The sequence below is a fragment of the Synchiropus splendidus genome, chromosome 8, assembly GCF_027744825.2.
Source record: "Synchiropus splendidus isolate RoL2022-P1 chromosome 8, RoL_Sspl_1.0, whole genome shotgun sequence".
NCBI lineage: Eukaryota > Metazoa > Chordata > Actinopteri > Syngnathiformes > Callionymidae > Synchiropus > Synchiropus splendidus.
In genome coordinates this window covers 3,725,822-3,797,910 of record NC_071341.1, presented here as the reverse complement: position 1 = coordinate 3,797,910, position 72,089 = coordinate 3,725,822, and the positions used below count along the sequence as shown (strand labels likewise).

Below are 72,089 nucleotides of genomic sequence, written 5' to 3'. Positions count from 1 at the left end.
GAGTGAACAGTGCAGAAAACGCGTTTTCAGCCCGAGACAAAAAAAAATGTTGATAACTCCCTGAAATACAGTTCAGATACAGAAGATTTAGTGCTGAATATACTCTAAAGATTGTTTTTCTTAGAGTAGCAGGTGATATTTTCATGTTCTGATGTTATACTGATCTGTGATTGAACAGTGCAAAAAACGTGTTTTCAGCCCGAGTGACGGTGGTTTTCAGACCAATAAACATAAAAATGAAACCACTTCAAACATGTTGAATTCGTTCGGCACTTACGAGAAACACTCCATCTGCTATAGTGGTGGGTGAAATTTTCATGTTCTGTGGCATCACTGAGTCGTGAGTGAACTGTCCATATAACGCGTTTTCAGCCCGAGGGACTGTGGTTTTCAGACCATCATAAAAATGTTGATAACTCTCTGAAACTACTTCAGAGAGGTAGAATTAGTGCTGCTGCTACTAGTGTCATGGCCCCTCCCGCCATACTTTTATTTTGTCAGCTACTTCCTGCCCCTGTGTGTGTGTCTTTCTGTCTTGACTGTGTCGGGCGCGATCGGCAGCTGCAATCAATTTCTCTCTGATGAACCTCCACCTCTTAAGGAGAAGCTGGAGGATGATGCAGCGCCAGATTGTGAATATTTTTACACTGCGGTATGCGTTTGGTCTCCTGTTTTGAACGTTTTTGCACTTTTACTTCGCCGTCGTTACTTCCTGGTTTGCCCTGTTTTCTGCCATTGCGCCTGAGAGTTTTCGTAAGTTTATTCTAATTTATGTTCTCTTTGTTTCTTTATTCCTCGCCACTCGTGCCCGACCTGTTGTGTGTTTCTAGACTCCTTTGATTGCTCCCTGGGCTACGATTAGCTTGCTCCGTTGGAGACTCCCTGAGTTAGTTATTTGGACTTGGGCTGCGTCCCATTTGTGTTGACTCTGCCGTTTTTGTAATAAACTCTATTTGTGCTTTTCTGTACTTCCTGCGCTTGGGTTCCCTTTGTCTGAGCCGTCACAGATGGAGAACAACCATAGAGCTGAACACGTGTTCACCTTTATGTGCCGTCACGTCTTCCATTGAGGAAGCGGGGGCTGAGGACTCGAACGACTCTTTCATCACCTGGGCTGTAGTCACCGAGGCTGTTTATAAGCTCCTCTGTGGTGGATGAGATTTGTCCTGAGGACCTCAAAATCACTGGATGTTGTAGGGCTGTCGTGGTTGACACGTCTCTGGAACATCACGAGGCAGTCGGGGACACTGCCTCGGGCGTGGCAGACCGGGGTGGCGATCCCCCAGTTTAAGAAGGGGCACCGGAGTGTGTTCCAACTACAGGGGGAACACACTCCTCAGCCTATTCCAGGGTACGAGAGAGGAGACTTCGACCAATAGTCGAACTTCGGCTTCACTAGGAACAGTGTGGTTTTCGGCCCGGTCGTTTAACACTGGACCAGCTCTATACCCCCCCATCGGGTGCTCGAGGGTTCATGGGTGTTCGCCCAACCAGCCCACATGTGCTTTGTGGATTTGGAGAAGGCGTTCGACCGTGTCCCTCATGGTGTCCTGTGGGGGCTGCTCTGAGAATATGGGGTACGGGGCCCTCTGCGAGGGGCTGCCCGGTCCCTGTATGACTGGAGCGGGAGCATGGTTCGCATTGCAGGCAGTAAATCAGACTTGTTCCCGGTGCAGGTTAGCCTCTGCCAGGGCTGCCCTTTGTCACCAGTTATGTTCATCACTTTTATGGACAGAACTTCTAGGCCCAGCCAGGGGTCGGAGGGGATCCGGTTCGGGAACCACAGAATTTCATCTCTGCTATTTGCGGTCCTTGTTGTTCTGCTGGCCTCATCAGACCTTCAGCATGCACTGGGGCGATTTGCAGCCGAGTGTGAAGCAGCCGGGTTGAGCATGAGCACCTCTAAGTCTGAGGCCATGGTTCTCGACCAGAATAAGGTGGTTTGCTCTCTCCGGGTCGGTGGAGAGTTCTTGCCCCAAGTGATGGAGTTTAAGTATCTCGGGGTCTTGTTCTCGAGTGAGGGAAAAGGGGAGAGTGAGATTGATAGACGGGTTGGTGCAGCGGTAGCAGTGATGTGGTCACTGTATTGGAGTCATAAGACGAAGCTCTCGATATACTGATCGATCTACGTTCCCTCCCTCACCTATGGTCATGAGCTTTGGGTAATGACCAAGGATGAGATTGCGGATACAAGCGGCTGAGATGAGTTTCCTCCGCAGGGTGGCTGGGCGCACCCTTAGAGATAGGGTGAGGAGTTCAGTCATCCGGGAGGAGATCGGGGAGGAGCAGCTGCTCCTCCACATCGAGAGGAACCAGCTGAGGTGGCTTGTACATCTGATCCGGATGCCTCCTGGACGCCTCCCTGGAGAGGTGTTCCGGGCATGTCCTACCGGGAGGAGACCCCGGGGAAGACCCAGGACTCGCTGGAGAGATTATATCTCCGGTCAGGCCGGGGAACGCCTCGGGATCCCCTGGGACAAGCTGGAGGAGGTTTGTGCGGATCGGGAAGTTTGGGCTTCTCCAAATGCTGCTTCCGTGACCCTACTTCGGATAAGCGGCAGATGAAAGTGAAGGAGTCAATCAGACAAATATATTTATTTATATTATTATTAATATGCATTTTGTTCAGGCAGACTCATTAGCACTGAAAAAGTATTGTGTAAAGAAAAATTTAGTGTAATTAGGAATGAGACTACGTGCAACACAGTACACAGAGCCAAGGGGTGTTTGTTTTTTCAGGAATCTGGCCTTTTGGCATCCCCAGGCACCTGATGTGGTACCACCTCCCACAATGTCCACACTGGATCTTCAGGGAATGAAAAATAAATAAACAAAAACAGAGACATGGTATTAATTATAATTTCAAACTGTCAGTTAAAGAACTCTTGCCCAAGCAACTTCTATGGAAGCTGCAGGCAGGTCCAGAAAGCTACAGAATGAACAGTACGTTTCTTGTGAAGCTTTGAATAAAGGCCGCACACAGTGAATGCAGTGCATACACACTGCAAGGGTATATGAAATGCAGCCCAAATTTGGAGTCCAACAACGCCACCTTGGGAATTTCATCCAAATAATAACTAAGGACACGCAGGTCCGCTTACTCAGGAGACATGAGACAGGGTTCCAATTGCATGTCAATAAATATACTTTATTAATACAATACTTTATTAATTCATCGTGTGCAGTGCCGCCACCAGGTCACCTACACCACCGGGCCCCAGCAGATACAAGAAGAGTGTCAGTGGCAGACCGGGTCAGAGACACAAAGAAAACAAAATACGTGAAACTAAATAACAGACTAACTCACGAATGAACTAACAAGAAAAGGAATATCAGACCCAATCCAGAGTTAACAAATCACAAAAGAAAAGCAACAAAATCAAAACGAGAATGGACTCGACCAAAAAGGGAAAAGACAAACAAACAAAATAATACAAAAACGATACAAAACCGTACAAGAACTGCACAACACAGAACTGCACAAAACAGCGTGGCACAAAACAGAACAAACAGCGCGGTACAAAACAAAATAAAACAGAGCTGTGCATGACAGGACAAAAAAAACCCGAAACTAATCAAGACTTGAACCGCACAACAACAGAAGGAAGCACAACAGAACAAAGCAAAACAGAACCAAGCAAAACAGAACAAATGAAATACTGAAAAAAAAAAAAACTGAAAAGCTGAAAAGAACTGAAGAGCAGAAAAGTTGAAAAGCTAAAAAGCACTGAGAAAAATAAAAAGAACTGAGAAAAATGAAAAGAACTGAGAACCAGCAGTGGTTCTTCCCGCCTGGTGATGCCCCTTCACAGCTCTGAGATACATCTAAATCAGAGGGGGCATGGTCAAACCAAGTGCTGCGTCCCTAAATTGTTCGTCACTTACCAGACATTGGCAGACAACGATGCACCTGCCCAAACGCAGGGCGATAGAGGAAGCAGCGCAGCTACCGGCAACGCATCTATACATGTAAAACCCGCCATGAGCTTCACTAATGTGTAAATCAGGAGGATGGAGGAGAACGAGAGCTTAGCAGCCACACCTGCGACAGCGATCACACCAGCATCGCCGCGATCAAACTTACGCACCAAAAAACTCCAGCCACTTTTCTGTGCTGACAGCCGGCTTACGGGTGACCAGGAACCAAAACCAGCAGTCCGGAAGCGGAGAGAGAGACCTGACAGTGCCCAGAGTTACATAAATAGTAACGGCGTCCCCTAGTGATTGGTTGGTGCTACTAAACGCAGCGGGCGCATTAACTGCCTTTCCATCTGCTACATTAGTTTGGCTTCCTCCTTCGCGCTCCGCTTTCAGTCTGCTCTTCTAAATTTAATAGTTAGTCCGTGTGTGAGTCTTATTATACTCACCTTTTCATTTAACGATTGTCATGGGTTTTTTTTTTCCTGCGTGTTTCTCCTCCACGCAGCGCTTTAGGTTAATTGGACCTCGTGAGATTGTTCTCCCCTTTTGAAGGTTGATATTAATTCACCTCTCTTGTTTTGCAGATTTTTCCCCAGTCCCTCTGTGTTAATCCCAGTTCGCGTTCTGGCTCCGGCGTCCTCAGTTCCTGTCTCCGTCTTCTACTGTATTGTATGTCGTCATTTATTAAATTTCTTAATTTAATGTCGTTGTCCTTCTGTCAGCCTACAATCATCTGCATCTGGGTCGAACCTTAGGCAAACATGGCATATATATGTATTTTCCCTCTGAAAAGCCACACTTAAAATCCTTCAATGTAACGGAAGGTGAATGCACCTCACAAATGGTCTCAGAATGAGGCATCACAACGATCGTGGTGCGCCTTATGATGCAGAAAATACACTTCATTTAATGTGCTTACCACAAACATCCAGTGCACGTTGTTGACATTAACAAAGCCAGTGGAACCATCACAGTCATCAAAGTTTACCTATTAGAAGTACAAATATAGTTAATAAAATATATATGAATGCTCTCACACTCTATCTCTATCAATCTATCTATTTGTGTGTGTGTGTTCCTGAGTCCAATTCACCCCCTTCATCTACTGCCTTGCCATCTCTTCTCGTGAGCCGTACAAGATCTGGCCTACAGTGAAGTGGTTGAACTGAAAAAGTCTTGCATTGCTGGTGTTGAGAATGACTGGGATATAGCATTCCATTGCCTGTTGAATGAGAGAACAATTTCAATAAATGACAAGTAAATGGCTGTATGAAGTGTATTGCTGGCTTCATAGTATGTATTTAGTTATGTTTAATATATATGCCCATATTTCGTCATTTAGACAAGAAAACCACCACCAACCAAATCATTTCATCTGGTTTCAAACTGAGAAACTCTCTGTGTCGCAGTGTTAAGGTACGTTCACACCGAACGCGACTTCCGCGAGCAACACGACTGATTTGCATACAAAGTCAATGGAGTTGGGCGATTGACGGCGATCAGCGGCGACCAACATGGCCGCGACACGACTGGAGTGTGCGACGCTACGCGGTTTGAGCTACATACGGCGATCCCGGATACCGTCCTCGAGACCTCGGCCAACATGACTGGAGAGGCAGCAGCAGCTGCAGCAAGGTGGCAGGTAGGTTTGTCCGTTCATTTAGTGGGGACATTCTGAATACTAGCTCAATATATAAATATAAAAACGTATGTAACTTTCTGTGTCGCTTTTTTCTGTATAGCTAGCACAATAATGTAATCACGCTATGCTGTCATTAAGGAGAGGAGGAGGATGGATCCACTCATGATGTTGGTGATGATGATGAGGAGGAGGATGGACCTTCCTCTGCCTCACCTGGTGCTGCTGCATCTCCTCCACCTGTCACTGGCCCCTCCTCATCCACTGCTGCTCCCCATGTATGTAGAAATAACATTTTCTAGCATTATTCTATTTTTTTATTAAATGTTATTGTTCCACATCATTCAAGCACTGTCATAGTGACATGACTTGCTTTAGCTTAACCATTGCTGTCCTATACAGATTTTATTTATTAGTACTCATCACTATGGCATGTAATTGAACTCAACTTCCATTATGTGCAGGACACCGAAGGAAGAGACCTACAGAGGAAGGTGTCCCCCGATTCTGAAGCTGAGCTCAAACATCTCCTAATGAACTCCCTCCACACACCCAGCTCAGAAGACGGGATAGTTTTCAAGGTCCTTGTTCCTTCCAGGTTCCACATAAATTTAAAATGTACATGTTACCAAGCAAAACAACAGCTGACTGAAATTTGGATCATTTGGATCCTTCATTTACTTTCTTTGTAGCCACAGTTTCATTAAAGAACCGGACGCCGCCCCACTTCCTCCGCCTCTCTTGACCCTCGTCCCTGCTGGGAAGATCCTTCAAAACACACCTACGTAGTTCACTTCAAGTTTGACTGTGATTCTGTGTGTATTGAATGAGTATAAATGAATGAGTGACTTTATTTTTGCAAATAAAGAGTTTGACAATGAAAGTTTCTTTTTGTGGAAAATGGCTTCACAGAAAAAAATCAAATCCAAAGCACTTTGCAAAATGTTGAGTTGAACACAGCTTTGTTTTATTGCAGAGATGAATTATAATATGCAAGGACCTATGCTCTATTAAAATAGGTTGGTGACTCTTGAACGAGCAGTGGTGGTGCACTGATAACTGTTTTTTCCAAAAAGGAGACGCTTCATCTGCGACAAAAACATGTGCTCTGTGGCCGTGGTCCCCTGGTCAGCTCCTGGAAGTGGACCCTCACACCAACACTGAAGCAGTTGGTGATGAGTCTCCTGTTACCGAATACCCGCAAAATATAGAACATAGATGGATATGTAAACATACAGTATATATGTTGGTGATAATTTAACAAATATCAACCATACAACAGTATATCAACTACAGATAGATACAAATAGTTTCATCACAATGCATTAAATGTTGCATTCATTGATTACCACAAACTGACAAGACTCACAGAAAATATAAATATTGTTTCAAATATTCGCGTTTTCGCGTACAAATGACTGACGATGACAGATTACGTATCTCCGAAAATTACTTCAAGTATACAGCAGGTACGACGCGGAGTTGATGAATTAATGACAGTTCAGAAAGACACAAGTCGCTGTACATAACAACACATCGAGTTGCTTACCGAGGACAGACCGCGGGCACTTGATGTCCTGTATTCGACCACTGATCCGGACCAACAGGTCATCCAACTGGCAGTGGTTCTGCCTGAAGTACTGCTTGAAGCGGTCGTATCCCGGTGACGCTGCTGAAGGAGGAAGTTAAATTCACCAGTGTGAGCGGCTCTGGCGAATGCTACGAAACGAGAGACGTCTCTTTTGCCATGTTTTCATTTAATAAGTTGCGTGCACCGGCTCTGCCATCTTCAATCCACCGTCCACATCCTGAGACCACGCCCCCCGGCAACTGACCTAATTTGCCGACGTGTTCGAACCGGGCAGGTGGCAACTAATGACGACCTGAGCAAGCTACCAGCTACTGACGACTGGCACTACCGCGACTGAAAAGTCGCGTTCGGTGTGAATGTACCTTTAAACTGTGCTTTAGCCCTCTCTGAGAAATGACTCCAACAACTTCAGTGGTTTGCATCTCCAAAGATAGTCAACCTGAATGAAGATCCAGTTGGGTAATTTGTAATATTGATCGTTATATAATCATCATAATGTGTTGAAGAAATAAATATTTTTACAAACCTCTTCATTGTCTGCAGATGGGAATGTGTGGCTCATCTCCTCTAAGGTGTTGTTTGGGTTGATGTTCTTTTTCATTGCAGTGTCCTTTTCTTTTTTAGGCCTTTTTACCTTCTTTGATAACATCTCACCATCTCAATTCTGCTTGACATTTTTTTTTGGAGCAGGCACAGAGGTGGGAACTGAATAATACTTTGATTGTATTGGTGGCACAACTTTGTCTCCCCTCTGGATGCTCCAAATCTGTGCATGTGATTTCATTGCTAACTTCCTCCTGAATATTCCGGAAGAAGTGTGTGAAGGATGACCCAGCGAGAAAAGTTTGGACTTGCTTCATGTCCTCGTCATACACCTGCCTCAAAGCACACACTTGTCGTTCCTCATGGTCCATTTCTGGTGCCTCTGGTGTGTTTATGAAGCACGTCAATTCTCCCAGGCTTTCAAGAACTGTGGCTGTGCTTCGCTTGGACAGCAAAATCAGGCAAAGGGGTTTGAAGATTTGCCTTGCGGTTTCCATATTTGTTGCATTCTGTAGTCTTGCAAAGCAGTAAACTACAAATTCTTTCAAGCCTTTGTCCTTGGTTTGTTTGCCCACTGCGACAGCAACAGCTTTAAGCACATGTGCAGAACTTATGTGGAGAATTGTGATGATTTTCCTGTTGAATGTATTGCTTTTGACACAAATGTCAAAGGCCACATTGAGGAACTGAATAATGGTTGTTTTGTTGAACGCCAGGAGCACACTCTGCATGAGAGCCCAACTGTAATCTGTTTCTACCTTGTGGATCTTGAGCGTGATTACATTATTGTGCTAGCTATACAGAAAAAAGCAAAACAGAAAGCTACATACGCTTTTATATTTATATATTGAGCTAGTATTCAGAATGTCCCCACTAAATCAACGGACAAACCTACCTGCTACCCTGCTCCAGCTGATCTTGAAGCTGGTGGACAGGGAAAGATGTCTTAGAAACTGCATCAGCCAGAATGTTATTGGTGGAATGGAATGTTGATATGTGAGCATCTCACACATGGTACTGGAGGAACATTCTGGCCTCCTCCTGGAAGAGTCAGAGCATAATACAGAATTCTTCTTTTCTGCTCTGGAACCTGGCTGGTGACATTTCCAGTGGCATCCAAATAGAGGTTTACAGGGTTGTTTTTTTTTTTTTTTTTTCGTAGACGTTGGACAAGAATGACGATTCCCTTTTCGGAATACATATGAACACCAAATGGGTCGACTTGAAAGTGTTGGATTTAGCCAGGCATTTTTCTATGAGTCGCATTCTGTCATTGTGGAGTGTACTTGCTTTTTTGGCCTCTGAGGATATCACTTTTAACACATTTCTATTGAGACATCTAGTAATATATATTTCTCTTATATATTTCTATTATATATTTCTCCGTGGTTTTGTGTGTTATTTCTCCTTCTACTAGAACTTGTATTTTTATCTGGTGGTCTCTGGCTTCTTATTTCGATAAAAAAAACATCTAGCCTGACATGAGGGGAAGGTGCAAGTAGCAGTTGCATTCAGATATGGACTGTTAATTTTCAGACTATCCTTTTTCTTTATGTGCTGTCATTGGAATGATAGTGTACAACAAGGACTTTTTTTCTGAAAAGTCTGTAGAAAATACTTGTCCATGGAGTGCACTGTTTGGATGAGCTGGGGCATCAATTTTTTCCCCAATCCTTTGTGCTGATTTTTATGTGGAATCTCCTTGGTACTTTTGGTGTGTTTCTGCACAATGTGTCAATGTTTTCTACTTTCTGTGATGTCACTTTTGGCATTGATTTCAAAGGACTGTTGACAAAGTCTTCAACAGACATGGATTCTGAATTATCAGTTAGTTCTCCATGGTCACGTCCATTAGGTTCAGCGCTGTTTCACATGGGTCGATTCCAATGTCTACAGATTCTGGTTCTGTGGGAAAATGTTCCTGATTGACATTTTTTGGAGAGCTGTTGGTTTCTTGCAACAGATTCTCAAACACGGCCTCACAGGCAGCTTTTTTTTTTTTCTTCATTTCGAATTCCTCTTCTGTCATACTTCCAAATCACCCACAGTCAATGTCAAGTTGGTTTGGTTCTTAGTCCAAATAACGTCACAAAAAGTTCAGACCAAATAGCACAATTGTAAGTGGTGTCTCTTGTTAAGATTTTTGACACCCTCATGGCTCTATGACTTGAAAGCCACCTGCTAATTCCCACAAATTGTTGTGGTTTCCGCATTCCGCTTTTTTGTGCATTCCCAGTGTTGTTTTTATAACCTTGAGGGCAAAGAGAAAAATGATGAAGACAGGCAATTTTTTTTAATATCATCTGTTTATAACAAAGTGTTATTACAGCCACCCTTTGGTTTCATTACTGCTTTGTTCACTCTTGGCATTCTCGCGATGAGCTCTATGATGCAGTCACCTAATTAGATTTGCAACAGGTGACTACATCATGAAGAAGCTCATTAAGAAGGCCAAGGGTTTGCAGTGCTGCCAACAAAGCAAAAGGTGATTGCTCTGAGTTAACTAAAATATGAAAGAGTTGTTCAACATTTTTATGTTTGCTCCACAATTCCATATTTTGATATCTTCAGTGTGTATCTACAATGTAGAAAGTAGTAAAACTTGTCACGGGGTCAAGGACGTGGAGCGGGACCCAAGTGCAGTGGTGAAAGTCACAGGAGGCAGGACCGAATCAAAAACAATATTTTAATAATTAAACAACAAAATCACAACAGAGAAAGCGTCACCGAACCGGGAGAAACAGAGCAAAGTCTAAATGTCCAAATGGAGTAACCAAACTCGCAGAAGTCCATATACAAGAATAAAAGTCCAAACAGAAAGCGTCCCCGAACCGGAAGAAAACAAACTTAAAACACAGGGAACGAGAGGAGACGAAAAGCACAATGAACCGAGAGTTAATCACAAAAAGAAACCAGGAAACGCACAGAAACAGGAAGAAACAAAACAGTAACTCGGGCACCAGGGTTTAAGACAGTGTAACCAAAAAACAAGCCAGCTAGCACACAGAACAAGAGACCGAACGACAGAGAGCCAATTTACCGCAGGGAACAAGGAGTCCAAAAATCACAGGAACTAGAAGAGCAATCACAGGGAACTAGAGGAGAACGATCTGGCCCCCGGTGCTGCAGTCCAGGTGCTCTAATACATGGGTGATCAGTGGTTGATTGGCTCCAGCCGTGTGCCACACAAACAGGAAGAAACGGAGGGAGAAAACAAAAACAGGACTCACAAGACAAAATAAGAGCAGAGACATGACAAAAATAAGAATAATGCATTTAAATTTAGCAACTAAAGCCAAAGAAATATGGAAGAAATAAGAGAGGAAGAGAAAAAAAAATGTATATAAATCAATTCATTCATGACATAAACAACGAATACATTAACTTAAAATGTCCACTCAGCCAAAATACTTACAAGAAAAAGATGTGCTTGCGAATTCAGCAGTTTTGGCATTCACCAATTCGCTGCTTTGACGCATCTATTATTATTACAATTATTATTACTGACATCATTATTCATGCTATGATTCATTCGTCAACGGTGTGTCTCCTCATAGTTCACTGAGAAATTAATGGAAATGTACCGCAATGGTAAGTAATGTATAACATTTCCATGGTCTTTGTAAATATATTTGTATCGTTTCACTTTTCCTACATGAAAATGTTAATAAATATTCTTATTTGTCATAGCTGACCCAAGTCACTTAGTACGTCGATCACTCCTCCAGGCTCCCGACCAGGGGTCCCCCTTGCACACGAAATAAATGAAATAACACATGAAATACATTAAACATTTGAAGCAACATTGACGATAATGAAAAAAACTAACTTCCATTACTTGTTATTATTCAGATAATTGAGGCATTTCCATTATACAGAAATAAATGTTGAATCACAGTACAAATATAGGTTGGCCATAAATGTTTTTTTAAGCAAATCAAATCGCCCAAAGCCTTAATCTTTATCCCTTCATTCCATACATGATCTTGTTCTCCCCGAGTCCTACAGTAGGATCCAAAAAGAAAAGATCTGTGATTAAAGGATGTCGTTGGTGTGTCATTTACCATAAAACACTATATTGTTAATAAAGAGCAGGTCGACATATTTTCTGCCAGCTGTGGTGTCTTTGCAAATAATCCAAACAGAGACAGACATATTAATGCGCTGGCAAAATATATAGTGCGTGATAAGGCAGGTAATATCACTCTGGTGGAATAAATAGTCCATACACTACACCAGCAAAGTGAGAATACAAGCAGTATGCACAGTACAGTGGCTTTGGCAGGGTAAGGTTGTACAAGAGACTTCAGGTACTCAGGGCGGATCTCGTCCACTCCCAAGCTCTGAATTTACCGCTCAATCTACGGCCACACCCTCACCCATGGTCATGAACTCAGGGTCATGACCGAGTGAACAAACTCCTCGATACAAGCGAACAAAATTACTTCCCCACACAGGGTGGTTGGCCGCTTACGCAGAGATAGGGTGCTCAGAGTCGCTGCTGGACAGACAGTGAGATTTAAATATGTCCACAATTTCGACATTACAAACAAAAACAATATACATATTTTATTTATCTCTCTCTATACATCTACAATATAACCATATATAAGCGCTTTGTCCTGTTCAGGGTTGCGTGGAGTGCTGGACCCTATCCCAGCGACGATCCATGAGAAACTGGTAGTTGTAGTAGCACAATGTGGAGGTCCATTACATGTGACATGAATATGGTGTCCTTCAGCTTTGTCATTGCGGAGCTATTATAAAATATGAATGAAAAATTGATACACATATTTGTGAAAAATATTGAGGACAGACATTTGAGAAACTACTTGGAGTAACACCATGTGGAGGTCCATTATAAGTGACATGAATATGGTGTCTGTCAGTGCTGTAATTACAGAGCTATTACAAAATATGAAGGAAGAATTGATACAAATATTTGTGAAAAATATTGAGGACAGACATTTGAGAAACTACTTGTAGTAACACCATGTGGAGGTACTTTATATGTGACATGAATATGGTGTCTGTCAGTCCAGTAATTACAGATCTATTACAAAATATGAAGGAAGAATTAACACAAATATTTGTGAAAAATATTGAGGACAGACATTTGAGAAACTACTTGTTCTAGTAAGACCATGTGGAGGTGCATGAAATGTGACATGAATATGTTGTCTCTCAGTCCAGTAATTACAGAGCTATTACATAATATGAAAGAAAATGTGATAAAAATGTTTGTGAAAAATGTTGAGGACAGACATTTGAGATACTACTTGTTGTAGGAACACCATGTGGAGATCTTTTATAAGTGACATGAATATGGTGTCTGTCAGTCCTCTAATTACAGAGCTATTACAAAATATGAAGGATGAATTGATACAAATATTTGTGAAAAATATTGAGGACAGACATTTGAGAAACTACTTGTAGTAACTCCATGTGGAGGTACTTTATATGTGACATGAATATCGTGTCTCTCAGTCCTGTAATTACAGAGTTCTTACAAAATATGAATGAAAATGTGATAAAAATATTCGTGAAAAATGTTGAGGTACTTTAAGAGAAATTTGAGAAAATACCTGTTGTAGTAACACCATGTGGAGGTTCTTTATAAGTGACATGAATATGGTGTCTGTCAGTCCAGCAATTAAAGACCTATTACAAAAAATAAATGAAAATATCATACAAATATTTGTGAAAAATATCGATGACAGATATTTGAGAAACTACTTGTAGTAACAACATGTGGACGTCCTTTATATTTGACATGACGATGGTGTCTGTCAGTCCAGCAAATACAGACCTATTACAAAATATGAATGAACATTTGATACAAATATTTTTGAACAATATTGAGGGCAGTCATTTCAGAAACTACTTGTTGTAGTAACACCATGGGGAGGTTCTTGACAAGTGACATGAATATGGTGACCAGCAGCTTTGTTATTACAGAGCTATTACAAAATATGAATGGAAATGTGATACAAAATCTTTGGGAAGAATATTGACGACAGACTTTTGAGAAACTACTTGTCGTAACACCATGTGGAGATCCTTTATTTGTGACATTAACATGGTGCCTGTCGGTCCTGTAATTTCAGAGCTAATACAAAATATGAATGAAAAATTGATACAAATATTTGTGAAAAATATTGTGAACAGAAATTTGAGAAACTACTTGTTGCAGTAACATGATGTGGAAATCCTTTCTATTCAACCCTGTCCCACTGAAAACGACATTTGTCCACTTGAAAACAATGTAATGATTTGACGAATTTGTCTCAAACAAATGTAACCGAGTTACGTTTAGTGAAAGGCGACCCTCTGGTCACGTGACTGACAGCTTTCTTTCCTGTCTGAACATAAAACATGGCGGACATCCACTCTATTTTTAACATCGTGGACATCTGTTCTATTTCGCTCTAAATTGTGAGATTTTAAAACAAAAGCTTTTGTTGACTTTTGATCGCATTTCTAGTGACAAATATATTCTATATTGGGTTAGATATCTGCTCGCACTGAAAAACGTGCAATAACTATGTTTGTCTACTTGGCATACCGTAATAATTTGACGACTTTGCCTCAAAAATCGTTTCACTCTTACGTTTCATTTGTCAATGGCTTTATGAATGGCGTTCCTATGGTCACGTGACTGACAGCCTGCTCTCCTGTCTGAACACAAAACATGGTGGACATCCGTTCCAATTCGCTCTAAATTGTGAGATTTTAAAACAAAAGCTTTTGTTGACTTTTGATCGAATTTCTCGTGACAAATATATTCTATACTGGGTTGCAACCTGAATAAAAAGTGACGTTTACAATCGTCCACACCTGGAGAGAAGACATTTACTGAGCAGCTACAGTCAGGGTTCTAGTCTAAGCTGAGTAAGAAAGAGGGAGTTTATTCACAAATGAATAGACAGTTATGCAGGAATCCGGTGGATCTCAGGACGCTGCACACTCCACAGCACTGTAATGAAGCAGATACCGGTGTCCCAGGAGTGAGAGAGGTTCTGCGATGGAGGAGCCTGTCCACCGTCCTCCTAAAGAGTGCAATGATGTGGTTGCCGACGGCGGAGACACCATTCCACTGCGCTAGGGAGGCTCTGTCAGCGCCGGGTGGGATGGTCACTCCTCAGGGGTGAGGTCGAACTCCTGGGGCGACCGCATCACGCATTGCGCATGACGGCTGAGTGAGAGGGAACGCGGCGCCGCCAATCCAAACCCTGAACCTGGCAGTAAGCTCCCTACCTGACCAAGTGCGGTGCTAGTGCCAGTGGAGTGTCAGAATTGCGACGGGAGTCCAGATTTCTTCCAGTTGTGGGCAAACAACATGAGGTCGTGACCTGTGTGTAGTCTCGCCATCCAACGCCAGCAGGCCGTTAATGAAGTGGGATGATTCTTGAGCTGGCGATGGAGAGAGAGCTCAACTTCGATACGAGGGGGGGCAGATGCCATGAGGCGCGGGTGAAGATCAAGCGGGAACCTGCCTGATTCCACCACACGGAACTCAGCCAACTCTGGCAAGACAGTCTACAGATCCACCTCATAGCAGCGCCTGGCTCTCGTCAAACTCATCCCATGGCTTGGAAGAGGGAAATGTGGAACGGTTCGGCTGCTAGTAGGCCATTCGCAGCGTCCTGTTCGTAGAGGATTAGTGTTGAATATACGAGTAAGAGTGTTTTTCCTATAGCTGTAGGTGATATTCTGATGAGGGAGTGAACAGTGCAGAAAACGCGTTTTCAGCCCGAGTGACGGTGGTTTTCAGAATCCACAAACATAAAAATGTTGTTATTCCTCTGAAATCACTTCAGACATGCTGAATTAGTTCTGCAGCGACTAGAAAGACCGCTACCGCTGTAAATTCAGGTGAAAATTTCATGTTCTGAGGCATCGCTGAGCAGTGAGCGAACAGTGCAGGAAACGCGTTTTCAGCCCAAGAGAAGATGGGTTTCTGACCGCCAAAAATAAACTTGTTGATAACCCTCTAAAAACAGTTCAGAAATATACATTTACTGCTGAATATTCAACAATGAGTCTTTTTCCTATAGTTGCTGTTGATATTTTCATGTTCTCAGGCTTTTCTAATCAGTGAGAGAACAGTGCAAAAATTGCGTTTTCAGCCCGTGAGAATGTGGTTTTCAGACCGATAAACATAAAAATGTTGATAACTCTCTGAAACCACTTCAGAGAGGTTGAATGAGATCTGCAGTTACTAGAAAGACCCTTTCTGCTATAGAGTCAGGTGAAATTTTCATGCTCTGAGGCATTCCTCAGCAGTGAGTGAAGTGCGGCAAACACATTTTCAGCCTGAGAGAAGCTGCGTTTCAGAGGAGGAAAAAAAAAAGTTCAATACTCCCTGAAATACAAGTTCAGATAGGTAGATTTAGTGTTGAATATACTAGAAAGGGTATTTTTCCGATAGTTGTAGCTGATATTTTCATGCTCAGAGGCTTTTCTGATCAGTGAGTGAACAGAGCAGAAAACTATTTTTTTTAGCCAAAGAAAAGTTGGTTTTCATACAGACAAAAATAAAAATGTTGATAACTCTCTGAAACCACTTCAAACAGGTGGAATTAGTGCTTCACTTACTTGATAGATCATTTCTGCTATAGTGGCAGGTGAAATTTTCATGTTCTGAGTCTTTTCTGGACATCGAGTTAACAGTGCAGAAAACCTGTGATCAGAGCGAGAGAAGGAGGCTTTCGGACAGTAAACACAATGTCCATGGATGATGTGATGGTGATGGATATACCCCCACCGATCTCTCCCTGTGTCTTATCCTGGGAGTTTTTAATTGTTCTTTATTTCCATCTTGCTTTGACCGTAGTCCGAGTGTAGCAGAGACGAGAGGAATATTGAGAACAGGAGGCAAAGCTCTCGCTTTGCCTGCTGGTCTCAACCATGGACCAAGAACTTGAACGTGTAGAAGAGGAGGACACATGCAGATGGATGCATCCCCGCCAGGCACCTCGCCTGACCCAGTGGGCCAAGAGACCTGCCGCTATACATCACCCCCAAGGTCGAACAAAATGTTGTTCGTCTGAATGTAGTGAAGTGGCAGCAATAACCCTCCATACAGTGGGTCTGGGCGTCCCACTGGGGCCCGCTCGGTGCCAAATCAGGTGTTTCCCTGCTCCGGCAACTACACTGGGGAACCTGATGCCATCCCACAGCCACAGCACTAGTTTGAGCCCAATGTGGAAGACCACAATTGGCATTAATAACCGTCCATATTTGGAGGGACAACTCACCAGCGGAGACACGTTTGGCCTATGACGAAGCACTGCGGAAGAGAAACACTTTATTGCACCAACAATACAAAAGCATCAGACTCCTGAAGTTCGCTCAGCTCTGGTGGAGGGGCGCTGCACCACTAGACCGAAGGAAAAAGTTGGATATAGATGAAGATAACCTTCCCTCGGTCGGCTAACGATTCTCTCATTTATTGGCCAGAGCTGCTGGAAGCACCTGCAGACAGGACAACGTGAGGTAAAGTAGAAGCAGCCTACGTCAGACAAATCAGCAAAAGTTGAGACGGAAGCCCAGGAGGCTATTGGCAGATATTTGCCCAGAAACACCTCTGAATGTTGACCCTTATTACCACATGCCAGCGTCACCCACAGCTTATCTGTTTTCCTGAAGGCCTCGACTCCAGTCAGACAAGCTCTCAGTGCACTCACGGGAATACATGAAATACAGTCTAATACAGTCTACAGTCTAATACAGTCTAAATACATTTGATTCGTTCTCCCATGTGGGTTGAGGAGACACGCCCATTGAAGAATTTCTTCTCCGGTTTGCTGTGGTGGCTTGCAGGCTGAATATAAGGCCCGATGCATTTTGAGGTCTCATGCACTGACTCCTGGGGGACCTTAAACTCCTCCGAGAGGCGCACTGGACCCTGGAGCAGAGGATGGTCCGATGTTGGCAGTCAGCTGTACCTGCATCACCTCATCCCCCGGACAGAGTTAACAGAACAGTGACCACCCCCGGCCATACTGTGGTTCGGGGGTGGCACGATTCACACTGTCAGAGAAAAGTGTTGTCATGGCTCGACAAGTCACTTCCATAATTTCAGAAGAAGTTAGCCGCATAACTGTGCTGGATTTGAGATAGTACAACAACCTAACAATATGCTTGTTAACGTTGTCTTTGTTTGGATGAACCGAAGGAGACAAGTGATCCAAACACTAAAGCGCAGCTTGACACAAACTGTGCAAGAAGCAACGCAGTCCTTGGCGACTCCAGGGCCAAGGGGGCGATGAAAGGAATCTGAGTGCATCCACCATGAAGGGGAAGCACAGGTGAGCAATCCGGAACCCTGAGCTCTGAATCACCCATGAGGTCATCTTGACCACAAGGCTTGACCCCTACCGTGGCAATGCGGCCTGACCTGGAAACCATGGGAAAAAACCATGGCGGTCCAACGGACATCCTGACTGGCACCTCTGGCGGATCGCCAGGGCCTCACTCCGGACCTGCCTATGAGAGTTCCTACGCCACCGCCATGTCCGGGGTTTATCCAGCATGAATGAATGAATGAATGAATGGGCTGTGAAGATGTAGCATTAACAACCCCTCATACATAGAGTGTAATTGTACACTCTGGGTGGCAGGAGCTGCCGCCTCGCCTTTGCCACCGTAAGCTAAAATAGAAGGTGCTGTTAACAACCCCTGAACAACAGTTCAGAGCGCCCCATCCAGTTGATTTAAAAGCGGGGTTTTACCATCTCTACTGTTAAGCGACATTGTAAGACCGCAGCATGTCGGGGACGCACATGCACCACTTTTAAGAACGGTGGAAATAAAGGGTAGTTAGTCAATTATAATCACACAACATTTTAACCCGGCTTACTGTTTACCGGTTGCCAAGAATCATATTGAAAATATTGAAAATAAGAGACGACCCGCACAGATTTGTACAATATTATGAAAAATAGGTGGGCGGAGATCTACCCGGTTTCTACGGTGCCCCGGTTATGTACGGACGAGGCATCGATTCCCTCCTCTCAAAAATGTTTCGGTTTGTATCACTTCTGTTGAAAAGAGGTATTGCCATAGCGAAACCCCATCTCAAATCAGCAGTGGGTAACATAGCCTCGGATATGTTCACCCGTACCGTGAGAGGAATGAGCGATCAACAGACAGGAAGGGTCTGGCGGTATAGCCGTCTTATCACGAAGAACAAAGAGACGCCCTCCAGGACGATGTGTAACACAGAGCTCAAATAAACGTACAAACAAAAAAAGAAAGAAGTCAGTTGACAGAAGCAAACGGGCCAAGAGGAAGTCTAGAGGGAGCTCTGATATATTTTAAAAAAACTTATATACAGTGACATGGCACTTCTACACCAGAAATCTGCTCATCAAGTCTCATCAATTATCCTCTAAACACAATCTTTGATCAGTGTGATGTGGTTCTGGAGGATCGAATGATTTCGCAGTCCAGTTCCACTCACCCCTACAGAGCTATGATTGAAACACTTAATAGGCCTTAATAAACGGGCAGAGTTCACGAGCAGAACCAGAGAAGTACATCTTCTCGGTCCTCTGCACAGCAACATATTTTTCTGTGAGAGACTGTTATTAAACTCGGTCGATTTAAGAATTAAACTCACCAGGGCGAATGATTCTGCCTGACCGGACCCCGCGACTCCACCTTTCGTCTGAAAATCCTCGGCGCCTCTCTGTTTGTGAAGAAAGTCACTGTTTCGCCAGCTGTGAGAATAGGTCATGCAGCGGGTTTGTTAAATGGAAATGCTCTCTACCCACTCTCTCGAGTCAATGTAAAATCATACTCCATTCTAGAAACTCGAGAATATGCAACCAGGAGAATATATTTCTGGGTTCAATACCTAAATACGTGGTTTTAGGGATGGTGCATCATGAAGTATTTTCCGGTAGGAGAGATCTCTCCCCGTTCAATTTTCATCATTACGACACTGAATATCTAGCCCTCTGTCAGGATGGCCGCTTTTCAACCTCAGTTTAATAACAGTATGGCAGTCAAAGGGTTTTATAACATGATTCTAGCTACAGGAAGACATTTAAAGGATCTACCTCTGAGTATTGACCGCGAAGGTTTTAACAGGGGTTATTCGCTGTTTGCATTTAATCTCAATCCAGCCGACGACAACGACGCTCTCTCCCCTGTCTCAAATCGGAATTTAAGACTGGAGTTGAGATTCAGAGTTGCTTCACCAAAAACCGTCACCCTGACTGTGTACGCTTGTTATGATTCCATTCTGGAGATTGATGCGAAAAGACAAGTGCTGGTGGACTATTATTAAAAAGTTATGGCTAGTCTCCAGTTACAGAGGCTGCTGAGAGGTCTCTTGGACGACACATTTTACGGTGTATGGCTGTCGGATAAAGTTGCCTCAATTGACTCACGCCCTCAGACTGCCTGCATATTTCATCGTCAACACACATCCGGCACATAAACCAGGAGAGCACTGGTTGGCTTTAACTCTCGAAGAAGACGGTAGAACAACTTTCTTTGACTCGTTTGGAATGGGGCCCTACTTTGCACATTACCCTGAAAATAGAAGAGAAAAGAAACATTCAGGCGACATCAAGTACAACAATGGTCAACTACAGCACCCTCTGTCGTTTGTATGTGGTCATCATTGCGTCTTCTACCTCTGTCATCGTGCTAGAGGGCTGTGTATCGAAGAAGTATTCGGTCTATACAGTGACAATACCTTGAAAAACGACCTCATGGTATACAACTTTGTGAAAGGACATCAACAATGTTTAAAAAGATGTGCACACTGTCCGTGGAAACAACAAAACTGTTCTCTTCTGTTTTTTAAAGACTATTGTAACGTGTGACTAATCTTATTTTTTGTGCGTGTGTTTAAAAGAAAAATCTGTAATCTCATAGTAATTCAATAAAACATTTTATTGATGAAAAGACTGTGTACATGCCAATTATTCAGGAAACCCATCGAGGTGTTAGAGACAATTTCTTTCCTTTGGTCACTACACGCGTCAAGCGTCGTCGAGGTGTCACTTCAGGATCCTTTGGGTCAGGAGACCAGCTCTCAGCTATACTTTTCTTTCGCGAGATAGAATTCGATTTAAGTCTCTGATATTGAGCCCTCGCTTCAGGATTGGACAGCAGTGTGAGAGGGATGTTTAGCTTTAATCATGTGACGAGAAACTCGGACCATCCCTCAGGTAACGAAGAACTTGTTTTCTTATACAGTAGGGAAAGGTACTTGAAGATAGCAATCACATGAGAGCCTTTTACAGCATTTCCTTGATACATAAATTCGCCATTCATATTCCAACCATCACCGTTTTTGGATATCCTCTGGATAATGTATTCAGCATTTCTTCGAGCTTTTGACGGAAGGCTATTTAGAATATCCTTACCCAAGTCATCTGTTACAGAGGATGTTTTTAGAACACTTTCGACACGACTGTCAGAGTCGTGGGGATGATCGCTGGATCCGTCTCGTAAAGTCAGAGTTACTCTCCTGTGGTCTCTCTGATCCTGTTTAGTAAAGGTTAAATATCTCTGCAATAGAGCATCATACTTTTTAATCTTCTCATACGAGTTTAACTGAGAATCATTTAGAATGGTCCTCATCTTCTCATTCAATTCGTCTTTGGCAGTTTCACGGATGTCGGAGGTTGGACGTGATAACTGGTTAATTTGCTGAGGAGAGACGAGATATATTTTCTGGACAGTCTTCATAGTGTTTTACTTCTTTACAAGTCCTCCTATTAGGTTTCCAATGATTGGAACGGCAGCAGCTAGCAACGGCAAAATGAATCCTCCCGATTGCTTTTTAAGAATACTTCGTTTACGCTTCACACACGCCTTTTCATTAGCCAAGAGTCTGATGTTTTTCTTCTGTTTTTTGAACTGAGACTGCAACAACAAAACATTCCCCTTCAAAACATTCAGGGCGATCTCGCCGAGAGCTTGAATAAAGTCCCGAGAACTATGCATCAAAATATCTTCACGTTTCTTTGAGGGAGCATGGTATAGTTCCTTGAGTAAACCTGCGTTTCTTTTTATACGCGCTGACAAAACTTAAGCAGACGTTTTTGGTATGTACACAGTGTGACGTTGATGAAGTATCCCAGTCCGAGGTCTTTAGCGTTCTGGACATGAGGGTGTTAGATCAACAATTAAGTACCTGTGAGCGCCGGCTGTAGCATCTTCAAAGCATCTTCATATTTTTATGATGTCTGTACTGAGTAAAAATGCGAACAACCTAGGGGTTTTCAGAAGCTTCAAAAATAACAGTCACGAATAATCAAATGTTTTCTATCAGAAGGAAATACATCTTCATTTTCAAAACATTCAGTTAAACCTTCAATGAATTTGATATTTTTATTCATATTTTGCAATTCACTGTACATAGGTTGAAAAGAAGTATAAATACATACAATATTTATTTACAATTGACATCATCGATAACATGTTCACAATTTTCAAGTATACATTTTAGAAAATGGGTCTTTCCTGACCCTGATGGTCCCACCACTAGACATGAAAATGGCGTTTTCATACGTGGATCGAAATGAATTTCTTCCACAATGACCCACTCATCCACTCAAACCTCGGTTGTGCCTTCCGAAAACAATCGTCTCTTATCGTACGCGACCCGGAGTCTTTTAGTAAGTGATCTGATTTCTACTGTGATGTTCTTTTTATCCCTCACAATGTTGTGTTGATGGGTCTCAAGCATCCCATCAGGTGAATTCTGTAAATAGCCCTTTACAAGATCTCTGACGGAGTCAAAGTTTATCTGCTAACAAGACTCTTTTATTTGCATGATACCTTTAACTTTCATTACAACCTTTTTCTGTCCTTTGGTCCTATAACCATACCGCCGAAACAAAGTCCTCGATGCTATCCCGTAGAGTTCATCAGTCAGATCACCGAGATAGTTACCTAATTTTAAAGGCGTCTCGCCGTCTTTCACCACATATATCAAGCTGTCTGTGTCAACATGAGAACATTCTCCTGCAATTTCTCCATGTAACTGTACAACTTCAGACGAGCATAAGCAGCGGTAAAAGCTCTGATAAAAACATTTCTGCTTTTACCAGGAGGGTAGGGACCCTTGTAACGCCACTGGATCACAACTTTTCTCATCCAGCACGTTAAAGTAGCTGACCTCGTATTTCCCTGAAAACAAGAAACTGAAAAACTCGTTGGGGTCTGACACTACAGAAACCTGAGACATGTTCTCTTTCTGACAGAACTTGCCGCAAAGGCAATTCAGACAAGCCTTAGCCACCTGTCTCTTTGCAGGTTTGTGACAAATCTTATCAGCACAAAGCAAAATCCCCTGATGGGCTTGATAATCCTGAATGTATTTGTCGCGGCTTTCCTGATCAACGGCCTCAGCAGGGTAACCAGAAGCCTCCTGCTTGCCCTTCAGGAATGTACGGATGTAACCTGTGAAAATGCAATTGCTAGATCTCTCAAAATGCCATACTTCAATAATCTTGGCCACCTTGTATCCTTTGTCCAGAGCCTTGTTGAACTCAACCGTGACCCAGACCCCTGTCAAAGCACGTCATCATTATGCATACAGTCATTGTCTTGAACATTACGACTTGAACAGATACTGCATAACGTGAAGTGTAATTTACCCCCTGGTCCTCTGTAGGGTAAAACAGGTACATATAAACCCCTAGGTGGATAGACAACCACCTTGATGAGACCAAAGTACTGTCTGGGATCCCCGAAGTCCTTGTGAATTATTCGAGGATGACCTCGGGGGTAGGAACATGTGCTGTTGACGTAAGGATACAGAGAGGTGACATCAGCGTAATAAACTTTTTCACCAGGCTTAGCCGTGTAATGCAGCTTTAAAGTGCTGGTTCTACCGCCGTAGAGGGCATTACGAGGGTTGAGAGGCTCAGGGGTGTCAAAATCTAAGAGAAAATCTCTGAGATCGTCACACGATTGTCGAAGCGAACACCATTCGTGGTCCCAGATGGTAATAAGATGCACCCCATGATCAGACTTTAATGCCTGCTCTCTCTCCATCGTAGCAGAGTAGAATTCAGGGGGACCTCATGAGGGTCAACACATGAAGGACAACCGTGGAAGAAACATCCATAAAACTCCCAGGCCTGCTTAACACCGTCAACTTCAGCATAACCGTCAAAATATTGGCCAAACACCACCTCCCCACGGTTCAAGGCATGTTGTATGAAAATGCCCTGTCTGTGTGATTTCCATTAAAACCACTGGATGGAAGCAACTGAGAACCTCTTGTTACGTAATTGTTGGGACATGGTATGGCTAATGTGTCTGGTTTTAAAAAGTTGGTCCTGAAAACAGCCATACATATATATATATATATATATATATATATATATATATATATATACAGGGTCGGTGATGGTGGAGTCTTCCACCACGGTTAGGATTAAGGAGACAAGAAAGGCTGTTTGCTAAGCAAAGCTGATCAGTTCCGTCACCACCAACTGCAAAGAGATGTTGTCTTTTTTTACCAATAATTTCGGCATCCAGTGTCTTTTCGAGTTTGCGTTTAGCGCCACCTCGAGGATTATGCACATTTTGGACCATTAATTCAATTCTCTTACCCATAGCGATGACTCTGTCAGATTGCACGGTGTTGCTCAGGAGGTCCTCAAAAGCAGGGTAGATATTTCCCCCGTCGCCTTCAACCACAACATTAACGTGTTCTTGAACATCTTCACCTACCACTTCAAGCTGAACCACATCCTCTCGATCTGCCAGTCTCTGTGCTTCATCAGCCAACTCTCTGACCTGTTGCATCAAACCTCTGTAGAAAGTAGCTAAATCAGGAGTACCGGGTACAGCAGGGCGTGTTAGCACCCTTCGTAGCCTATCTGTATTAAAAGGCTCTATGACTTCTGATTCAATACCGGTACCTCTAATGCAACATCCTTCCTGAACCGAATCACTGTCAACATTGTCATTGCTACAGCTAGAGCCAGATACATCTATCAGAGGGTCAAGAGCAGGTGTCCCTGAATCAGCCGTCTGTAGATTATCAACAAACCTAACCAATCGCCATTGTCTAAAGAGGTATCAGCCCTACCCTCGTGAGATGATGCAGGAACCATATTTAAAATACGATCATCCTCTCGCTCAGGGAAAAAAATGGACTCCATGTTTTCATTTACACTTGGATCTTAGACCAGCTCTACATCCTCCTCAGACATGTCGTCAAACAAGACAGACAGAAACATACGTGTCGGTGAAGCACTCTGGTCAATGAGGTGTGGTGTAGTGTTCTGGTTGTGGGTGGATTCAGGGACAGAACCAGAAGGAAAACCATCATGGTTGGCCATAATTTAACAATAAAATAATAATTTAAAATTAACAAAACAGCAACTTCAAAACACAATGCCCTGCGGTTCTTTTAAATAATCACGCTCCAAATGGACCTTACTGTGGTTGAACTTCAGTCAGGTCAGTCCACGACGTCTGTTACCACCAGGTCCTTGTAGTTGTAGGAGCCTCACGACACCAGCGCTTTATTTGTGATGTCCTTCCTGACGATTTCTGTAACGATAATATATAAGACATATACATCCCAGCTGATTACTCATTGAAAAAGTTGTTCATCTTACCTTCACAAAGATTTCTCGTCAACCGTCGATATCTACGTGCTTGAAGCGCTAGACAACGACTCTGTATTTTGCGTTGATGTAGACGACGTTCAAGCGTACGTACTCTGCATTCAAGCTGTTGCTTTACAGTCGTTGCAGCATAGAACGCCAATAGGGTCGGTGATGGTGGAGTCTTCCACCTCGTGGTAACCCTGTATATATGTATATATATATATATATATATATTCACCTACGGCGTGCAGAGGAAGAGTCATCCATAGTGAGACTGGAGTCCGTTTGAAAAGGAGGATGAAGCTCTGGAAGGTCTGGTCAACAGCAAAGGTTACCCCTGAACTGATGTAAAATGTGGTCTGATCTGATAAGACAATGTTGGAAGAGCTCAGCGTTTGCTAGATACCTCAGAGGTGTAAACTTTTTCCCCTGTCAAATGATGCTATTTGAAAAGGAGGGGTGGGTGACCTGTGTGTGTGTGTGTGTGTGTGTGTGTGTGTGTGTGTGTGTGTGTGTGTGTGTGTGTGTGTGTGTGTGTGTGTTTGTGTGAACTTTGTCTGAACAATGTTGTCTGAAGACAGTGAGGTTTGCCGTCAGACAGACCAATGAGGTTTGTCTTCAGACAGACCTCTCTGTCTTCAGATTGTGTCTTTTGAAGATTCAACCGTCCGGGAAAGAACTCACATCTCCTCAGCAAATTAACCGGTTATCACGGACACGGTTTCAGTGTCTGAGAAAGAGTCAGGCATGATGGCTGTTGTTCCCCCACTGTGTGACCTCATTTTTTGAACGTATTTCCTGAGTAAGTAAAAATGCATTGTTTCAAACTCACATATGGTATAAAATTAAATAGACTGATTCAACAGAAACTCATATGAGACGGATAGCTGTGTCATTTGAACTAATGCTGAAAAAAGTATTTCTTGCTTTTGTTTTATCCTTGTTCACTGCACCTTATTTTCTGAAAACTAAAAGTATTTTTCAAACAAGTAGAAATTATCTGTTTTAAACACATGTTGAAAAAAATGGTGCATGAGTTGGGTAGCTGTGTCATTTGAACTATTAGTGAAGACTAAAAAAGTGTTTTCTTTCTACTGTTTTATCTTTAATAAATATTTCAAGAATGAAACACTGCTTCATAAGATATTAAATAACTTCTAAAATGTTTATACCAGAAATAATATTGGAGCTACTAACACGTTTTGATTATTTAGTCTACAATGCAGAAACAGTTTGAACATTGACTAATGCTGAAACTTTAGTTTTATTTTCAATATCTCAATTTCGTCCTTAAGGTAATCCCACAGAGCCACATCAAACCCCTCCCTAATGCAGACCCTACCTGACCTCCTACCGCGCCTAACCATTTGTTGCGGCTGTGAGGATGCAGCTGACCCCTCCCATGCATCACACAGGTTGTTGCTTCCCCCCTCGACCTTCGTTATTTTCCTTCCTGTCATAAAACAAGGGGGATGGCTATTATTTTAATTTCCTGTTGATATAAAAAAGGGGGAGGGTTATTATTCTAATGTCTTGTTGATATAAAAAAGGTGGGGGGGCACTCGATCTCCTCTCATTCTAACTCAGTTGTCTCTGTTACCATTGCCATGTCATGGTTCTGGGTCACGTGATGAAAGTGCCTTTGTTTAAAAGTATTCCTGCTTTGATTGGCATCAGAATTAGAGGGGGAATTGTTACAAGATGCTATTTTGTCTGATCTTGTGGTTTTCTTCATCCCAAGCTAGTCATGAACATAACATCATGGAGCTGATCAATATCTCTGAGAGTGAGCAGTGACACTGAAGAGATACTGAGAGTTGGCTGTGGTGTGGTCACCAGCTGAGACATTCAACCAAGGCCTCCTGATGTGGTGGAAAGAACTGAGAGAAAGTATGGTCTCCAATACTTTCTCTCAGTTCTTTCAACTTCTTTACCTGATACCTTTGCTCTGTTTCTGACTCAATTCTTCCACAAGCAAATTACCAGGAAGAAGAGGAGCTGTGCCACATCTGAGCTGAGTACAACCGTGTTCCTCTGACGGTCTTCATCATCCTGAAGTCAAGAAGGGCAAAGATGCTGTCCACTATACTGACAAGGATTCTGCTGGCTTCTTTTCACAGGAAGATGAACCATTCAAATCTCTGTGGATAGAATCTTCAGGTACATTTTTATATTACATCCATTTTTTTAGACCCAACCATGTCCATCTTTAGGGGGAGCTTCAATGGAGGAAAAAAAAAAAGAATCAACAGCTGTTAACCAACCTGTTCCTGATGGCATTTAGCATCACAATGCAATGGGTAAATATGAACATCACCTTAATATTGGTTTTGGACTCAAAAGTTGCAAAATACACGGAAAATAATTATTATAAAAAGCGGGATAAAAAAAACGACGGGATTGTGACAACGCAATTGAAAAACCTTTGGTGGGGAAGGAAAAAAAAAAAAATCACTGCAACACATAAAATAACAACCTTCCACGGTGGTTTGGAACCTCTTCTTTTCCTTTGCTTTAAGTTTGTGATAATGTTTGTCTTATATTCTTGTATTCCTCTGTTTTGTTCTCAGTGCAGTTTCTCAATTTCTGACGTTTTCGTGCAGGAAACAATGAGGCCATTTGGTCAAAGCTTGAGTTGGAAACGTCACAAAAGTGTCTGTTTCTCCAGCAAGGATTCAAGACATGTCTGCATCGCATCACATTCTAGTGTATTGGATTCAACACATGCTTCGGTAGCTCAGTCAGTAAGTTGCTGCGGCCACAACGCAGGTTACGAACCACGAGACCAGGGGTGGGCAATCTGGTCCTCAAAAAGCCGGGAAGGTGCAGGTTTTTTTTCTCCCAACCAAACAAGCTCAGACAGTTTAACCAATCAGGTGCAGGTGAAAAAAACAGCACCTGACTGACAATCAAGTGAGTTTACCCTTGAGACACCTGGTTCTTGGTTGAAACAAAAACCTGCAGCCACTGTGGCCCTTTGAGGACCGGTTTGAGACCCCTGGTCCCTGTCAAGGTAGTGTTAGCAGTTTTCCATGAATCTTTATCTTTATTTGCATCAATGTATCTTGAAAAGTCGACTCTGGCTAGCAGGCCAACTTCTGAGGACTCAGGAGAGGAATGTTTTGCAGTGAGTGATTTGGGTGGAACAAGAGGCACGTGGCATGTTGAGTCCTCCTCATCCATCACAGCTGCAGCATCTATGTTCAAGACAGGACAGAAATATTTTGTAGACAATCTCCATATGAGGTGGCTAAAAAGTTGGCGTGGGGCTCGAACCCATGGCCCTGAGATTAAGCAGCGTCCTTGTTAGTATAGTGGACAGTATCTCCGCCTGTCACGTGGAAGACTGCGATTCGATTCCCTGACGCGTAGTTGATGTTTTTTTTTTTTTTTGATGCAGTTTGCTTAATTTACATCGGGCACCTGATTCAGTGGCTGTGGAAACTAGGAATATCCTCAGGATATTGAGCGAAGCGAGTCAAACTTCGATGGCAGTGGAGGCACCATTGTCAGGAGGTGGTTCACCCAAGGCTTCAAGGATCCAAGCACAGAAAGTGTCTTTTCATTCTGGCACTGGGGCTGAACTGCTTTGGAATGTTCTCAGGCATCTGATACCCTACTTTCACTCAGGTCAGTTCATATGGAATTGAGCAAGAACACTGGGCTAGTGGCGCAATGGATAACGCGCCTGACTACGGATCAGGAGATTCCAGGTTCGACTCCTGGCTAGCTCGAGCTAATCTTATCTTTCATCCTTGATGTGGAAGTAAAACGCGGGAAGAATGTTTGTGCACTGCGTGCTACCAAACTGTGCTGCACTGAGAACAAAATAAAAAAGAGGTTTTTGTGTTGTTGTTTTTTTTTTTCGTTCCTTCCCCACGGAAGGTTTTAGATTCAAATGGTGCGTCAGCCAATCAGCCTCACACAACACACCAAGGGCAAAACCAGACAACAAAGGAAATTCCTCCTACTGATGTCCCGTAACAACAGGTCCTTCACACCAGAGACCACAACCCACAGGCAGACAAATGCAGATGCACGGTGGTTATGAACACAACTGACTATCACAGGAAGATGGAAAGCCTGTTAAACAACAAAGACATATGTGAACCGCAGAGCAATAACTCTGTGACACACAACATTGTCAAACATCTAGCCCCACTCTTGGCACCGCTGGTAGGGCACAGCACCCACCACATCATCAACTCTACAGACTTTGCACGAAAGATACAGGGAACTAAACTAGATGCGGATGAGACCATGGTCTCATATGATGTCACGTCCCTTTTCATATGGATCCCCACCAACGAAGCGGTCACCACGGTAAGAAAGAAACTCGGCCATGATCTCAGTCTACCTGACAGAACCAGTCTCTCACCAGAGAACATATGTGAATTGTTGGACCTTTGCCTCACCACCACTTACTTCCAATACAATGGATCCTTTACAGACAAAAACACGGTTGTGCAATGGGCTCCCCAGTGTCACCCATAGTTTCGAACCTGAATATGGAAGACATTGAGAACACTGCTTTGGCTTCTTACAAGGGCACACCACCCAGCTGTTGGTTCAGATATGTTGATGACACCTGGGTCCTAATCTAAAAGGATGAAGTGGAACCCTTCACACAACACATCAACTTGGTAGACGGACACATCAAATTCACCCGAGATGATGTGGAAAACAACAGACTACCTTCTCTGGACTGTGTTGAAGCAGACTGGAGCTTCAGCATCGAAGTGTACAGGAAACCAACACACACACAGACCAATACCTCCAGTTTGACTCTCATCACCCACTAGAACAAAAACTAACATCAAGCCCAAAACCACAGCTCACCTAGGGGGAGAGAGAAGGAGCATATCAGAAATACCCTTCAAAAATGTGGTTACCTCAACATGGCCTTGACCAAAACATCAAAAGGGAACACAAAGGACAAAGAAAACAATGCCCAGCGCCATAACGGCATTGTTATTCCCTATGTGTCCGGGGTCTCTGAGAAACTCAGAAGAATCTTTAGCAAACATGAAGTCCGGGTTCAGTTCAAACCATGCAACACCTTAAGACAGAAACTCGTCCATCCCAAGGACAAAACGCCTCACCACAAAAGGAGCAATGGGGTTTATGTAGTCCAGTGCAGCCAAGAGTCCCAGACCTTTACATTGAAGAATCGAAACAAGCTCTCATCAAACAAAAGGTCCAACACAAGAGAACCAACTCCTCTGGACAAGACTCAGCAGTCCATTTAAATCGAGAGGACAAGAAACACTCTTTTGAACACAGCAATGTTCACATTTTGACCGGTGGTTTGAAAGAGGCGTAAAAGAAGCCATTTTTGTCAAAGTGGAAAAACCCTGTGTAAACAGAGGTGGAGGACTGAGACACCATCGATCATCCTCATTCAATGCTGTCCTGAACACCCTCCCCAGGCAGATTTAGCCACTGATCTAGGCTTGGAGAGGTCCTTCACACCTGTACAGTGTGGCATCATCATCTGAATAGCCCCAATTGCCACCTGGGCTACATTCAGCATTTGCATTAATGGCCCATCAACACCCATGACCAGTGGCCGGGGACCCATTAACACATCTCCATTAGCATAATGCTGACTCTTGTCACCCATCACACTGGATTGGCTCTACCCCTGTCCATCAACATCTTGTCCCATTCAGATGGCCTGATATAAGCCTGAACTCCAACCCAGCTCAGTAGAACTGACGAAGCCTCCTGGATAGGAGGCCAAACGTTTTCTTTGACTATTACTAGTCCGGTTGACCTGATTCAAACCTTTGCTGCGTGATGACCCGGATAACTGAGCAGCCTTAGCCTAAAGTTTTTCAAGTCGTGAGGCTGGGATGTGCAATATCCCAGTCTTCAAAACATTTATTTTCGATTGCACAGTAAAATGACTGTGAGTCGAGCATGAGGCGTGTGATCTCAGGGGCTGGTGTCAGGCAAATACAGAAGAGGAGAGGCATTTCCTCTATGAGGAGCTTCACTGAGGCATGAGCATTGAGTTGCTGATTTACGGAGATGAAATGGGGGAAGTTTTGCAAATATAATATAACAGTGACCAGTGTGGGTATCGAACCCATGGCCTTGCTACATGATACTACTATTGACTAGTTTAACTAGAGAGGTCCAGAATCACTGCGTTGTTGCAATGGTATAGCATAGCATAGTAGCATAGCTCTGTGGCGCGATCTGCTTTATCTTGCAGTAAAAACTTCATTCATGTACTCACTCCGACAGACATGATGTTGATCTCCCTTCTGGACAATCCTCTTAAACAGGGGTCACCAAACTGTCCCAGAAAGGGCTGCTGGTTGAGTCCAACTTCAGCTTGCTTGCCTTGAATGACCCCATGATAATATCACCTGAAATGTATGAAAAGAAAAAAATACTGCTTCTCCTTCGTCATCTGTGAACCTCAGTGGTGATCTTCCTCTTCTTTATTTATTCCTCTTCTTTATTTCTTTATTTGTTCAACTTGTTCCCTCGCTCCTCTCCTTATCTCCAGAACAGCAATACAATAAGTCCTGCCACTGGCCGGTTAGCTCAGATGGTTAGCGCGTGATGCTAATAACGCCAAGGCCATGGGTTCGATCCCCATAGTGGCCACTGTGACATAACACCAGCCCCTGAGATCACATGCCTCATTCTCCACTGACTTACTGTTTTAATGACAGGATATTGCACATCCCAACCTTAAAACTGATCTGAATGCTGCCAAAATATTAAAGAAAACATATAGAGCTTTCTGGATCGCTTTTTTGTGTAGAGCTAGTACAATGATGTCATCACACTCTGTTGTCATTCATGAGAGGATGAGGATGGGCCTTCCTCCTGCCTCACCTGCTGCTGCTGCTGCGTCTCCTCCAACTTTCCAACCTCCATTATGTGCAGGACACCAAAGGAAGAGAGCAACTGAGGGAGGGTCCCCGGATGCTGATGCTGAGCTCAAGCATCTACTCATGAACTCCCTCCACAAACCCAGCTCAGAAGATGAGATAGTTTTCAAGGTCCTGGTTGCTTCAATGGAGATATTGTCAACGCAAATAAAAGATCACATCATTTACTAGTTATTTTATCAAACAAAACAACAGCTGACTGAAATTGGGATCATTTGGACCCTTCATTTATTTCCTTTGTAGCCACAGTCTCATGAAAGGAACCAGACATCGCCCCCCTTTCCTCCCCCTCTATTGACCCTCGTCCCTGCTGGGAAGATCCTTCAAAACACACCTACATAGTTTACTTCAGGTCTGACTATGATTCTGTGTGTATTGGATGAGTATAAATGAATGAGTTATTTTATATTTTGCAAATAAAGAGTTTGATATTGAACATTTGTTTTTGTGGAAAATGGCTTCACAGAAAAAAATCAAAATCAATCAAATGTCAACAAACTGAGTTGAACACAGCTTTGTTTTATTGCAGAGATGAATTATAATATGCAAGGACCTTTGCTCTGTTAAACAGGTTGGTGACTCTTGAATGAGCAGTTGTGGTGCACTGATAACTGTTTGTTCACAAAGGAGACGCTTCATCTGCGACAAAAACATGTGGTCTGTGGTAGTGGTCCTCTGGTCAGCTCCTGGAAGTGGCACTGAAGCAGTTGGTGATGAGTCTTCTGTTACAGAATGTCTGCAAAATATAAACCATACATTGATATGTAAACATATATATGTAGGTGATAATTTAACAAAGTATATATCGACCATACAACAGGACATCAACTCACAGGATAAATAGATTTAACACAATGCATTTAATTGTTGCATTAATTCATCACCACAAAGTTGTGTAAACTGACTAGACTCTTTAACTAGACTGGCTAAAGCAACAGTACTTATTTTATGCTACAGAGCCAGCAGAACTGATGATGAGGCCTCCAAGTAGATTTCTGAACCTGGCAACAGATAATAGCTGAAATGTGGTTTGGTTAAATGCTCAAATATGAAAACACCCCTCTGGAAGCAGTGCAACCATGGGAAAAGCAATGAAAGGAAGCTGACAGACAATCTGGAATTATTTAATAAGTATCCATGGACAAAATACAATGAACATCAGTGTGTGATTCAGATATTTTTTAGGCAGCAGAGAAGGCCTTGCAGGCCCTGACACCCGCCACTGCCATTTCCTCTTTGCCCACAAAGACCTTCAGGAATAATTCCCAGAATAATCCCTTAGTCCATTGCAGGCATTGTTCCCAATATATTTAAGGTTCAGATTTAGAAAGAGTAACGTGTTTACATTCTTTCCTTTCATCACACTTCTTCTTGAACTTATTCATTGTCCAGCCTTAACACTGCAGGTCCTGAGTTGCAGTTACTCTGAGATGTCTCTTCGCAATCCTCCTCATGGATGGGAATGTTGTTTCATGTATTTTCTACCAAAGAATTGGGTCTCCATTCCATGCACTTGGCCTTTCCTCTGAGTCATGCTGCATTTCTATGAGCACACAGGCCTCGTTGGCGCAGTAGGCAGCGCGTCAGTCTCATAATCTGAAGGTCGTGAGTTCGAGCCTCACACGAGGCACTTTCTTTTTGAAAAGTGATATGGATTTCCATTCCATTCATGAACGTTGAACTGTTTTGGGGGACAAGCTTTGCAACATGACTCCGAGCACGACCTTTATTTGTGGTGTTTCCACGGAGCGATATGTGTCCATTTTCCCCTCTTCCCGAACATCAGGAAAGTTGTGGATGATATTTGTGACCGAGACCAGCACGATGTAGGATGGACGACTCAGAACATGAGAAAATTCTCTTTTGTGTTCTGATCACTTATATGTGTGCAAAACAGGTCACTGACAACAGAAGACGATCACCAGTTCACAGATGTTATTGGAACGATGGTTCAGAGGATTGTCTTGAAGTGCTGGTTTGCTCAAAGGCTGAACAACACCATGAGTTAAAGGTTGATGTGGAAGAATACAGCTCCTTCTCTGGTTCAAGTGTCAGTAGTTCGCTCATGTTTCTCTTCAGATCGTATAAATCTTTCGCCTTTTACTAAAGATTTCCGTGGAGAGGAACAACATGAGCTTATACTAGTTTTTGATGCCCTGCTCTTGTAGGGCTTCTTATTGTGTTCAGTGAAACCTGTCTGGTTAACGACTTTGTATCGCAAGTGCAGAGTTGTTATTCCCAAGATGTGTATCTACGAAGCAGCAGAGTGTGTTGTCTAACTTCAATTGAGCCATCACTCCATTTCCATGGTTTTCAGAACATGTCTTCCTGCTCTCAAAGTGTCTCTCTTTTTGTAGAGATTCTCATGTCTCTGTGACGTAATTGGTCAGCACGTTTGGCTGTTGTGGGAAAGGCTGGTGGTTAGAGTCCACCCTGGGAAGAAGATCCACTTTGGTTCCGTGACGAACCTCACCGTTAGTAGGGCAGGTGATTGGTTGGTGATTTCACAGTGCTGTCGGCCCGTACGTTCCCCAGGGGACTGGAATGTTTGATTTCTGCATTCAAAGGGTTTCACCCAATACTTTGAGGAAACTGCATGAAAAGATCAGACCCTGCCTTGAATTGTTGGACCGTCACGGCATACAGTCTGGTTGAACTCCAGTCAGCTGAAGACCAATGAAGTCACACACACTGTGTTACGTGACGGTTCCACAGAGCGATTCCTGGTGGACACAACATCACTTCATGCGGCATATTCCACCTCAACGCACAACACTATTGTCATGTGACAGTTCTGCAGACTCAAAATGACCTAAGCATCCTAAACACACACCAACGTTATTGGTAGGACTTGAACCTACACAGGTACAACCCAATGGATTTCAAGTCCATCGACTTAACCAGTCGGCCACAACAACAACGTTACTGAGCCACTTCATCAGGAATTTAGTTTTGGGTGAATTAGAAATCAGTTCATCACATCACCTCTTCCTCATCTTTCAAGCAACAATGATGATGGCTGCTTTTCAAGCACTTGACCTGGGTTCGATTCCCAGCCACTGCACGTAGCCCATTCCATTCACTCGTGATTCAAACAACTGGTTTCTTCTGACCATTCACAAATCCACTGAAGGCACGAGTGATGAAGGCCATGGAACTGAAATCCATTGGGGATTTCCCCTGTAGCTTCGAGTCCTTCCAACAACGCGAGGCAGACATTGATTTTTATCCCATTGAGACCTACGTGTTGGTCGTCCACGTCCAGCCTTAATAGGACATTTGTGGTGTTGACAGTTGAGGCACAAATATTCTGCTATCCATGGTTAGATGGCAAAAACAACTGAGAATTGAACCCAGGTTAACTGCTTGGAAGGAAGCTACTGTTTACACAAGAACACCATTGCACAGATTCCTGTCAAGGAACATTCACTTTCACAAAGAGAAATCGAAAATAGCGGATGAACAAACATGCGGTGAGATGAGGTTTTTGGCCGACTTAGTTCGGCCCCTCAGCTTCTCTATTTTTTTAAGTCCATGTCAGCTCAAGATATGTATCTACTCAGTTCCACTCTGTACATAAATTGTTGCATCAGCCAAAATATAGCAGTGTGAGTGTTATGAATGTGGGTGGGAATACTTGAGCTTCATTTTCTAAAGGTTGTGATGTCTGCCCTGCTCGCCCCTCTCACTCGCTCTTTTGCCTATTTTGGATTCCTACTGACTCAGAAGTCCGAAAGATTTTAGAATGTCCTTCATTCATTTCCTTCAGTTCTTCATTAATTTTTTTCATCATGATTTGTAATTGTACCAAAATGGCCGACTCACCTGCAAAGCATATAGTGAGTACTTTGAACTAATTTCACCAGTTAAATCTGCCAAAACACAAAAATCTGTGACCTTGTCTGTGACCTTCTTCATTCCTAACCTTCTGCCTGAGATCGACACAGTTTTCAACTGCATCCCAACCTGTAATGCTTGGTGGAAAGGCATGTAGTAGTGGATGGACTCACCAAGCTGTGACTAGCCAAACTGCAAACATGGAGCCTGATGGAGTTACAGCCTTACAATTGTTTCAGAAAGCTGGTGAAGTGAAAAGTTTGTGTTGGTTTTGGATGAATCAGGTTGCATTCTGGAACATCAGGCGTAATTTTCCAGTGTCTCATCTGTGTAGATCATCTGAACAGATGATCTGAAATATTGAAGCACTGGATCACAAACTTCACTCCAGTTTTGTGACAGCTTTACACTTCCAAATCCTTGCTACAGTTGATGATGTGATCACCCTTTTCCTAAACTACGTCATTTATTCCAGGTACGTCCCATATGGTGTCGTTGTTTGGCCCCTGGTATGGGAACCACATCGGGACGCTCCGATCGATCAGTCACCATGATCATTATCATGACAACCTATGGGACAGGGGTCCACCCATTTGGGTGGACTCCTGTCCCATAGGTTGTCGTTTTCCTGGTTCTTGCCCAGGACAACCAGCGTTGACTATTAGCTTGGAGCTTCTGACCTTGTGCTGGGACTTTGACTAAACATGTGTAATACGTGCTTTTGACAGAGATTTGAATGCAAAACACTGAGACAAGATTTCAGATTTTGATATTTATGTACAACTGTTTGGGACACAAGCTTTGCAACACTACTACGTGATGTGAGCCATGTGACAAAACAATGTCCATGTGATCGGCACAATGAGGTTTGGGACAAAGAAGTGGAAGACAGTGTTGGTCGATGCAAAGATGAAATGGTGGAACTTTTTGCTCTCATTCTCTTTATTCATTTATTCCCTAAAGCACTGCTACCATCTTTCTTTACCACTCTCTCTTTGCTGAAAAACACATAGTTATGACTTACTTCAATCACACAATCATTCTGCACAATCTTCAAACCTTGAAAACTGAAAAACGTTCACAGATCCACATTTTCTTGTGTATCTGCATGTCTCCGTGGCGCAGTAGGTTAGCGTGTTCGGCTGTTAACCAAAAGGTTGGTAGTTCGAGCCCACCCAGGGACGTGACCTGCTTTATCTTGCAGTGAAAACTTCATTCATGTACTCACTCTGACAGGCATGATGTTCATCTCCAAAAAAACAATTCTCTTAAACAGGGGTCACCAAACTGTCCCAGAAAGGGCTGCAGGTTTTTGTTCCAGCCAACCAAACACACACAGTTTAACCAATCAGGTGTCAATTTGGAGACCCCGACTCTTAACCATCCTTCCATGAACATATGTGAACCTGCGATCATCTTCGATTATTATGATTATTATTATAAATATATCCTCACAGTCCCTTGTCCCATGATCATAGACAGAGGCATAGACATCGACTCCCACAAGTCCCATATGGTCTAGTGGTCAGGCTTCCTGGTTTTCACCCAGGCGGCCTGGATTCGACTGCCGGTATGGGAAAGCTACCATCATTATGGTTTGTTGATGTTGTTCAAAGACAGATTGTTGTTATGACTCACCTGTTCCAAAACTCCCTTAACTCGAGAGAAGGCATAAATCCCACTCCGTCTCACACGCCAAGCAAGAACTCTAACATTCAGTTGATATCTTTGTTGTCGAACCTGTGTCAGTCTAAATAAACGCGTCAACTTATCAACCACTGCCTCAGACAGCTGGTGTCAGTGTAACCAGCGAGAAGATCTTTAGTTCGGGTCTGATAGCAGTGTACTATCTATTTCAGATTTATGAAACTTCTGAAATCAGAAGACATTCATCACATCACACATCATACAATCACATACAATATTTATGAGCATCAAAAACAAAGAAAATGTAAGATTTTTGTTTTCCAGTAACATAAAGTGTGGCACCAAAGAAAGGACAGAAATATGTTTTCTCCATGGAAGCTTTTAAACCACAAATAAATTTTCCTGATATTTAAAGAGTTTGGTTTGTCTTGGAAAGAAATAAATGCAGATATATGTATGAATGTCTATATCTATATGTCTTGTGCTGGCCAGCTTTATAAAATTAGTTCTGAGGAGCTCTTCTGTTTGTGAGGAGAGTATCAAGCATTGGTGCTCAATCTGATCTGAACTTGTCCTCCCCGACCATCTGAAGATATCTTCCTTTTCAATGCAGTCTAAAGTCCAATGTTCATCTACGAGGGAGATGCAAACATGTTTAACAGACGATGGATGGCGACTTGTCAGAAGTTCGGATCACCTGTATCACGTGTCTCCTTCATCGTTGCTGCAGCGTCTCTGAACCCCGCCTCCCCAGTAGAGCACTGGTAGCCAGTGTTGGGCAAGTTACTTTAAATCAGTAACTTAGTTACAGCTAGTTAGTTACCTCGTTGAAATGTAACTTTGTTACTTAAGTTACTCATTACTTTCAAAGTAACTGGTAAAAACATAATCATTTTATAACACTCCCCCTGGAACTGCAACCTTATCGTGGTGGGGGAGTTTGTGTACCTTGAATGATCCTAGGAGCTATGTTGTCGGGGGCGTTATGCTCCTGGTAGGGTCTCCCATGGCAAACAGGTCCTTGGTGACGGTTCAGACTAAGAGCAGTTCAGAAGCCCCGATGACAAAAGCAAAAACATCAAGGACCGTGACGTCGCCCAGCATGGCGCAGCCGGGGCCCCACCCTGGAGCCAGGCCTGGGGTTGGGGCTCGAATGCGAGCGCCTGGTGGCCGGGCCTCTGCCCATGGGGCCCGGCCGGGCCAAGCCCGAACGAATGACATGGGCCGTCCCTCCTGCGGACCCACCACCCACAGAGGGAGTCATAGGGGTCGGGTGCAAAGAGAACTAGGTGGCAGTCGAGGCCGGGGGGCCCGACGACCTGGTTCGTGTGGACATTCTCTGGCTCTTGGAACATGGAATGTCACTTCGCTGGGGGGGAAAGAGCCTGAGCTTGTGCAGGAGGTTGAGAGGTACCGGCTAGATATAGTCGGGCTCTCCTCCACGCACAGCCTGGGCTCTGGAACCCAACTCCTTGAGAAAGGCTGGACCCTCTACTTTTCTGGAGTTGTCCGCGGGGAGAGGCGGCGGGCTGGCGTAGGCTTGCTCATAGCCCCGCAGCTCTGCAGCTTCGTGTTGGGGTTTACCCCGGTGAACGAGAGGGTCGCGTCCCTACGCCTACGGGTTGGGGACAGGTGTCTCACAGCGGTTGCGGCTTACGGGCCGAACAGCAGTGCAGACTACCCGGCCTTCTTGGAGTCACTGGGAGGGGTACTCGACAGTGCCCCAACCGGGGACTCCATTGTTCTACTGGGAGACTTCAACGCCCACGTGGGCAATGACAGCAAGACTTGGAGGGGCGTGATTGGGAAGAATGGCCTACCCGATCTGAACCTGAGCGGTGTTCTATTACTGGACTTCTGTGCCACCCACAGTTTGTCCATAACGAACACCATGTTTGAGCACAAGGGTGTCCATAAGTGCTCATGGCACCAGGACACCCTTGGCCGGAGGTCTATGATAGATTTTGTGATCGTGTCATCTGACCTTCGGCCACGTGTCTCGGTCACTCGGGTGAAGAGAGGGGCAGAGCTGTCAACCGATCACCACCTGGTGGTGAGTGCGATCCGCTGGCAGGGGAGGAAGCCGGTCAGACCGGGCAGGCCCAAACGTATTGTGAGGGTCTGCTGGGAACGCCTGGCGGAACCCACTGTCAGTGGGATCTTTAACTCCCACCTTCGGGAGAGTTTCTCCCAGATCCTGAGGGAGGTAGGTGACATGGAGTCTGAGTGGTCCATGTTCTCCTCCTCCATTGTCAGTGCGGCTGCACGTAGTTGTGGTCGCAAGGTCTCCGGTGCCTGTCGCGGCGGCAATCCCCGAACCCGGTGGTGGACACCGAAAGTAAGGGATGCCGTCAGGCTGAAGAAGGAGTCCTATCGGGTCTTGATGGCCTGTGGGACTCCTGAGGCAGCTGACGTGTACCGGCAGGCCAGGCGTGCCGCTTCCCGTGCAGTCCTGGAGGCAAAAACTCGGGTCTGGGAGGAGTTCGGAGAGGCCATGGAGGAGGACTATTGGTCGGCCTCGAAGAAATTCTGGCAAACCGACCGTCGTCTCAGAAGGGGGAAGGAGTGCCTCACCAGTGCTGTTTACAGCGAGGGTGGGAGACTGCTGACCTCGACTGGTGATGTTGTCGTGCGGTGGAAAGAATACTTCGAGGGTCTCCTCAATCCCGTCGTCACGTCTTCCACTCAGGAAGCGGGGACTGAGGACTCGGATGGCTCTCTCATCACCCGGGCCGAAGTCACTGAGGTTGTTCGTAAGCTCCTCGGTGGTAGGGCACCGGGAGTGGATGAGATCCGTTCGGAGTATCTGAAGTCCCTGGATGTTGTAGGGCTGTCGTGGCTGACACGTCTCTGCAACATCGCGTGGCAGTCGAGGACAGTGCCTCTGGATTGGCAGACCGGGGTGGTGGTCCCCCTGTTTAAGAAGGGGGACCGGAGGGTGTGTTCCAACTATAGGGGGATCACACTCCTCAGCCTCCCTGGAAAGGTCTATTCCAGGGTACTAGAGAGGAGACTTCGGCCAATAGTCGAACCTCGGATCCAGGAGGAACAGTGTGGTTTTCGTCCCGGTCGTGGAACACTGGACCAGCTCTATACCCTCCATCGGGTGCTCGAGGGTTCATGGGAGTTCGCCCAACCAGTCCACATGTGCTTTGTGGATTTGGAGAAGGCGTTCGACCGAGTCCCTCGCGATGTCCTGTGGGGGGTGCTCCGGGAATATGGGGTGCGGGACCCTCTGCTAGGGGCTGTCCGCTCCTTGTATGACCGGAGCAGGAGCATGGTTCGCATTGCCGGCAGTAAATCAGACCTGTTCCCGGTGCATGTTGGTCTCCGCCAGGGCTGCCCTTTGTCACCGGTTCTGTTCATCACTTTTATGGACAGAATTTCTAGGCGTAGCCAGGGGTCGGAGGGGATCCGGTTCGGGAACCACAGAATTTCATCTCTGCTATTTGCGGACGATGTTGTCCTGCTGGCCTCATCGGACCGGGACCTTCAGCATGCGCTGGGTCGGTTTGCAGCCGAGTGTGAAGCGGCCGGGATGGGGATCAGCACCTCCAAGTCTGAGGCCATGGTTCTCGACCGGAACACGGTGGTTTGCTCTCTCCAGGTTGGTGGAGAGTTCTTGCCTCAAGTGGCGGAGTTTAAGTATCTCGGGGTCTTGTTCTCGAGTGAGGGAAAAAGGGAGCGTGAGATTGATAGACGGATTGGTGCAGCGGCAGGAGTGATGCGGTCGCTGTATCGGACCGTCGTGGTGAAGAGAGAGCTGAGTCACAAGACGAAGCTCTCGATTTACCGATCGATCTACGTTCCCACCCTCACCTATGGTCACGAGCTTTGGGTAGTGACCGAAAGGATGAGATCGCGGATACAAGCGGCTGAGATGAGTTTCCTCCGCAGGGTGGCTGGGCGCACCCTTAGAGATAGGGTGAGGAGTTCGGTCATCCGGGAGGATCTCGGGGTGGAGCCGCTGCTCCTCCACATCGAGAGGAACCAGCTGAGGTGGCTCGGGCATCTGATCCGGATGCCCCCTGGACGCCTCCCTGGGGAGGTGTTCAGGGCATGTCCTACCGTGAGGAGACCCCGGGGAAGACCCAGGACTCGCTGGAGAGATTATGTCTCCGGTCTGGCCTGGGAACGCCTCGGGATCCCCCGGGAGGAGCTGGAGGAGGTTTGTGCGGACCGGGAAGTTTGGGCTTCCCTGCTCCGAATGCTGCCTCCGCGACCCGACCCCGGATAAGCGGCAGAAGAAGGTGAAGGTGAAGGTGAAGGTGATTTTATAACAGTCACGGTTATCGGACTGGGTTGGGAACCAGCAAAACTGGGACAGAGTTATCCTTATTCGTGTGGCCTGCTGCGGTGCCAGACATTGAATTAAAAAAAAAAAAAAAGCATCTTCTGCCATCGCTCGTAAGTGCGGGTGGACGTAACTCAAGCAGGTTGTGAGTCGGATGTTACTTGTATATGGATATGAAGCAAAAACCATCCTGAAAAGAACCCCGGTCTTCCGCGTGACAGACGGAGATACTGTCCACTATACTAACAAGGATCCTGTCAGCAGTGTTTAGCATTCACATCTCTGTCAAAAGAGTTTTGTGGTACATTTGTTTTATATTTCAGGAATATTTTATCCAACTGTTCATTGTGTGGGGACCAGGGTGTGAATATTCTTTAAAAACACCTGGGAAATTATAAGATCCAGAGAAATAATCCCAGGAAGAGTTTTATTGGTGGAATGTTTTTACTGGAACAAGAAAGTGAGAATCATGAATGTGTACACTCCTCCAGACTCTGCCTAGTTCAATGTCATAATGCCATCAGAAGTTCCCCTATTGAGCAGGAATCATGTTAACGGTTGCTAACATGGAGGTAATGTCGTCTCCTAAAACCAACAAGTCACGTCTTCCAATCTCCTTGAGGGAACTAACGATGAAAATGACCTGGTTCAAGGAAGTTGAGGAAAATGAGCAGTTTGTCGCCGCGAGTTACAAAACACAGCTGATATCAGGTTTGTCATGTGCTCACCACAAAACATTTGCTAAGACAGAGGAACACACACACTGCATCAGGTTACACACATCACACTTCCCTAGGAGCCTGGATAGCTTAGTCGGTAGAGCATCAGACTTTTAATCTGAGGCTCAAGTCCCTGTTCAGGCGATGCTCTGTGTCTGGCCAAGTTGGCTGTTTCACTGGTTGTGTGTTGGTGCAGGATGCAAAAGGACTTCGTTCAGGCTCTGATACATTTGGGGTCTGACTCACTCATGGTATCTTGTTGAATCAGCTTGGTAAAAATAAACAGAAATTTCCAGTAACACTACCACATTTTATAATTTATTAGATGTATTTACATATGACAGTCGTGGTACATTCCTCGTTGGCGCAGCAGGCAGCGCGTCAGTCTCATCACCTAAAGGTCGTGAGTTCCAGCCTCACTGTCTTTTTGAATAGTTAGAAAGTTATATGGATTTCCATTCCATTCAATTAAGTTCAACTGTTTTGGGGAACAAGCTTTGCAACATGACTCCAAATCTTTAGTCATCTACCACTTTAAATATTAACCATGTCATATTCGCATTTCTGTTTTTACACTCTTGTCTCGTATATACTGTAGTATTGCGATGATTCTAATGTATATGGAGAAGTGTTTTTGTTTCTCGTTCTTGGTCCGTGGGAGAGACCAGCAGGCGAAGTGAGGGCTTTGCCTTGTAATCTCAATATTCCTCCCATCTCTGCTGCACTCGGACGACGGTCAAAGAGAGATGGAAAAAAGGAACGATTGAAAACTCCCAAGATAAGACATAATCAGTGGACCGGTGGAGGTATATCCATCACCATCACATAATCCATCAACATTGTTTTCTTTCAGTTTCTTTCCAGTTCTGACACTCCACTGGCACTAGGACCACACGTGGTCAGGTACGGCGCTTACTACAAGGTGGAGGGTTTGGATTTGCGGCGCAGCGTTCCCTCTCACTTAGCCATCATGCACGATGCGCGATGCCCTCGCTTGACCTACCCCCTGAGGAGTGACTACCCGCTGACAGAGCCACCATCACGCAGTAGAATGGTGTCTACGTTGTCGTCAACCAGCTCATAGCACTTGAGAACATCATCGCGCTCCTTATGAGCTCTGTGGACAGGCTCATCCATCGCAGAACCTCGCTCACTCCACAAGAGATTTTAGAGTTTCAGCAGTCCATCGGCGTGGTCTTCTGCTCGCGGCGCCTCCTCCACACACAGCCGCTGCCCGGGGGAAATACCGTCGCTGGTCGAAGGGGCTGCTCCTCTTGGAGAGACCGGTCGGCTGCGCTCACCTCTGCTCGCTCCAAACAAGTAGGAAGCACTTTGTATCTAAAAGTATGCATCTAAACCAAAGTCTAACTTGAAAAAAAAATAAGATGCATTACTTTGGTATCTGGCCTGTTCCTTCTCTCCCCAAAATTACGGTTTATCACCCGCCACGTTTTCTTACGGTTCGATTTGTTTTTGCTTGCGATCGTCTCAGGAGTCCGAGCAGTATAGTAACAGTCTCTCTGCATCTTTATCCCTGACGTCAGAACTGTCCCTGGAGAAGTTTCTGGAGCTAAGAAGTGATGTTTTTCCTCAGCTTTGCCACAATAAGAAGCATAGGCGTCAAATTACTCTTGCCCGTCTCTCGACAGATCCCAGTTCCAGCCAAAAGTCAGGAGAGTTTCATTTCTGCAATTAATTCTATTTATTACACTTTCCAGCAGGGGTCGCCACAGCACCGTGAAAGCCACCTCTTCAGAGGCTCACTCAGTAGGCGCTGCGTGCCAGACGGGCTCTGTTCTCAGCTCCCTCGTGCGATATCTGATGCGATGTCTGTCTGTGATTCTGTTCTCTGCAGCCCTCCAAACCTCTCAGAGGCAGGTAGGACATCGTCATCTACGGAGTCATCTCTTTCTGAGGATGATTGGGCCGGTCCCTCGGGGTCCATCTTAGGAGAATTGCAGTGTCAGATCAAGGTACACTGCAGCCACTGAGTTCATCACACAAGTCGTCACAAGTTTGGGGGCCCTACTTCCTCTGACGGCTCACCTAACAAATGCGAGCCTGTTTTTGAAGATCCAGCGGGACAGGAATTCCCCAGAGGAGTGGTCGCTGAGCACCGACTGCCCTTTCGACCAGGACACGTCCCGGAGGGCGGGTCTGCTCCTGTGCTCAGGGCGCCGCCACCTGGACCTGGGTGAACTCAGAGAACCAGCGGTCATTTCTGATGGAGGAGGCACGCTGTCCTGTCAAAGGAAGTAATCGAGCTAGTGCCAAAGCGATCCACCTACACTGGGTTTTACTCTGGGTACTTTCTGGAACCCAAGAAGACAGGAGAGTGGACACCTGTTCTGGACCTCAGTCTCCTCAACCAATTCATGACCAGACAGCGGTTCTGGACTACCTGGAGACTCCTGCAGTGAGTCAGAGTGTGAGAGTGGAAGACCTCCATAGATCTTGCAGACGCCTACTAACACGGTTCGGCCGAGTCACACGAAGTTTCTCCGGTTTGGGCTAGAGGGTCAGGTGTATCTACACAACTCTCTAGTGCCTCGCACCTTCGCCAAGTGTGGGGAGGCGGGGCTCGAACCACTAAGGAGACAGGGTCTGTGGATTCTGACAGTCTCTTGGATTCTTCGACCACTGGTTGTTTCTAGCCAGGTCCAAACAGGACTCATGAGCGCACACCAGCTTGGTGTTGGAGCACATCGCGCAATTGAGATTCAGCGTAAACCTGTCCCTGACTCCCTGAAAACTCAGATTCGGCGTGCGATCATTGTGACCCTGGTGTGCCCCAGTGCCTCTGGTTTCCAGGACTAGTGCAACTCGTGAAGGGCGAGTTTTGGGACTTGCACCTGCTCCAAGCAGGAGGAGCCCTGAAGTCACCACCCCCGCACCTACGTGCCCTGTCTGTCCACCCTGACTGTATTTGTTTTTGTATTGATGGCTCCCCAGTCACCGTCCGTCCCAACCCAGCCATCCAACCCGAAGTTAACTCTTCGTCCCACAGATGCATCAGTTCATCATCAGTTCATGCATCACCTCCACACGAGGATGCATCACAGGCTCACCTGCACACTCTGTGGCCGTTGAGGGCACTGGATTGCTACTTACAAAGGGTGAAATGTTTTAAATGGTCAGAGAGTCTCCTTATCTGCTATGGCGGCTGCCAGCACGGAGTAGCACTCTCTACTCAGCGTCTTTCTTTCTGTCCAAGGTCAGCCATCTGCCTGGCTTACGAGTTAGCGGGACAGGCTGCACCGGAGGGCACTCAGACACTGTGGTAATCCAGGCCAGAGTAGGTGTTGGAGGCAGACGCTGGAGACACTTTTCTTGCTTCACCAAAGAAATTTATTAAGAAGCTGCTCCAGGATGCAAAAATAGCCAGGAAAAGTTAAAAAAAAAACATGGATTGCCAAGAAACTCAACAGTTAACTCAACGTAACCGAAAAGACTGAAATAATTTCAACAGAAATTACTCATACGCACTTGTGCACACCTCTGCACACTGCAGCCTCCCCCTCTCTGGTCTGCCCGCTTCTCTCTTTATGCGTTTGAATCTGGACTGTACCTCTCAACAGGTAAATCCCAAATACCACCAACAACCATAACTCATTTCTGCTGTAAGAAACAAAGTCCTCTGCTCACCATACTTTTAACACAATCTGCCACCTGACGCTCAACCTCGCTCCATTACTCCATCATAGATAATAAAACAAAACAAAACACTTCCCTACCTGGGCCTCCACCACAATTGAAACTTTCCATGATGTCACTAATGACATCACCAAGGTGATAAAACCAGGAATTGAGCCGCCACGTCCTCCTTTTTACCTGAAGGCCTCGTGGTGAGTAACACAACCAACATGCTTAACAAGTATGACATAATACCTAAATAACTGACATTTAATTGAACCAATAAACGTGCTTTAACGTAACCATACTCCTTTGTGTTAATTTTTGATACACCAGAAGATGCAACTCAAACATGACCCGGGATAGTTTGAACGCATGATTCAGGTTAAAGATGGAATTAAATCAACCAAAAAAAGCATACAACAATAACTTAAAATGAGACAAATGGGTGATTCTCAGCCACTTTGTCCCAGACACACTCTCCCTGTAGCATGGCTTCCTCCACAGCCCTGCCGCCTGGAGTACCAATGGAAGAGAAATTTCCCACAGCGTCATCGTCTTTGGTCTCCATCTTTGCCAGAGCTTATCTTGTGGAGGAGTCAGCGAACTCCATGGCCCATTTGTTGATCATGGAGGTCTGGTCAGGTGCATGCTCTTCAGTTACAATCCTTCACCTTCTTACGAATTCCATGGGAGCTTGATGCTGATATCACAGATCCAATCATACTCCGGCATCATATCCATCATTCCCTCACGATATGTTTTTTTTTTTTTTCCACAGTCTTACAACCTCTGGTCTGGAAGAAAAGACCAGAATTCCCCTTTTGGGCATCTCCTTCCATCATGTTAAGCCACTTGAACCTCATAGTGCTGTATTGAACCTTATAGTGTTGTATTGCTAACGGGTTAGTGGCTCAGCAACACCTCGCTCACCTTTCTCACAGGTGAACCAGGCTCGCTTCCCGTCCACCACCTTCATTTGCGAGACTCATGATGGACAGGACATGGCTAAATTAATTCTCCTTTTGGGGCTTTGTTTCTTACAGACTAAGGACACTGTTGTAGAATCAGGTTCTGGGGTCATCTTGAGCCTGCATTTCTTTCCAAGTTTGGTTCACGATCCCTCTCCATTACAGGCGCCACCCTGGGACTCCTGAGATGGTTGAGCTCCCCTTTAAGTTCATGTATGAGGCATTTATAGTGTTAACCAAGTTTCTTGCAGTCTCACCTAAATGCTGGAGATTTGGCCATCTGGCTTCAGAGTGCATGTTCTGCAAGCTAATTTCGTTCCTTCCTCCCTTTTTTCCTCATCATAGCAAATCCTCACTAGAGGGCGTCGCACACTTCTGAGAACAACAGTTACAATAGGTTACCTATTGTTGTCTGAATTGTTCACTCACTGATCAGAATAGCCTGATAACAAGAAAATATCACCAGCAACTATATGAAAAAGACGGAGCTTAATGCCAGGTGGAGGGTTTGGATTGGCGGCGCGGCTTTCCCGCTCATTCAGCCGTCATGCTCAATGCGTGATGTGCTCGGCCCGGGAGCTTGACCATCCAACCCGGCCCTGACATAGCAAACATTGCTCAGTGGAATGGTGTCTACGCCATCGACAACCAGCTCACAGCGCTTGAGAACATCAGCGCGTTCTTTATGAGCTCCGTGTACCAGCCCATCCATCGCAGAACCTCTCTCACTCCACCAAAGATTCTGGAGATTCAACAGTCCATCCGTGTGGTGCTCCGCTCGTGGCGCCTCCTCCACACACAGGCTGGGGGGAACACCGTTGCTGGTCGAAGGGACGGGGTGAGCCCAGCCGTCGGGATCATAGTCGCGATGATCATCGCTGCTTCTCTTGGAGAGACCAGTCGGCTGCTCTCACCTCTGCTCCTTCCAAAAACGTAGGAAGAAAACTTTGTATCTAAAATTATACATCTGAGCCAAAGTCTAACTTGAACAAAAAATAAGATCCTTTACTTTGATATCGGGTCTGTTTTGTCTCAGCCCAAAATTAGGGTTTATCACCCGCCAAGTTCTCTTCCGGTTCCAGTCAGTGTGAACTAGAGTGGCAGCTCTCCGGCTGTTGGACATACACCTCCCGTGTACCTCCACGCGTTCGTTTACTCGTCAGAATGACGACCAAGAAGCCAACAAGTTATATCCAAGATTTATTCCCCAACAGATGACTCTAACACAAAGGCAGAATTCTGGGTCAGCAACTACGCCTGACTTAGCTTTAGCAGAAGTCCGATAGGGCGACAAAAAACTACCTGAGGTCTTGACCCTTTATTCACAAAAGTTTCTCTACGTGGGCTCCGTCCTCGATTGGTCCCTCTAACGAGTTACAATTTTTGTTCCTCCAATGTGGTTCACTCCAGTCTTTGGACTCCACCTGCAACTTCAAATTCTCACACACACTCAACCACACTGCCTCATCCAGCATTCCTGTGTCTGTAAATAACTTCAATATTAGTAGTACAAACAATGATTAATATTCATACCGTAGAATAAATGCACAATTCTCATTACGGTTTCAAAAATTTGTTTTTGTTTGACATCGTCTCAGGAGACCGAGCAGAATAGTAACGGTCTCTCTGCCTCCTTGTCCCTGATGCCAGAACGGTCCCTGGGGAAGTTTCTGGAGCCAAGAAGTTTCGTCTTTTCTTAACATCGCCACAATAATAAGCATAGGGGTCAAAAAACTCTTTCCAGTCTCTAAACAGATCCCGTTTCCAGCCAAGTGTCAGGAGAGTTTCAATTCTGCCATTAACTCTTATGATTCCTCAGACTCGCCAATGTCCAGCAGGGGTCGCCACAGGACCGCGAAAGCCACCACTTCAGAGGATCACACAGTAGGATCGGCGTGCCAGACCGGCTCTGTTCTCAGCTCCCTCACGGGATGTCTGATGCGATGTCTGTCTGTGATTCTGTTCTCTGCAGCCCTCCAAACCTCTCAGAGGCAGGTAGGACATCGTCATCTACAGTGTCATCTCTTTCTGAGGATGATTGGGCCGGTCCCTCGGGTCTCCATCTTCGGAGAATTGCAGTGTCAGATCAAGGTACACTGCTAGATTGGGGGCTCTACTTCCTGTGACGGTTCAGCTGACAAAAGCGAGTCTGTTTATGAAGAACCAGCGGGACTTGAAGTCCCCAGAGGAGGACTTCGACCTGGACCTGCGCCGGAGGGCGGGTCCGCTCCTGTGCTCAGGGCGCCTGTGTTACAGGTCTCGGTTACCGGGCCCAACTGCAGATGAGTTGCCTGTTTTAAAACAGTAGAAATGATCAGGGGCGACACCTGCTTCCACTCCGTACAGCGCAGCTCAGCAGACTGATCAGTGCTGACGACGCTGTTAATCAAGAGCGTCCCCGGATGCAAACAGCGCCACTTCGCCTCCTGCTGGCCATGGGACCACCCAAAATACTTGAATAAATTTAACTATAAGTCTTTCCCCTGCACCGAAACCACGCCCCTAATAATAGCAACCAGCAACTTATCTACATAAAAAAATAAAAATATGAACACTATTATATATATTTTTTAATAACAAAAATTGTGATCACACATTTTGCGTCACTCAGGCCTACCGGCCTACTAGATGTCTTGCGCCAATGACCTCACCCCTAAGGTCGAGCAAAACATTGTTAGTCCGGATGCAGTGTAGTGGCACCAATAAGCCTCCATACAGTGGGTCTGGGTGTCCCCCTGGTGCCCCTCTCGTTGCCAAATCAGGTGCTTCCCTGCTCTGGCGACTACACAGGGGAACCTGACGCCATCCCATAGCCACAGCACTAACGTGGAAGAACACACTTGGCACCGTCCATATTTGGAGGGAGAACTCGGCAGCGGAGAGACGTTCGGCTCATGAAGAAGCGCTGCCAAAGAGAAACACTTTATTGCACCAAAAACACAAAAGCATCAGCCCTATTAATGTTCGCTCCACTCAGGAGGGAGGGCGTTGCACCACCTGACCGAAGGAAAAAGGTGCATTTAGATGAAGAGAGCCTCCCCTCGGTCAGCTAGCGATTCTTTCATCTATTGGCCACAGCTGCTGGAAGCACCTCTAAACAGGACAACATGAGGCAAAGAAGAAGTTGCTGCCTCAGACAAATAGAAATCTGCAAAAGTTGAGCCGTAAGCTCAGGAGGCTGCTTGTAAGATTTCTGCCAAAGAAAGTCCTCTGAAGGCAGCTATGGATGGTGCCCCTTTTTACCACCTGCCAGAGCCACCCACATCTTATCTGTTTTCCTGAAGGCCTTGACTCCATTCAGATATGCTCTCAGTGCACTCACGGGACACACCTTGTGGAAGCGCTAGTGGTTCTCATCCGGGTGGGGGGTAAGACAGAAAGCCTTCACTGAAAAATTCCTGACCTCAGAAGAGGCACAAATGAATTTGGGAAAAAAAAGACTAATCGAGAAGGCACATAGTTCTCCAAACCCTCCTGATGGAGGCCAGGACTAGGAGGAGAGCTGCTATGTGAGCCTCCAGCTATAAAGGAGCCTGATCAAGTGGCTCAAAGGGAGCTTCAGAGAGAGACTTTAATACCAATTGAAGACTCCTTCATGCAGGGATCTCGAAGACTCAGACCGACCGGTGCGTCTGAGTCTTCGAGATCCCTGCATGAACTGGAATAGCAGTGGATGTTTGCCCAACGGACACCAGTCCAAACCCATTGAGCATTATATGCTTTGAGTGGTGATTTAGCATTTCGAATAGTGAACTGCACCTCGTGGGCAGAGGACCACCTGCTAGCCTTGAAGTAGCCATGCTTTGAGGGGACGCCCCAGGACATGCGGTCCCCTCATCATTTCTGGCCCCTGCTGCAGGACTGTTTGCAGTTTGCAGCACACCCCTGTGTGAGTGTGTGTGTGAACACAGGTGGCAGAGTCGCGCAGTCCAAAACACCTCCCGGGACTCTGGAACACCTATGAGGTCATCTTGACCAAAGACCAAAGCTTAACCCCCAGCCTTGCAATGTGGCCTGACCTGAGAACCATGTGCAATTACCATGGCCATCCATACCGGACGTCTAACTTGCACCGCTGGCTCCTTTGCCAGACGGCGGTCAAGGAGATGCACGTTTTACTGCACTAAAGCGCCTGCAATGTCACCGACAATGTTGCTTTGGTATGACGGAAGGTGGTGTGCCCAGTGTCCTGTCGCTATCTCGGATGGCCAGGGCCTCACACGGGACCTGCCTATGAGAGTTCCTACCTCACCGCCACTCCCAGGGTCTATCCAGCCTGAATGAATGAACGGGTTGTGAAGATGTAGCTTTAACAACCCTCATAAATAGAGTGTAATTTTACACCCCGGGTGGCAGGACTGCCGCCGTAACTTTGCCACCGTAAGCTGAAACTGAAGGTGGCGTTAACAACCCCTCATATATCGAGTGTAACTTGCACTCTGGATCAGCAGGAACTGCGTTGCTCTCTTTTAGCCACTATACCGCTGAAATAGAAAGTGGCAGTAACAATCCTGCATACTTGGAGAGAAACCATTTACTGAGCAGCTACAGTCAGGGTTCTAGTCTGAGCTGAGCAAGAAAGAGGGAGTTTATTCACAAATGAAAAAACAGCTATGCAGGAATTCGGTGGATCTTGGGACGCCGCACACTCCACTGCACTGAAATGAAGCAGATACCGGTGTCCCAGGGCCAGGGCTGTGAATGACGGCCTCCTGGTCGCAGGGTTCGGCTGCACCTGAAGACAAAATTATATGAGGGAAGGAGGATGCAGACACATTAGACACATAGTGGTCAGCAAACGTAGACATTGATGACCAAGAAGCTGCCTGGCAGTTATCTTTAAGAGACACTTCCTTGAAAGCAGCCACAGATGTTGCCAGGCCTCTGGTCGAGTGTGCTCTCAGTGATTCCGGTGCCTGTTTTCCCGCTGTCTCATAGGCTTTCATGATGGAAATTCTAAACCAATTTTACAACCTGTGAGGGGACAGTGCCTGACGCTTCTTTCCACAGGGGAGAGACACCCACAGAGTGTCCGACTTTCTGGAGGGTGGGACTCGATCCAAATAAACTTTTAGCTTTCTAACCAGACACATTTTGTGTAAACTGTCATGCTCCTCGTCTGAAAGTGGAGGAGGGCAGAAAGACTTTACTGCCAAGGTGCTGATCTACGGGAAGAGAACCAGAGAGGACATTTGAAATTATCTCTGCTGGCAAAGACATCAGCGACATGGTGGCCGAATAACTCCCTGATTATGTTTGCCATCTCCTGAGATAAACTCCACTTATCTGGCAGTGGTCTCCGAGATAATCCATCTGCTGCCACATTGTCTACACCTGGCACATCCAGAGCCCTCAATGAGGCTAAATGTACATCAGCCCAGAGCCAATTATTTCTGGCTAGGTTGTGTAACGCAGACGACCTCCCCCTACCCTGGCGGTTGACAAAGCTGCCTGATCTCACCATAACGTGGTTCCCAATTTGATAGAGAGAAAGAGCCACCAACACTTTAAAAACTGCCAACATTTCCAGCAGGTTAATTTGACGACCTTCGGAACTGCTCCAGATCCCGCTGACGCTGATCAGAACCATGTGGCCTCCCCAGCCTCACAGAGATGCATCTGCAAAGACTTGTAGGACTTGCTGGATCCTGAAAAGCGCGCTGAGTCCCAGTCAGAGCACGACCTTCCTGGGGTTCATGCTGGACTCAGTCTCGGGTCAGGCCCGATTCCCGTGACTCGAGATTTGTGTTCTGGTCTCTGATCCCGAGTCGGGTGAGGGTGCAGGCCGCCAAACCACTTCTGAAGACTTCGGATGTGGGGAAGACCCAGCCGGACCAAGGCGTGGCCCGCTGCCTCATTAGCGCGATGTGGTCCAACACAAAGCTGGTGTGCACTCATGACTCCTGTTTGGACCTGGCTAGAATCAACCAGTAGTCCAAGTACCTCAGAATCCACAGACCCGGTCTCCTTAGTGGTTTGAGCTCCGCCTCCACGCACTTGGTGAAGGTGCGAGGCACATGACACTAGAGACCGTGTTGTGGAAGTAGGCGTCTGCAAGATCTATGGAGGTCTTCCACTCTCACACTCAGACGCACTCCACGAGTCTCCTGGTAGTCCGGAACCGCTGTCTGGTCATGAATTGGTTGAGGAGACTGAGGTCCAGAACAGGTCTCCACTCTCCTGTCTTCTTGGGTGCCAGAAAGTACCTAGAATAAAACCCAGCGTAGGAGGATCGCTTTGGCACGAGCTCGTTTACTTCCTTTGACAGGAGAGTGCGGTTCTCCTCCATCAGAGATGACCGCTGGTTCTCTGAGTTCACCCTGGTCCACGTGGTGTCGCAGAACCTCGGGGTTGACTGTGAAACTGAAGGACGTGTCAATGACCGAATATCTTCTCGATCCATATGGGCAGGTGAGGAGACAGGCACTTTCAATTCGGAAGATACACTGTCAAGACAGGCGACCTAAGCACAGGAGCGCACCCGGCCTCCGGGGCGGGTCAAGGTTAAAAGGGTCGTCGGTTCTCAGCGCCCACTCCTCAGGTCACTTCAACTCCGGTGGTTCTTCAAAAACTGACTTGCTTTTGTCAGCTGAGCCGTCAGTGGAAGCAGGGCCCCCAAACTTGCAGTGTACCTTGATCTGACAAAAACACATTTTTGAGCCCAGAGTTCGCACTGACTGGAACCGGAAGAGAACTTGTCCGGTGAGAAACCATAATTTTGGGCAGAGAATAAACAGACGCGAAACCGTAAACCGTTTTTATTCAAGTTAGACTTTGGTTTAGATGCATTCTTTTAGATACAAAGTGTTCTTCGTACACCGTTGGAGGGAGCAGTGGTGAGAGCAGCCGACTTGTTTCTCCAATAGGAGCAGCGATGATCAGAGCGGCCATGATCCAGACGGCTGCGCTCTCCTTGCCCCTTCGACCAGCGACGGTGTTCGACCCGGGCGGCGGCTGTCTGTGGAGGAGGCGCCGCAAGCAGAGCACCACACCGACGGACTGTTGAATCTCCAAAATCTCTGGTGGAGTGAGAGAGGTTCTGCGATGGATGAGTCTGTCCACGGAGCTCATAAAGAGCACAATGATGTCCGCAAGCGCTATGAGCTGGTTGCCGATGGCGTATACACCATTCCACTGCGTGATGGTGGGATGGTCACTCCTCAGGGGAGAAGTCGAGCTCCAGCGGCGAGGGCATCGCGCATCGCAAATCGCGCATGACTTCTGAGTGAGAGGGAACACAGCGCTGCAAATCAAACACTCCACCTGGCAGTAAGCTCCGTACCTGATCACGTGCGGTGCGAGTGCCAGTGGAGTGTCGTAACTGCGACGGGAATAGTCCGGATTTCTTCCAGTTGTGGGCAGACAACATGCGGTCGCGCCCTGTGTGTAGTCTCGCCATCCATCGCCAGCGGGCCATCAGTGAAGTGGGATGATTCTTGAGCAGGAGGTGGAGAGAGAGCTCAACTTCGATACGACGGCCGGCGGATGCCATGAGGGACAGATGAAGATCAAGCGGGAACCTGCCTGACTCCACCACACGGAACTCAGCGAAGTCTGGGAACACAGTCTACAGATCCACCTCATAGCAGCGCCTGGCTCTCGTCAAACTTATCCCATGGCTTGGAAGCAGGAAATGTGGAACGGTTCGACTGCTTGTAGGCCAGTCGCAGCGCCCTATTCGTAGAGTTTTAGTGTTGATCACACTAGAAAGAGTGTTTTTCCTATTGTTGGAGGTGAAATTTTCATGTTCTCAGTCACCCCTTTTACAGCGGTCCTCCTCCATCAGACATGACCGCTGGAGCTCTGAGTTCACTCAGGTCCACATAGTGTCGCGGAACCAGGGGGTTGACTGTGAAACTGAAGGGCGTGTCAATGACCGTATATTTTCTCAATCTATATGGGCTCGTGAGGAGACAGGCGCTTTCAATTTGGAAGATACTCTCTCAAGACAGATGCCCTGAGCACAGGAGCGGACCCGGCTTCCAGGGAGGGCCTACGATGAAAGGGTCTTCGGTGCTCAGCGCCCACTCCTCTGGGCACTTCAAGTCCCGCTGGTTGTTCAAAAACATACTTGCTTTTGTCAGCTGAGCCATCAGAGGAAGTAGGGCCACCAAACTTGCAGTGTACCTTGATCTGACACTGCAATTCTTCTGAGATGGACACCCGAGGGACCGGCCGAATCTCAGAAAGAGATGACGAGGTAGGACGATGTCCTGCTTGCTTCTGAGAGGTTTGGAGGGCTGCAGAGAAAAGAATCACAGACAGACATCGCATCAGACATCGCGGGAGGGAGCTGAGAACAGAGTAGGTCTGGCACGCAGCGCCTAATGCGAGTTCCACTGATGTGATGGCTTTCACGGTCCTGTGGCGACCCCTGCTAAAAACTGCTGAGTCTGAGGAATAAGAAGAGTTAATGGCAGAATTGAAACTCCCCTGACTTTTGTCGAGAACGAGACGGGAGAGACGGGAAAGAGTTATTTGACGCCTATGCTTCTTATTGTGGAGAAGCTAAGGAAAAACCTAACTTCTTTGCTCCAGAAACTTCCCCGTCTCCTGAGACGATGTCAAACAAAAACACATTTTTGAAGCCGGAGTTCGCACGGAGTGGAACTGGAGGTGAACTTGGCGGTGATAAACCCTAATTTTGGGCAGAGAGGAAACAGACCTGATACCAATGTAATGCATCTTATTTTTTATTCAAGTTAGACTTTGCTACAGATGCATTCTTTTACATAGAAAGATTTATTCGTACGTGTTTGGAGGGAGCAGAGGTGAGAGCAGCCGACTGGTTTCTTCAAGAGGAGCTGCGAGGATCAGTGCGGCTATGATCCTGACGGCTGGGCTCACCCCGCCCCTTCGACCAGCGACAGTGTTCCACCCGGGCGGCGTCTGTGTGTGGAGGAGGCACCGCAAGCAGAGCACCACGCCCACGGACTGTTGAATCTCCAAAATCTCTGGTGGAGTGAGAGAGGTTCTGCGATGGATGAGTCTGTCCACGGAGCTCATAAAGAGCGCAATGATGTTCTCAAGCGCTATGTGCTGGTTGCGGACAGCATCACCAGACACCATTCCACTGCGCGATGCTAGGATGGTCACTCCTCAGGGGAGAAGTCGTGCTCCAGGGGCGAGGGCATTGCAAATCGTAAATCGCGCACGACTTCTGAGTGAGAGGGAACACAGTGCGACAAATCCAAACCCTCCACCTAAGCAGTAAGCTTCGTACCTGACCACGTGTGGAGCCAGTGCCACCGGAGTGTCAGAACTGCGCCGGTAATAGTCCGGATATCTCCCAGTTGTGGGCAGACAACATGCGGTCGTGACCTGTGTGTAGTCTCGCCATCCAACGCCAGCGGGGTCTGAATGGCTATTCAGACAATCAAATCAATCAAAATACACATAGCTGGGCAGTCTAAATAGGTGTATCAAAGAGACATGTTTATTTTGGATCTGAACAGCCACTTACCCACATTAAAGAATCTCTGCACAGACATGTCACTTGACATCAAAGTGTCCAGATTTTTCACACCTGTTCAAGACCCTTGATGAGGAAAAGTCACAAAATTTCATGAAGAAAAAGTCAGGATAACCACTATTTTTATGAACACAAAAACGGATATTGGTCAAATTGACCCTAAGCATAATATGAGGGTTAAAGCTTTTCTTGGTCTGATAAACTTTTATAACAAATTCTTGCCGAACTTGTCTGCTTTGTTGGTTCCACTACACAAGTTACTGAGGAAGGATGAGAAATGGTGGTGGGAGGTTGCGCAAGAAGAGGCTTTTAAGCAGGCAAAGAAGTTACTATAAAGCAGTCAAGTGTTGGTTCATTATGATGAACAAAAACTTACTGCTGTCATATGATACCTGACCTTATGGGATGGGGGCAGTCTTGGCACACAGGCTGGAAGGGGGAGCAGAAAAGCCTATTGGTTATGACTCACAGCAGCAGAAAAAAACTATTCGCAGTTGGATAAAGAGGGCTTAGCAGTCATTTTTGGGGTGCAGTACTTTCACAAATATTTGTGTGGACTGGTTTGCCAGGACGCGCAGCAATCGTTCTCCCCTGACTGCGATGAGACCAGCATGAAGTTTCCGTGGTCCAGATGAGCCGCTCCGCACCTCTTCAAGTCTCAAGCTTCTTCTCTTGATGTGCCAGATGCGCCGGCTCCGGCTGTAATTTCACAATTACAGAGTCACTCACTCACGCCTCTGTAATTTCACAATCACATTTTGCGGAGTGCCCTGGCACTTCCAGTGAAGTATGTTTGAATATGTTTGTGTCCAGCTGTCTGTGGAGTCTGCCTCCCTCCCAAACAGTCCTGCAGCAGGGGGCAGAAATTATGAGCGGACCTCCGATCCTGGCGCGTCCCCTCAAAGCATGGCTACTTCAAGGCTAGCAGGTGGTCCTCTGCCCCCCGAAGTGCAGTTCACTATTCGAAATGCTAAAGCAACCGCAACACTCAAAGTATATAATCCCAAATGAGTGTGGACTGCCGTCTGTTGGTTAAACATCAACTGCTCGTGCAATTCATTCCGGACTATTCCCGGCGCAGTTCTGACACTCCACTGGCACTCGGACCGCACGTGGCTAGGTACGGAGCTTAATAGGTGGAGGGTTTGGATTTGCGGCACGGCGTTCCCTCTCACTCAGCCGTAATGCGCGATGCGCGCCCTCGCCCCTGGAGCTTGACCTCCCCCCTGAGGAGTGACCATCCCACCCGGCGGTGACAGAGCCACCATCGCGCAGTAGAATGGTGTCTACGCCGTCAGCAACCGGCTCTTAGCGCTTGAGAACATCATCGCACTCCTTATGAGCTCCGTGGACAGGCTCATCCATCGCAGAACCTCTCTCAGTCCACCACAGATTTTGGAGATTCAACAGTCTGTCGGCGTGGTGCTCTGCTCGCGGCGCCTCCTACACACACAGCCGCCGCCCGGGGGGAACACCGTGTAATAGCCTCGCTGATCCTCGCAGCTCCTCTTGGAGAGACCAGCCGGCTGCTCTCACCTCTGCTCCCTCCAAAAGCGTAGGAAGAACTTTGTATCTAAAAGCATACATCTAAACCAAAGTCTACCTTGAAAAAAAAACCGATTCATTACTTTGGTATCGGGTCTGTTTCTTCTCTGCCCAAAATTAGGGATCATCACCCGCTCTTCCGGTTCCAGTCAGTCCAAAACTCCGGCTTCAAAAATGTGTTTTTGTTTGACATCGTCTCATGAGACCGAGCAGTATAGTAACAGTCTCTCTGCCACCTTATCCCTGACGTCAGAACTGTACCTGGGGAAGTTTCTGGAGCCTGGAGTTTTTTCTTCAAATTCGCCACAATAAGAAGCATAGGCATCAAATAACACTTTTCCGTCTCTCAACAGATCCTGGTTGCAGCCAAAAGTCAGGAGAGTTTCAATTCTGCCATTAACTCTTCTAATTCTTCAGACTCGCCAGTTTCCAGCAGGGGTCGCCACAGGACCGCGAAAGCCACCTCTTCAAAGGATCACTCAGTAGGCGCTGCGTGCCAGACCTGCTCTGTTCTCAGCTCCCTCACGCTATGTCTGATGCGATGTCTGATGCAATGTCTGTCTGTGATTCTGTTCTCTGCAGCCCTCCAAACCTCTCATAGGCAAGCAGGACATCGTCATCTCCAGAGTCATCTTCTTCTCAAGATGATTGGGCCGGTCCCTCGGGTCTCCATCTTAGGAGAATTGCAGTGTCAGATCAAGGTACACTGCAAGTTTGGGGAACCGAATTCCTCTGACGGCTCAGATGACAAAAGCGAGTCTGTTTTTGAAGAACCAGCGGGACTTGAAGTCCCCAGAGGAGTGGGCGCTGAGCACCGACGACCCTTTCGTCCTAGACCCGGCCTGGAGGCCGGGTCCGCTCCTGTGCTGAGCCTGTCTCCTCACCTCCCCATATGGATCGAGAAAATAAACGGTGATTGACACGCCCTTCAGCTTCACAGTCAACCCCCAGGTTCTCGGTCACCACATGGACCTGAGTGAACTCAGAGAACAAGCGGTCATGTCTGATGGAGGAGGACCGCGATCTCCTGTCAAAGGAAATAATCGAGCTAGTGCCAAAGCGATCCTCCTACACTGGGATTTACTTCGGGTTCTTTCAGGAACCCAAGAAGACAGGAGAGTGGAAACCTGTTCTAGATCTCAGTCTCCTCAACCAATTCATGACCAGACAGCGTTTCTGGACTACCAGCAGACTCCTGGAGTGTGTCAGAGTGTCAGAGTGGATGACCTCCATAGATCTTGCAGACGCCTACTTCCACAACACGGTCTCTAGTGTCTAGGGCCTCGTTTTTTCGCCAAGTGCATGGAGGAGTGGCTCGAACTACTAAGGAGACAGAGTCTGCGGATTATGACGTACTTGGACTACTGGTTGATTCTTGCCAGAGTCCAAACAGGAGTCATGAGCACACACCAGCTTAGCAGAAGGGGTCTTTCTAGTAGCTGCAGAACAAATTCAATGTCTCCGAAGTGGTTTCAGAGACTGATCAACATTTTTATGTTTGATGGTCTGAAAGCTACAGGTCCCTCGGGCTGAAAACCTGTTTTCTGCACTGTTCACTCACTGCTCAGCGATGCCTCAGAACATGAAAGTTTCACCTGCAACGAGAGCGAAAAAACAATTTCTAGGATATTCAACACTAAACCTCAGCGAATAGGACGCTACGACTGGCCTACAAGCAGTCAAACCGTTCCAATTTTCCTTCTTCCAAGCCATGGGATGAGTTTGAGGAGAGCCAGGCGCTGCTATGAGGTGGATCTGGAGACTGTGTTCCCAGAGTTGGCTGCGTTCCGTATGGTGGAGTCAGGTTCCCGCTTGATCTTCTCCTGCGCCTCATGTCATCCGCCGCCGTCGTATCGAAGTTGAGCTCTCTCTCCACCGGAAGCTCAAAAATCATCCCTCTTCACTAACGGCCTGCTGGCGTTGGATGGCGAGACTACACACAGATCACGACCGCATGTTGTCTGCCCACAACTGGAAGAAATCTGGACTATTCCCGAGGCGATTCTGAAACTCCACTGGCACTAGGACCACACTTGGTCAGCTACGGAGCTTACTGTCACGTGGAGGGTTTGGATTGGCGGTGCGGCATTCACGCTTACTCAGCCATCATGCCCGATGCCTGATGCGTTCGCCCTGGAATCTCAACCTCCCCCCTGAGGAGTGACCATCCCACCCACCTCTGACAGAGCCACCATAGCGCAGTGGAATGGTGTTTACGCCGTCGGCAACCAGCTCACAGCGCTTGAGAACATTATTGCGCTCTTCATGACCTCCGTGGACCGGCTCATCCATCGCAGAACCTCTCTCACTCGACCAGAAATTTTGGAGTTTCAACAGTCCGTCAGCGTGGTGCTCCGGTCGTGGCGCCTACTCCACACACATTCGCAACACCGTCGCTGGTCGAAGGGGCGTGGTGACCCCTGCCATCCAAATCATAGCCGTGCTGATCATGGCTGCCCCTCTTGGAGAGACCAGTCGGCTGCTCTCACCTCTGCTCCCTCCAAAAGCTTAGGAAGAAAACTTTGTATCCAAAACTATGCATCTGAAACAGGTCTGAATACTGTGACCTTGTCTACAGTTAAAAAGTGGTGTCTCAATGTGGTCAGTAGAACGCCGTCTGAAACAAAATGCGGACAGAGTCACACAAGGCTTCCACATGTGTCGATGGTGAGAAAAGTAATCCAAGGGATTCTTTTTTTTCATTGTGGTAACCCACACCACAATTAGATCTCTTTCTGAAACATCACTCACAAACATCTCACTTTGTCATACAACAACTGTCAGACATCATGAACCACATTCATAATTGATTTTCATCTGAATGTATAATGCTGCCATTAAACCTTTTGGCTAGTGTTGAGAAATAATAAAACTTTACTTTTCACCAAACACCGTTATTCACCACAAGCAAACCGAACTCCACACAGCTCAATCACCCGTGCCATGTCAACGTAGGTTGTCAGTATTAGCTTACAAGCGCCACACCCACACAGAGCGAACTCAAAGTACGAAGGAAAAACCATATACTTAAAAACCACGTCACCATCCACACACTCAGACCCCAAATCAGTCAATCCCAAGTGGAACAAACATTATAAACAAATGGATTTGACTAACCTGAAACTAAATGTGGACAGAGTCACACGAGGCTTCCACATTTGTCGATGGTGAGATAAGTAATGAAAAAAAGTGTCACTTCCTATTTACCCACACATCTTCAATGCCCAACCTCTGTCCTCTCCTGCCCTCTATTGACCGAATTATATACCTGCCGGTTAATCAACTCTTCAAAAACCACCCATGAAACACATCATTTACTGGCTGCTCCACAGTGACCCTTTTAAGCGTCTCTAGTCTCATGACTTGGGAGGCAGCATGGAGATAAACTGCGTTTTTGGGCCTCCGGTAATGAGGACCCTGGAGCAGCCGACCTAGCTTGCATCACAGCGACGTTGGCATATTGGCAATGGAAAACATGAAGCAGTAGTTTGTGGGAGCAGTTTTCATCTGCACTTATTTCCCTCCGGCGTTTGTACATGTTGATGGATGGAGCTTCATTTGGGCGTGGGGTCTGCTGACAGGAAATCCACAGTCCCATAGGCAGGAAATGCTGCTGTAGAGGGAGTGAGAAGTAACCAAGACGTGCTAATGACCCTGCTGCTGCAGATCACATCTGCTTAACAAGCTGTCTTTCTAAATCATGTCAATAAGGTTTGCACTTTACATTTCCATCTGTTTTTATGAAACAATTCAAATAAAAGTTTACATTTAAATGATACAGTTTTTGTACAATATAAACACTTGATTCTTGAACTGAACACGGAAAAGTAATGAAAAAATTGTCACTTCCTATTTACCCACACATCTTCAATGCCCAACCTCTGTCCTATCCTGCCCTCTACTGACCTAATTATAAACCTGCCGGTTAATCAACTCCATGCTGAACAATTAAATGACATCTAACACACACCCTGTGACCACACATAAGTGGGTGTCACACTAGAAAGGCTGTTTTTCCGATAGTTGTACGTGATATTTTCATGTTCAGAGGCTATTCCGATCAGTCAGTGAACAGTGCAGAAAACGCCTTTTCAACCCGTCAAAAGCTGGGTTTCAGACCAGAAAAAAAAAGTTAACCGCCTGCAATATCGTTCAGAAATGTAGGTTTAGTGTTGAATATACTAGAAAGAGTGTTTATCCGAGAGTTGCAGGTGAAATTTTCATGTTGTGAATAATCCCGGAGCAGTGAGTGAAGAGAGCAGAAAATGCGTATTCAGCTCAAGAAAAGGTGGTTTTCTGACAGACAAAAATAAAAATCTTGATAACTATCTGAAACCTTAGACAGGTTGAATTAGTTCTGGACCCTCTCAAAAAATCTTTTCTGCTAATATTGGCAGGTAAAATTGTCATGTTCTGAGGCCTTCGCTGAGCATTGAGTGAGCAGTGCAGAAAACGCGTTTTCAGGCTGAGAGAAGCTCAGTTTCTGACCAGGAAGAAAGAAGATGATAACCCATTGAACAGTTCAGAAAGGTACATTTAGAGCTGAAAATACTAGAAGGAGTGTTTTTCCTATTGCTGCAGTTGAAATTTTCATGTTCTGAGTCACGCCTAAGCACTGTTTGAACAGTGCAGTGAACGCGTTTTGAAAATATAAAATTGTTGCGCTTTGAAAACAGTTCAGAAAGTTTTATTTAGTGCTGAGTGTACTACATACAGGGTTTGTCCTATAGTTGCAGGTGCAATTTTCATGTTGTGAGTAATCCCTGAGCAGTGAGTGAAGATAGCAGAAAACGTGTATTCAGCCCAGCGGAAGCTGAGTTTCTGACCAGGAAAAAAAAAAAGTTGATAACCCCCTGAAATACAGTTCCGAAATGTAGGTTTAGTGTTTATTATACTAGAAAGAGTGTTTCTCCTATAGTTGCATGAGAAATTTTCCTGTTCTCAGGCATCCCTGAACAGTGAGTAAACAGTGCATAAAACGCGTTTTCAGCCAAAGGAAAGGTAGTTTACAGACCGACAAAAATAAAATTGTTGAAAAACCTCTAAAAACACTTCAGACAGCTTAGATTTGTTCGGCAAATACTAGAAAAAACCTTTCTGCTATAGTGGGACGTGAAAATTTCATGTCCTGAAGCTTCCCTGAGAAGTTATGATAAGGAGGGTTTCGGAACGCCAACCATAAAAATGTTGATAACTTTCGAAAAACACTTCAGACAGCTTAGATTTGATGTGCAACTACTAGTAAGACCGTTTCTGCTGTCGTGGGACGTGAAAATTTCATGTTCTGAAGCTTCGATGAGGAGTTATGGCACAATGCACAAAACGCGTTTTCAGCCTGAGATAAGATGGGTTTCGGAACGCCAAACATAAAAATGTTGATAACTTTCGAAAAATAGTTCAGACAGCTTAGATTTGATGTGCAACGACTAGAAAGACCCTTTCTGCTACAGTGGTAGGTGAAAATTTCATGTTCTGAAGCTTCCCTGAGTAGTTATGGCACAATGCAGAGAACGCGTTTTCAGCCAGAGATAAGGTGGGTTTCGGAACGCCAAACATAGAAATGGTGACAACTTTCGAAAAACACTTCAGACAGTTTAGATTTGATGTGCAACTACTAGATAGACCTTTTCTGCTATAGTGAGAGGTGAAAATTTCATGTTTTGCAGCTTCCCAGAGTAGTTATGGCACAATGCACAAAACGCGTTTTCAGCCTGAGATAAGGTGGGTTTCGGAACGCCAGACAGAAAAATGTTGATAACTTACGAAAAACACTTCAGAAAGCTCAGATTTGATATGCAACTACTAGACAGACCCTTTCTGCTATAGTGGGAGGTAAAAATTTCTTGTTCATAAGCTTTCCTTATAAATTATGGCACAATGCACAAAACGCGTTTTCAGCCTGATATAAGGTGGGTTTCGCAACGCCAAACATAAAAGTGATGACAACTTTTGAAAAACACTTCAGACAGCTTAGATTTGATGTGCAACTACTAGAAAGACCCTTTCTGCTATAGTGGGAGGTGAAACTTTCATGTTCTGAAGCTTCCCTGAGAAGTTATGGCACAATGCAGAAAAGACGTTTTCAGCCAGAGATTAGGTGGGTTTCGGCACGCCAAACATAAAAATGTTGATAACTTTCGAAAAACACTTCAGACAGCTTAGATTTCATGTTCAACTACTAGAAAGACCCTTTTTGCTTTAGTGGGACGTAAAAATTTCTTGTCCGGAAGCTTTCCTTAGAAGTTATGGCACAATGCACAAAAGGCGTTTTCAGCCTTAGATAAGGTCGATTCCGGAACGCCAAACATAAAAATGTTGATAACTTTCGAAAAACACTTCAGTCATCTTAGATGTGATGAACAACTACTAGAAAGACCCTTTCTGCTATAGTGGGAGGTAAAAATTTCTTGTTCTCAAGCTTCGATGAGAAGTTATGGCACAATACACAACACGCGTTTTCATCCTGAGATAAGGTGGGCTTCGGGAAAGCCAAACATAAAAATGTTGAAAACTTTCGAAAAACACTTCAGACAGGTGAGATTTGATGTGCAACTACTAGAAAGACCCTTTCTGCTATAGTGGGAGGTCAAAATTTCATGTTCTGATGTTTCCCTGAGAAGTTATGGCACAATGCACAAAACGCATTTTGAGCCTGAGATAAGGTGGGTTTCGGAACGCCAAACATAAAAGTATTGACAACTTTCGAAAAACACTTCAGACAGCTTAGATTTGATGAACAACTACTAGAAAGACCCTTTCTGCTATAGTTGGAGGTGAAAATTTCATGTTCTGAACCTTCCATGAGAAGTTATGGCACAATGCACAAAACGCGTATTCAGCCTGAGATAAGGTGGGTTTCGGACCGCCGACCATAAAAATGTTGACAACTTTCGAAAAACACTTCAGACAGCTTAGATTTGATGTGCAACTACGAGAAAGACCCTTTCTGCTATAGTGGGAGTTGAAAATTTCATGTTCTGAAGCTTCCCTGCAAAGTTATGGCACAATGCAGAAAATGCATTTTCAGCCTCAGATAAGGTGGGTTCCAGAACGCCAAACATAAAAATGTTGATAAGTTTGGAAAAACACTTCAGACAGCTTAGATTTGATGAGCCATTACTAGAAAGACCCTTTCTGCTATAGTGGGTGGTGAAAATTCGATGTTCTGAAGCTTCCCTGCATAGTTATGGCACAATGCGTAAAATGCGTTTTCAGCCTGAGATAAGGTGGGTTCCGGAACGCCAAACATAAAAATGAGGACAGCTTTGGAAAAACACTTCAGACAGCTTAGATTTGATGTGCAACTACTAGAAAGACCCTTTCTGCTATAGTGGGGGGTTAAAATTTCATGTTCTGAAGCTTCCCTGCAAAGTTATATCACAATGCAGAAAACGCATTTTCAGCCTGAGATAAGGTCGATTCCGGAACGCCAAACATAAAAATGTTGATAACTTTGGAAAAACACTTCAGACAGCTTAGATTTGATGTGCAACTACTAGAAAAACCCTTTCTACTATAGTGGGAGGTGAAAATTTCATGTTCTGAGGCTTCCCTGCAAAGTTATGGCACAATCCAATAAAGACGTTTTCAGACTGAGATAAGGTGGGTTCCAGAACGCCAAACATAAAAATGTTGATAACATTGGAAAAAATTTCAGACAGCTTAGATTTGATGTGCAACTACTAGAATGACCCTTTCTGCTATAGTGGGAGGTGAAAATTTCATGTGCTGAAGCTTTGTGCAAAGTTATGGCACAATGCGTAAAACACGTTTTCAGCCTGAGATAAGGTCGATTCCGGAACGCCAAACATAAAAATGTTGATAACTTAGTAAAAACATTTCAGACAGCTTAGATTTGATGTGCAACTACAAGACAGACCCTTTCTGCAATAGTGGGAGGTTAGAATTTCATATTTTGAAGTTTCCTGCGAAGTTATGGCACAATGCAGAAAACAAGTTTTCAGCCTGAGATAAGGTGGGTTCCCGAACGCCAAACATAAAAATGTTGATAACTTTGGAAAAACACTTCAGACAGCTTAGGTTTCACGTGAAACTACTAGAAAGACCCTTTCTGCTATAGTGGGAGGAGAAAATTTCATGTTCTGAAGCTTCCCTGCAAAGTTATGGCACAATGCAGAAAACGCATTTTCAGCCTGATGTAAGGTGGGTTCAGGAAGGAGAAACATAAAAATGTTGAAAACTTTGGAAAAACACCAGACAGCTTAGATTTGATGTGCAACTACTAGAAAGACTCTTTCTGCTACAGTGGGTGGTGAAAATTCGATGTTCTGAAGCTTCCCTGGAAAGTTATGGCACAATGCGTAAAACGCGTTTTCAGCCTGAGATAAGGTCGATTCAGGAACGCCAAACATAAAAAAGTTGATAACTTTTTAAATACACTTCAAACAGCTTAGATTTGAAGTGCAACTACTAGAAAGACCCTTTCTACTATAGCGGGAGGTGAAAATTTCATGTTCTGAGGCTTCCCGGCAAAGTTACGGCACAAAGCAGAAAACACATTTTCAGACTGAGATAAGGTGGGTTCCAGAACGCCAAACATAAAAAAGTAGATAACTTTGGAAAAACACTTCAGACAGCTTAGATTTGATGTGCAACTACTAGAAAGACCCTTTCTGCTATAGTGGGAGGTGAAAATTTCATGTTCTGAAGCTTCCCTGCCAAGTTATGGCACAATTCCGAAAACGCGTTTTCAGTCTGAGATAAGGTCGATTCCGGAACGCCAAACATAAAAATGTTGATAACTTTCGAAAAACACTTCAGACAGCTTAGATTTGTTGTGCAACTACTAGAAATACCCTTTCTGCTCTAGTGGGAGGTGAAAATTTCATGTTCTGAAGCTTCCCTGCAAAGTTATGGCACAATGCAGAAAACGCGTTTTCAGCCTGAGATAAGGTCGATTCCGGAACGCCAAACATAAAAATGTTGATAACTCAGGAAAAACTCTACAGACAGCTTAGATTTGATGTGCAACTTTTAGAAATACCCTTTCTGATATAGTGGGAGGAGAAAATTTCATGTTCTGAAGTCTCCCTGCAAAGTTATGGCACAATGCAGAAAATGCGTTTTCAGCCTGAGATAAAGTGGGTTCCAGAACGCCAAACATAAAAATGTTGATAACATTGGAAATACACTTCAGACAGCTTAGATTTGATGTGCAACTACTAGAAAGACGCTTTCTGCTATAGTTGGAGGTGGAAATTTCATGTTCTAAAACTTCATTGCAAAGTTATGGCACAATGCAGAAAACGTGTTTTCAGCCTGAGATAAGGTGGATACCAGAACGCCAAACATAAAAATGTTGATAACTTTGGAAATACACTTCAGACAGCTTAGATTTGATGTGCAACTACTAGAAAGACCCTTTCTGCTATATTGGGAGGTGAAAATTTCATGTTCTGAGGCTTTCCTGCAAAGTTATGGCAAATTGCGTAAAACGCGTTTTCAGCCTGAGACAAGGTTGTTTCTGGAACGCCAAACATAAAAATGTTGATAACTTTCGAAAAACACTTCAAACAGCTTAGATTTGACGTGCAACTACTAGAAAGACCCTTTCTTCTATAGTGGGAGGCGAACATTTCATGTTCTGAAGCTTCCCTGCAAAGTTATGGCACAATGCAGAAAACGCGTTTTCGGCCTGAGATAAGGTCGATTCAGGAACACCAATCATAAAAATGTTGAAAACTTTGGAAAAACACTTCAGACAGCTTAGATTTGCTGTGCAACTACGAGAAAGACCCTTTCTGCTATAGTGGGAGGTGAAAATATCATATTCTGAAGCTTCCCTGCAAAGTTATGGCACAATGCGTAAAACGCGTTTTCAGCCTGAGATGAGGTTGATTCCGGAACGCCAAACATAAAAATGTTGATAACTCAGGAAAAACTCTACAGACAGCTTACATTTGATGTGCAACTACTAGAAATACCCTTTCTGCTATAGTGAGACGTGAAAATGTCATATTCTGAAGCTTCCCTGAAAAGTTTTGGCACAATGCAGAAAACGCATTTTCATCCAGAGATAAGGTCGATTCCGGAACGCCAAACATAAAAATGTTGATAACTTTGGAAAAACACTTCAAACAGCTTAGATTTGATGTGCAACTACTAGAAAGACCCTTTCTGCTATAGTGGGAGGCGAAAATTTCATATTCTGCAGCTTTCCTGCAAAGCTATGGCACAATGCAGATAACGCGTTTTCAGCCTGAGATAAGGTGGGTTCCAGAACGCCAAACATAAAAGTGTTGATAACTTTGGAAAAACAATTCAAACAGCTTCGATTTGATGTGCAACTACTAGAAAGACCCTTTCTGCTATCGTGGGAGGTTAAAATTACATGTTCTGAAGCTTCCCTGCAAAGTTATGTCACAATGCAGAAGACGCGTTTTCAGCCTCACATAAGTTCAATTCCGGAACGCCAAACATAAAAATGTTAATAACTTGGGAAAAACACTTCAGACAGCTTAGATTTGATGTGCAACTACGAGAAAGACCGTTTCTGCTATAGTGGGAGGTGAAAATTCGATGTTCTGAAGCTTTCCTGCAAAGTTATGGCACCATGCGTAAAACGCGTTTTCAGCCTGAGATAAGGTCGATTCCGGAACGCCAAACATAAAAATGTTCATAATTCTGGAAAAACACTTCAGACATCTTAGATTTGATGTGCAAGTACGAGAAAGACCCTTTCTGCTAGAATGGGAATTGAAAATTTTTGTTCTGAAGCTTCCCTGCAAAGTTATGGCACAATGCAGAAAACGCGTTTTCAGCATGAGACAAGGTCAATTACGGAACGCCAAACATAAAAATATGATAAATTTGAAAAAACACTTCAGACAGCTTAGATTTGATGTGCAAGTAGGACAAAAACCCTTTCTGCTTTAGTGGGAATTGAAAATTTCATGTTCTGAAGCTTTCCTGCAAAGTTATGGCACAATGCGTAAAACGCGTTTTCAGCCTGAGATAAGGTTGATTCCGGAACACCAAACATAAAAATGTTGATAACTTTGGAAAAACACTTCAGACAGCTTCGATTTGATGTGCAACTATTAGAAAGACCAATTCTGCTATAGTGGGAGTTGAAAATTTCATGTTCTGAAACTTCCCTGCAAAGTTATGGCACATTGCAGAAAACGCATTTTCAGCCTGAGATAAGGTCGATTCAGGAACGCCAAACATAAAAATGTTGAAAACTTTCAAAAAACACTTCATACAGCTTAGATTTGATGTGCAAGTACGAGAAAGACCCTTTCTGCTATAATGGGAATTGAAAATTTCATGTTCTGAAGCTTTCCTCCAAAGTTATGCCACAATGCAGAAAACGCGCTCACAGCCTGAGATAAGGTGGGTTCCGGAACACCAAACATAATAATGTTGATAACTTTGGAAAAAACATTTCAGACAGCTTAGATTTGATGTGCAACTACTAGAAAGACCCTTTCTGCTATAGTGGGAGGTGAAAATTTCATGTTCTGAAGCTTTATGCAAAGTTATGGCACAATGCGTAAAACGCGTTTTCAGCCTGAGATAAGGTCGATTCCGGAACGCCAAACATAAAAATGTTGATAACTTTGGAAAAACACTTCAAACAGCTTAGATTTGATGTGCAACTACTCGAAAGACCCTTTCTGCTATAGTGGGAGGTGAAAATTTCATGTTCTGAAGCTTCCCTGCAAAGTTATGGCACAATGCAGAAAACGCGTTTTCAGCCTGAGATGAGGTGGGTTTCGGAACGCCAAGCATAAAAATGTTGATAACTTTGGAAAAACACTTCAGACAGCTTAGATTTGATGTGCAACTACTAGAAATACCATTTCTGCTATAGTGGGAGGTGTAAATTTCATGTTCTGAAAATTCCCTGCAAAGTTATATCACAATGCAGAAAACGCATTTTCAGCCAGAGATAAGGTCGATTCTGGAATGCCAAACACAAAAATGTTGATAACTTTGGAACAACACTTCAGTCAGCTTAGATTTGATGTGCAACGACTAGAAAGACCCTTTCTGCTATAGTGGGTGGTGAAAATTCGATGTTCTGAAGCTTCCCTGCAAAGTTATGGCACAATACGTAAAACGCGTTTTCAGCCTGAGATAAGGTCGATTCCAGAACGCCAAACATAAAAATGTTGATAACTTTGGAAAAACACTTCAGACAGCTTAGATTTGATGTGCAACTACTAGAAAGACCCTTTCTGCTATCGTGGGTGGTGAAAATTCGATGTTCTGAAGTTTCCCTGGAAAGTTATTGCACAATGCGTAAAACGCGTTTTCAGCCTGAGATAAGGTCGATTCCGGAACGCCAAACATAAAAATGTTGATAACTTTGGAAAAACACTTCAGACAGCTTAGGTTTCACGTGAAACTACTAGAAAGACCCTTTCTGCTATAGTGGGAGGTGAAAATTTCATGTTCTGAAGCTTCCCTGCAAAGTTATGGCACAATGCAGAAAACGCGTTTTCAGCCTGAGATAAGGTCGATTCCGGAACGCCAAAAATAAAAATGTTGATAACTTTAGAAAAACACTTCAGACAGCTTAGATTTGAAGTGTAACTACTAGAAAGACCCTTTCTGCTATAGTGGGAGGTGAAAATTTCATGTTCTGAAGCTTCCCTGCAAAGTTATGGCACAATGCAGAAAAGGCGTTTTCAGCCTGAGATATGGTTGATTCCGGAACGCCAAACATAAAAATGTTGATAACTTTGGAAAAACACTTCAAACAGCTTAGATTTGATGTGCAACTACTAGAAAGACCCTTTCTGCTATAGTGGGAGGTGAAAATTTCATGTTCTGAAGCTTCCCTGCAAAGTTATGGCACAATGCAGAAAAGGCGTTTTCAGCCTGAGATATGGTTGATTCCGGAACGCCAAACATAAAAATGTTGTTAACTTTGGAAAAACACTTCAGACAGCTTAGATTTGATCTCGAACTACTACAAAGACCCTTTCTGCTATAGTGGGTGGTGAAAATTTCATGTGCTGAAGCTTCCCTGCAAAGTTATGCCACAATGCGTAAAACCCATTTTAAGCCTGATATAAGGTGGGTTCAGTAACGCCAAACATAAAAATGTTGATGACTGTGGAAAAACACCAGACAGCTTAGATATGATGTGCAACTACTAGAAAGACCCTTTCTGCTATAGTGGGTGGCGAACATTCGATGTTCTGAAGCTTCCCTGGAAAGTTATTGCACAATGCGTAAAACGCGTTTTCAGCCTGACATAAGGTCGATTCCGGAACGCTAAACATAAAAATGTTGATAACTTTGGAAAAACACTTCAGACAGCTTAAATTTGATGTGCAACTACTAGAAAGACCCTTTATGCTATTGAGGGAGGTGAAAATTTCATGTTCTGAAGCGTCCCAGCAAAGTTATGGCACAATGCAGAAAACGCGTTTTCAGCCTGAGATAAGGTGGGTTCCGGAACGCCAAACATAAAAATGTTGATAACTTTTGAAATACACTTCAGACAGCTTCGATTTGATGTGAAACTACTAGAAAGACCCTTTCTGCTATAGTGGGAGGTGAAAATTCGATGCTCTGAAGCTTCCCTGGAAAGTTATGGTACAATGCGTAAAAGGCGTTTTCGGCCTGAGATAAGGTCGATTCCGGAACGCCAAACATAAAAATGTTGATAACTTTGGAAAAACACTTCAGACAGCTTAGATTTGATGTGCAACTACTAGAATGACCCTTGATGCCATTGCGCGATGTGAAAATTTCATTTTCAGAAGCTTCCCTGCAAAGTTATGGCACAA

At 45.1% G+C, this 72,089-nt stretch overlaps 5 non-coding genes across 5 annotated transcripts; 4 read left to right on the top strand and 1 right to left on the bottom strand.

The window, feature by feature from the left end:
* Positions 1-28,955: 28,955 nt before the first annotated feature.
* Positions 28,956-29,028, top strand: trnar-acg (transfer RNA arginine (anticodon ACG)). Its single transcript has one exon. It is a non-coding gene; the product is annotated as a tRNA-Arg (tRNA).
* Positions 29,029-33,762: 4,734 nt separating this feature from the next.
* Positions 33,763-33,835, top strand: trnam-cau (transfer RNA methionine (anticodon CAU)). Its single transcript has one exon. It is a non-coding gene; the product is annotated as a tRNA-Met (tRNA).
* Positions 33,836-34,265: 430 nt separating this feature from the next.
* LOC128764391 (U5 spliceosomal RNA) lies at positions 34,266-34,376 on the top strand. Its single transcript, XR_008415757.1, has one exon. It is a non-coding gene; the product is annotated as a U5 spliceosomal RNA (small nuclear RNA).
* A 665-nt stretch (positions 34,377-35,041) lies between these two features.
* On the bottom strand, positions 35,042-35,123 carry trnas-uga (transfer RNA serine (anticodon UGA)). The gene has a single exon. It is a non-coding gene; the product is annotated as a tRNA-Ser (tRNA).
* Positions 35,124-37,152: 2,029 nt separating this feature from the next.
* Positions 37,153-37,226, top strand: trnan-guu (transfer RNA asparagine (anticodon GUU)). The gene has a single exon. It is a non-coding gene; the product is annotated as a tRNA-Asn (tRNA).
* The last annotated feature ends 34,863 nt before the right edge of the window (positions 37,227-72,089 follow it).